Below are 62,609 nucleotides of genomic sequence, written 5' to 3' on the forward strand. Positions count from 1 at the left end.
ATGCTTGCAAGAGTGGCACACGTAGAAACTTACTAACGTAATACATGCGTGAAAGTTGTAAAGTTACCAAAGCCTACAAGGACAGTATTAATGTTGACACGGTTCAACGTATATAATTGTTCCACCACAACAACTACAAAATAGTCATACGGCTTCACTCTATATAAGATGGACCAAATCAACAAATGCATACAATACTTCTCTTAGTCTCTGACGGAGTTGCGAAGGCGTGGTTGAGATTGAGTGTATAAGAGCATCAACAATGCTAGGTGCTTAAGTAGATGCTTACGAAAATAAACCAAACATCATCTTAAGCACCAATGCTTATTAAGTATAGGAGAGGTTCTAAGTTAGGCATCTGCCTAGCACCACTGTTTAAAAAATCCGGTTAATTTTTCTAAGCACCTGGCTAAGCATATTGCATTGTGCATGAGGTGGAGTCTTGAGAGGTGGGGTAATCATGTGTCTTTGGTTTATCGGTAAAAACAGTATCACGATAAGAGACGACTCTTGTCTCCTTCATTGTAAGTGCTCCACTGATCATATGTGTACCGTATTCTATGTTGCCTTCACGATCCTTCACGATCTTCCAACAAACTGACCGCATTCACGAACAGGCTCGGACCAAAGAAAACCAAACGATAGCATGAGCAGCCACCCCTTTTCCGTGGAAAAGAGAAAGCCCGACACGACCGGGAACCCTCCCTCGCATACACCCAGTCCACGCACCCCCTTCCCGTGTTCCGTCACCTGCCGCAGGAAGACAGCTAGTCCACCGCTCCTGAGTCCTAACACGCATAGACCGAGCCCCCACCCGCGCCGTTCCCCCCGTGCCCGGAGCCCCGTCCCCACCTGCCAGGGTCCCTCCGCACTGGGTCCGCACACACGGGAAATAGGCGCCGTTAATGGCCGCCACAACGGTAAACGTTACCCCTGGGAAAGAGAACAATAGCGCCCTGATCCCCTCCTCTCCTCCAGATCACACCACCGTCGTCTCAATCTCCAAATCCGTTTGTAGGCTCGTGCCTTTTCTGCTACGAGCGAGCGACCTGGGCTTAAGGCTCTAGGTTTTCGCGGCCCGTCCTGGTCCTCGTGCCCTTCGCCTCCGGAGGTTAGGGTTACGTTGCGGTCGTCGGGGCTGTGTGGCTGTGAGGGGCGCGGTGTATGCGGCGATCGCTGCCGATCGGGAGGCTTTAGCGGCGGGGATCTGATCGACGGTTTCTCCAGCGATGGCCGCTGACGCGCTCACCATCATCCCGGGCGCCGTGCTGCGCAACCTCGCCGACAAGCTATATGAGAAGCGGAAGAACGCCGCGCTCGAGGTGAGTGGTTTCGATTCCTCGGGAGGGGGTTGAGAACGGGTTTCCTTCGAGCAATCGAGAGGGATTTGAGGTGGAATTTTTTGTGGCGCGGGTTTGGTGTAGATTGAGGGGATCGTGAAGCAGCTGTCGACAGCAGGGGAGCACGAGAAGATATCGGCTGTGATCGGTCTGCTCTCCACCGATTTCACCTACTCGCCACAGGCGAACCACCGGAAGGTTTGCTTCGATCTCTATGACTCTCGTTTATTGCTTTCTGCTGTTCGTGGCGGATCAGATTTGTTGATTTCTGTGGTGTATTGTTGTTAGCAGGGCGGATTGATTGGCCTTGCGGCAGTTACTGTTGGACTCACCAGTGAGGCTGCTCAGCACCTCGAGGTTTATTCCAATTTAATTTTGTGTAGTACCATTCTGTATCTAGATTCCTTAAACTGTAAGGGCAACACCGGAACTGGATTGAGTATTTGAGTTCTGCTAATGATTTTTGAATTAGTTAACAATACTGATTGCTGGACTCAGTATAATAGACATACAAATAAGTCCGACTGTTTCGAAATTGTGATTTTGAATACCACAGTTCACATTGGACTCAGCCACTTAAGAAGGAAAATATATGCATGTTCTCTAAAGAAGCCACTTAGGAATGACTGTATGAGATTATGCATTCTATATAGTCCTTAATACTAATATTATTAGTGCTAAAATCCTACAAGTTATTCAGCATGGAGATTCAGGATTCACCATGATTGCAGTGAGGGCATGCAGTCCTGCCTGTTTGTATTCAGGTCATGGGCACAATAACATTTGATGTCCTGCAAATATTAGCTCTATTGTTTTGTTCATAATATTGTGACCTGCAGGATAAGATGATCTTATAGAGCCGTATTAATGGCCCGCTGCTGGAGTTGCTATATTTAATTTGGAACAATTGTTTGTGCATTAATCTTGTAGAAATCATATTATTAAATATTCAGTCAATAAATGCTTCTACACTGTGTAAACTTTATCATGCTGCTTACATGTCTTCCTTCCCATTGTTGCTTGGCTGCTGGATAAATATGCTAATTTAGCATATTTATGTTGTTACGATACACAAAGGTGCAATAAGTTTGCATGATATGGTTGCTGTCATGTCACATACTAATATAGCATGACCGCACATGTCTTGAGTAAATTTGATAGTGTTCCTTTAAGCACCATGTAAATTGTCAGCACAGAGAACACAATTCATTCTGATCTTTTCAATTATGGACAATCTTACTGCTCTAGTGCTCCTATCCTGTCGTACTATGGTTCTAGAAAACGGGTCACCCATATTAGCTTTATACGTGAGTGCACATGCCAGACATACGCCATATGCAACATACCTATACCAGGTTATTGAATTTTGTCCGCATCAACGATGAATCGTTTAATTCGTTGCTTCTGATTCTACTTTACTGATGCATTATTTGTGTAATGATATTGAGTTTGAATTTGTGAAACAGAAGTAGATGTTTGTTCAATGTTCTGTGTAAGTATCACATATTTTGAACAAAACTTAAAAATTCACATGATTTATGTGAGTAACACACACATGCAGTAGTTTATAGTCAATACATTAATCAGCACAATCAGCAAACCGGCATTGTACAGTTTGATGTCTCAACGTTGTGTACCAGTAAATGGTATCTTTTCTTTGATGCTAAAACCTACCGAACTCATTCTTTAACCTGAAGTGTAAAAGGGTAGAGCGTGTTTGCACTCCCCATTCATCCTGCTGGATTAGGACTCTGCTTGATCTTACTTTTACTTCACCGTTTTGTGTGTGTTCAATTGTTCTTTCTATGTCCTTTCTTCCATAATTTCTGTTGCTCTGTTCTTCCAGCAAATTGTACCTGCTGTGCTTTCTTCCTTCATGGACCAAGATAGCAGAGTGCGCTACTATGCCTGTGAAGCGCTATATAACATAGCAAAGGTAAACATTTAGTCTACTGATGGAACATGAGTTACCTGTATTCTTTACGCTAATGTGATATTTGTCTGTAGGTTGTAAGAGGGGATTTTATCATCTACTTCAACAAGATCTTTGATTCGCTGTGCAAACTGTCTGCAGACTCCGATGCAAATGTGCAGAGTGCAGCTCATCTTCTTGACAGGCTTGTCAAGGTATGGCTTGGGCTATAACTATACAACCCATATTATTTGTCCTGTTATCTTAATTATCTCTGATAAAATAAATTATTTATTAACCAGGATATTGTTACTGAGAGTGATCAGTTCAGGTATGCTGTATATCTTCATTGTTTTATATATCCGTATTTTGCTTATCTTGAACTTAGTATTCATTTCTGATCGACACCTTTATTGCAAATTTCCTTTTTAGCATAGAAGAATTTATACCACTATTGAGAGAGCGCATGAATGTGCTAAATCCTTATGTACGGCAATTTTTGGTGGGCTGGATAACAGTCTTGGACAGTGTGCCTGATATTGACATGCTTGGTTTCCTTCCTGATTTTCTTGATGGTAATGCCTCTTTTACCCCCCAGTACATTACATGTATATGCAGTTATGCAAACCTTATGCTTGCTGGCCCGCGCAGGTTTATTTAATATGCTGAGCGATTCAAGTCATGAGATAAGGCAGCAAGCAGATGCAGCACTTTCTGAGTTTCTGCAGGAAATAAAAAATTCACCAGTAAGGCTATGCTCAGTAAACTGCTTGTACATCTGTAATTCTGTATGAGTCTGTTAACAGTGTAAATGCAACAGATATCTTGCCATATGAACACTACCCTGTTCATTTTTATGTAGTTATCTAACAGAACATATTGTTTTCGTTTACCTTTTCCTCTTCTAATGCCGACTCTCCAACCTTAAATGAAAAGAATGTAGATTACGGTCGCATGGCTGAAATTCTTGTTCGGAGGGCAGGCTCATCTGATGAATTCACTCGATTGACGTCTATCACATGGGTAATTCTTGGTTTGCATCTTTTCTGTTATTCAGGATTTTAATAGTCTTAAGAAAATCCGCTTACATAGTTGTAGTACTGTCACATTTTGTACGCTTGGAAGTGCAGATAAATGAGTTCGTGAAGCTTGGTGGGGAACAACTCGTCCCTTACTATGCAGATATCCTCGGTGCTATCTTACCATGTATCTCTGACGAAGAGGAGAAAATTCGAGTGGTACTTCCTCCTTTTTTGCTTATGTTCAGATTATTCTTGAGATATAAACTGTGTGCTTTCTCAGGGTAATTATTCGTTTATTTACCTCTTTATTTGCTAGGTTGCACGTGAAACAAATGAGGAACTCCGAGGTCTAAAAGCTGATCAAACTGAAGGATTTGACATTGGAGCCATTCTTTCAATTGCAAAGAGGTTCGTTCAAGCTGTTGAATGGAAAAATTGCCTTAGTTTTTTAGTTACGTATCAAATGTACTTCGTGTGATATTACATACATCCTTTATATTGCCATGGCTTAGTAGGTACAGAGGTACCAAACTTTTGAGTGTTGTAGATAGGATTGCTGATTAAACAGATAGAGTAGACAAACACATGTATGTTAATCAGAGTGGTGTTAAGGCTGATAAAGACCTTATTAGTTTAATTGGCCACATAAATCTGCTTAATTACCAAATCCTGGTCAACAGCCCATTATCCAGTGGCTTTAAACAGCCCAGTAAAATCCCAATTGTACAATACGAGTGTGTACTGCATAGTTTGTTTCTTGAAAATGGCAAAGGCAAACCGGTCATTTTTGTTTGGAACTATGCAACGATCTTTGTGAATAGTGTTTTAATATCTTCGAGGTTAGCATAATCATCACGTACATACTTGTTTCAAACGATTAATCGCTTCATATTCCTGATTAATGATCTGCATTCCTATTAACTGTTTGGTGGCACCCTGTCTGCCAGCTGTATTTTGTTCTTGACTGCACTCTTATGAATGTTCAAGTCACCTGCAACTTGAAATTTTCTGTTGGCTTGGGATTTGTGTGACAATAGCCTTTTTCTGTTTCAGAGAATTGAATAGCGAACATGAGGCCACTCGTATTGAGGCGTTGCACTGGTTTTCCAGTTTGTTAGTTCGAGGTCGTGCTGAGGTACTTGAAAACTACTATTTTGGACAACGTAACAATCAATTTATTTGTTAAACTTCTAAATGCTACTTCATGTTTCCTGAAATCTTAAATGAACATGTGATTTGCAATTCAAATTAGTTATAGAAGTACTGACAATCTTATGGTTGATTTTCATATTTATGTGGAACAGTTCTTGGCGTACCTGGATGACATTTTTGATCCACTTCTGAATGCACTCTCTGATCCTTCTGATGCGGTGAGCTGTTTCAGAAACCTAGCGAACTGAACTGCCTGTTTTCATTATTTTAATTGCATTGCATTGTGTCCAGCTGGTATTACATTGATCTATGCATGGTAATCTGTAGTCAAGCCTTGGGAAACAAAATCTTGCAAAATCAGAATAGTTATGAAGGATACATGTTAATTTATTTTCTCAAGTGGAGTCCATTTGATGAAGCATGGATCTACGCTTTCTTCAGTGTAAATGGACATTTTGATATCTTAGACATTATTGATATCCCATATCCCCCATCTAATTTGGTCGACAAGTTGATCCTCCAAAGCGTTTACAATTAGAAAGGGAGTGATATTCTATCCTTGCACTATGGTCACCCTGATGCGAATGATATCCAGTATCCACTATTATATCATTATCATTGCGAAGGATAGAATTCACATTTGTTTTTATTGCCCTTGGCAAGTCTATAATGGTTATGTACTTCACTCAATGAATCTTGAACTTGACGTCTGGACCGAGTTCTCCATTTTTACAATCAAAGGATATAATTCACTATAGCTATGCACATGACAGAAACTAATTTCTTGCTAAAGTCACTCCATTTTGTAAAATAGTGGCTGCCATTAGTATTTTGCTACTTCAGTAAAAAGAATATGCTATTTCAGCAGTAATCATGTCATTTGTTGGTCACATCATTTTTACCTGTTGCAGGTTGTCCTTTTAGTGTTGGAAGTTCATGCACGCATAGCGGAGGAGTATCATCACTTCCATCATCTTGTTTCATACTTAATCCGCACTTTCCACAACAATCATGTTCTGCTGGAGAAGTATGTATACTTTCCTACTCTAGAGCTGACTCTGAACTTGCGTGTTTTTGTGGTTTTAGGGTACATGCCTTAAAATTTGGTTAATGTCTTATCAAATAAATGGTTTATTGCATATCTGTGCAGGCGTGGTGCTTTGATAGTTCGTCGACTTTGCGTTCTTCTTGGTGCTGAAAAAGTTTATCGACAATTTTCTACCATTCTTGAAAGTGAAGGCGATCTTGATTTTGCATCCACTATGGTTCAGGTATCTCCTGTTGGTACATCATTACAGTACTTCCATAGTTTGAAGTTTGAACACAAAATTTGTGTTTGCAGGCACTGAATTTGATTTTGCTCACGTCGACTGAACTTGCCGATCTGCGGTCTCTTCTTAAGAAGTCATTAGTGGATTCTTGTGGAAAGGACTTATTTCTAACTTTATACGCTTCTTGGTGCCACTCTCCAATGGCTACAATTAGCTTGTGTCTACTTGCTCAGGTGGTAATGATTAATTAGCTATTTTGTGTTGCCTACTTGGACTCACACTGATCTTTGGATGCTCTTCACCAATGTGTGTAGGCATACAGTCACGCGAGCTGTGTTATTCAGTCTCTTGGAGAAGAAGACATAAATGTGAAGTTTCTCGTGCAGTTAGATAAGTTGATCCGTTTATTAGAGACTCCCGTATTTGCTTACCTGCGTTTACAGGTAAAATCCCTTGTTCTGACTAATCTGTTCCAGTGATTGCATCTTTGTCTCTATTTTCATTATCCTCGTTAATTTTGTTCCAATTGGCAAAATGAGATGTGTTTATCAGTTTTGGCATTAGCTGTGCTACTTTGAAGTCTACTTTCAGTTGATCAATGCCATGTTATGTCTGCGTAGAAGTATTTCTGCGTTTCAAGGTTTTATTATTGTATTTGACTCTGATAATATACTCGAAAATACTTGCAGCTTCTTGAGCCTGGAAAACACACTTGGCTTCTCAAAACACTTTATGGTCTCCTGATGCTACTGCCTCAGGTATGTTCAAATGTGACCCCCCTACAGCATTTCTTTAATAGCTTGCTGAATTTGTTTTTTCCAAATTGTGAAGTTGGAGACTTGAGGTATGTAAAGAAATGGAGACCACAGAGATAGACATGCAGTGGATCCTATTGCCGTTGCGATCTGACCAGTTATATTTCTTAGTATTTGGGGCCGTGTGGTAGACTAAGTATAACATATAATCTGCGTCTTCACATGCTATCTTCTAGAACTGGTTCAATGTAAGTCAATAAGCAGTTCCCAGATAGTTGTGGTGATCTTGCATGAAGATGGTTACCTTTGTACGTAACAACCACATCTAGTGTGGGGTGTCTCTCATGTCACCCATCCAGCGCACCCCTCCCGCCCACCTTTTCCAAGAAAAATCACTGCAACGCTAGGTTTTTCTTGTTTTTCAGCATTTATGCATCTTTACTAGGACAGTAGGAGCTCTCGCATTTCGAACTCCCAATAATCCTCGATACGTACAGTATGGGCTGTAGACTTGGATTCTCGAAGGTCTCATCAGTACATTCCATGCTCCCTACTTGTACAGTCCACCCTGATTAGATTCTGTAAAAAACCTAAATGGATAGGAAGGACGAAGCAGGAAAAAACACAAAGAACCTTCAGTCCCACTACCTCCTCTCTACTGTCTGTCTCTCCGTGCCATGCTGAATATATGCCATGACAGAACGCACATGCACACAGGCAGGTGAACACGCACATGATTGCTACCTAGATCTAGCGCAGGTCAAGCTGTCTCACTCTCTGGCTCACTTTTGAGCGCGATCTAAGCTGCTAGCCAGCTTCGCGTTATGGTAGTCCTGTTCCAGAAGCTGAGCACAAGAATCAGCATAATGCACTTCCTCTCCTTTTGAAGATACTCTTCATTCTTTGTGTTGAAATGATATTGGCTGTCAATACCCTGAAATTAGTTGCTGCAATAGCTTACGATATACAAAATCTTTTTCTCATTTTTCCTTTGTTAATGTGCATTTTTAGTTATCCTGTCTTTCTGAGCCTTCTGTACTGTTAAGTTCCATTATACCCCCTCTGTGCCATAATATAAAGCTAATTAGGTTTTGTTGAGACTAGGCTTTGACCAAGATTTACTCTAATAATACGTGACTTGTAAGATATGAAACCACAATTATTATTAAGTACTCCCTCCGTTCCTATTTGAACTAAAACCACGACAAGAATTTGGAACGGAGGGAGTACTTCTGTAATACCCATTTCATGTCATATAAACCACATATTAATATAGCAATTCCTGGTCAAAGTCTTTTCTTAACAAAACCTAATATGCTTTGTATTATGTGACGGAGGTAGTAGTTCGGAACATGACATTTCATATTTTATTGGTTAAAATGGATAATACTGCACGGGCATGGTTTTGCAACCACTGCAATGTTTAACCAGATCCTGTTGGCAGGGTTGTTGAACTTTTCACATGTTTCCCTTTGAATATTTTTACTTGTCAGGAAGTTGCAACTATTCAAAATGGTTTATAATTTATTATATATGTTTATGCAGCAAAGTGCAGCCTTCAAGATCTTGAGGACTCGACTGAAGACGGTGCCTTTCAGTGAAAATCTCAAGTGCACATCTTCAGCAAATCCGTACTCTCAGATTCTACAAGTGACGGAAGATGGCAATCGAAACCAAGATGCACCAAACAATAATGCAATCAATTTTTCATCTCGTCTCCAGCAGTTTGAGAGCATGCAGCAGCAGCATCGAAATCATTTGAAGAATCAACTACAATCTCAAAAATCTGCTTCAGCAGTAATATTATCTCAGGTACTGTTTACTTGCATTCACAGTTTCACACATCTCATCACTACCTTCATTCAGACACGCCTTGGAAGGTGTGCAATCAAATTCTTCTAACTTTGACTACTATTTAATGTATAAAAAGTGCTCATAAGAGAAGGCCAAAATGGTACCATTAGATTTGTCATCACTTTTTCATAAAGTATTTTTTGCAATATGTACTAACATATTCATATAAAAATAATGGTCGAAGTGCATTTTTGGACAAAACCCCATCTAGTGTTGAACGGTAGGAGTATCTTATATTTAATTGTGTAGTTGCTGCATACTTAAAAGCTGGTCTTTTTAACCTACAAAGTGATTTTTACAGTTGTTAGAAGTTCATGTAGTTATCTAACTAGGAACTATGTTTTCATGGCGTTGACTGTCTTTTGTCTTTTCATATTTTCTCCTGGGATACTACTACACGTAACATTTACTTCTTTTCCATCTGGTATTGCTTCGTCCTCTGTTGCTTACTTTGGGAGTTCCATATCGGGGTCTCTGAGAAGTGTAAACCGCCATCTCTTTGTAGAATATTCAATATTCTAATAATCTTGTTGTGCTGTAGGCCTGCCTAAATCAGTGGTATTTTTGTGAAATGTGTATATATTAGTTTAAAAATTTATCTGTTATTCCCTTTAAATTTTATTATAGGAAGTATTGGGCTTGTTGTTGCTGTTGACTTTTTACATCAGACTGCTGGCTGGGCTGTTCTAACCTCTGGAGAAAATAGTTCTCTGCATCCGGAAGGCAGAGATATTAGTTTTTATTATTTGCAGACAGTAGTTGTGCACTGGGATTCTTTTATTCATCTTCCTAACAGAATGTGACTGGATCTTTACTAAAAGATTTTTTTTATGCAAGGCTACCTTTGCTTCAAAGAATGATTGATAGGTAACATTATGAATTGCATGCAGGAGATACAAAGATATGAAGAAGCACATTCTTCAATACCAGAGATGAGCAGGCCCCCCTCTAGACCATCCAGAGTCGTTTCATGATGCATTTGGTTGCTTGTGATGTATGATACATTTGCTGGACACATCGTCACAAATTTGTTGGGGCTTGGTTAGTCTCCTTTAGTTTTTTCGGAAGGAGGTTGCATAGGGGTACATAGAGTGTAATCTTTTTGTTTGCTTCGTAGATTTTGTCATGGGACGGCAATTATTTGTTGGAGAAAGCTCGTTTCCCCTCTCTTTAGCCATTCTTAATTTCTTAGCTGTTCTAATGCTCATCTGGTTTTTGTAATTTTTCAATTGAAGGCCAAATGAGCATAGTAGTATTGGGAGAGATGTTCCAACTGTTCTGCTTATTAATCTCCAATAAATTGCTGGCGCGGTGTAAATTTCTGTCCATTGACCTGGTTTGTGATCTACCATCAAATATAAGTTTTTTTTGGATCTGCCCCATTTAAGCTTATCTCTTCGTCTCTTTTTGTTTTCAACAAAAAGGAACTTATCACTTCTGGTACAAACAATTAAATCTATTGTAGAACACTGAGATGGTGAAGACGTTTGCTACCAAAGTTGAGGTAAAGTTACAAGGAAGTTCCACTAACATATAATAGCGGTCTTTTTGGTATAATTTGTCTATAGTAAGTGGTCTTATTTGTAATATCTGTAGTATCGTATAGACAAATTTACTGACCCAGATGGCATTTTCAAAATTTGACTAAAAGTGAATTGTCCCAATAAATTTAGTGCATGCACGTACATTTACTCAAATCTTTGAGGGATGTCCTCCACGTGTCTACTCACTCTGTCCCATATTAAGTGACGAAATATTACATGCATGTGTCTAGACGTTTTTTTAATAGATACATTAATATTTGGACAAATTTAAGTCACGGAAGGATCCACAGGACTTGACGTGCATCAGGAGAACACACACTTTTTACCTGAACTATTACTCTCTCCGTTCCATATTAAGTGTTTTTTTATTACATGTATCTAGACGCTTTTTAGGCATAGATATATCTATATTTAAACAATTTAGAGTTACTTAATATGAGACATATTTAGACAATTTAGAGTCACTTGACATGAGACTGAGTGAGAGGGAGTATTACGTAGAAATCATACGTTTTGGCTCTTGCAGCGGAGCGCAGTGAGCATGCACGATCCGCAAGGGAATATACATACATGGTGTAGATTCTGAGAGCTCAATCAGCAGACAATCTACTAGGCCAAGCATGACAATTGCAGTACTGGTCCTAATTCATCACCCATGAGGCACCTTTCTATCCAATCTTGTCCAGCAGAAATGCATTACTGGTTCTAAATCAGTTTCCTTTTCATTTTTCTTTCCCCCTCTCTTTGGTGTCCGTCCCTGCCCTCCTTTCTGCATAGTGGTACTTCTAGCCTAAGTTCTGGCCGATGTCAAATTGCCAACTCCTGTTACGCCATGTTTATATGGCAGTACTGTTACCTGTTTGGCTCTTTCCACATGACATGGTGAAGTTGTGATCGTTCTCGCCATCTTTTGGTAGTTTCTTTTTCCAGGGGACAGGTAAAACCGTAAAAGTAATGGAGCCGGGGGGCTATGGCCTCCTGATATTCTAAAAAAGAAAACCGTAAAAGCAATGTCTTTCGATTAAGAGGAAACCAGAGTTCATATATGCGACGAGTTTAGCACCGGGACATATTTTAGGACATTAGTTTTCAAATAATACACGGCTTTGGGTAGTGTTGCAAGCCATTGTACCTTATATCGTATACATATTACACTTCTTCGGACAAAAAAGGAGCTACGAAAGAATGCAGTTGAGGTAACATTTAACGTGGTTAATTCATACTTACCTTCCCTAGAATAATAATTTGACTTGCGGTATATATTCTCACAAGTAGGGGTGACAGTATGAAAAAAAGAAGAAGGGTATCTGTGACACCTTGTGACAATATATATCACCGTTGAACGGAAGATTACAAATATGTTCTTTCATCACTTTTTAAAAAGATGATCGCGCAAGTTGTTGACAGACTTATATGAAATAAATTAGGATTGAAAGAGTTGGGAGCATTGGGCGTTGAATAATATGCGAGTTTTACAAGGAGTCGATATCGAGAGATTGTTCAGAGAAATGAACATCTTGGTTGACCTTTTGTTCCACAAATATACTTTCCAATCCCGTGTGCTGACAATATATTCCATGGCCAATTAGTACAAGCCAGTGATGCAACTGAGATGCAAGATTCTTCACACAAAATGGGTGGCAAACTACAATTTGAGTTGCTGTAAACAATTTAAGACGCATAAACTAGGTAGTTGGTTCTTTGGGGGAACAAGGAGCTAACCATTGGCATGACTTTTATGAGCCTAAAGGGACATCTTGATCTTCTGTCGCACCTCAAAGGCTGAAGGGTTGGACTATATTGTTGCGTAATACTTCCTCCGATTCTAAATTCTTGTTGTGTTTTTAGTACAAATCCGAACTAAAACCGTGACAAGAATACAAGAGTGCCAAATGGACGTATAAAACAGGTTTAGCAAGAGACAATGGTAATGTAACCTCTCTTTTTTCGAAACAAGAGGAGATACTATTTTTATTGAAAACAGGAGCGATACTGAATCATCTGGTATATCTGCAAAAGTGGAAATAATTTTGCTATTAAAAACTCTGTTATTAGTAGGATCCGGGCTTTGGAACCGGCCGTCTTCAAGATTATACACTCATATCTTAGTAAGATCGGCGAAAGTGTCACCTTCGTTAACCTCAATGATTGGAAACACCCTGCACAGAAGACATCGAAAGGGGAACAACGTCCTCAAAAGACAAACAGTTTGCCAAAACGTGTCTGCATCAAATGACGATCTTGCATGCTACACACAGGGTCAATTTCATACAAGAAAAGACAAGAAGAGAGAAAACAAGGCCAAACAATCTGTAGATGCAAAGTCAACCAGTGCGGTGAATGGAAAACGTTTAAGATACCACAAGTATATACATATTCGAATACTGCATTTAGCTAGCTGTTGGTTTTCTGTTGTTTCGAACCTAATAGCTAGGCTAGTAACCCTAGACAACATTATAAAATCAAGGAGTCCAGGTTGGCTGCATAATTTGGACAAATTCAGGAACATAAATAAGATTGGTGGAGATGAAAACAATAATGCTCCGACCCTGGCCGCTTTGAGAATCTTGAAGCAAGAGTTTACATGTTTATTCCTCCTAACTTCCATTATGTCATCAAATAACAATCACTCTCGTACTCTCGTCATTAGGTGCTGTAGCGAACCGGTAAATCATCGTTGAGAACTCAGGAATGAGGCATAGCAGTTGAAGGAATACAGCGGATGCATTGTTCTCGTGGGAGACGGCCGATTTTGACGGTTTTAGCAAATGTCTTGGCCTATGCTCACGGATGAGCCAATCGATGGCTTCTGTACCGAGGAGTTCAGTATTTTAAAGGAAACATGTATCAATTTGGCAGTCTTATCCCTTGTTCGCTGATGTATCCGCAAGCTATTTGAAGGCTTCACGATGCGTACATGATGCCTGCTGCAATGCTATGAACAGAAAAGAAAACAGATTAAAAAAAATATTGTTGCTATGAACAGAAAAAAATAAATAAACAGTGAGCAGTCTTATCTTGTCCATCCATTTGGGCTTTAAGTAGATGGATGGGGTCCAGTAACTTCTTATTGTGTCCTGGAACTACCTCTCGGAAAAGAATATCGCGGAATTATGGATGTATGGTTTTTGATTGCTTGTGGGAACTGACAACTTACAGATGGGAAAACGTCAGAAATTGCACTTCTTACAAAGAAAACTACTTTGATCTGAAAATCCTCAGACCGCAAAAATAAGCTCAAGTTGACCGTTGCCAAGTCGGGTTCCCGACAGGTACCATGAACGGAACAACGGTCAGGAACGCGAATTGCCAGTTTGCCACACAAAATACCAAGCTTAGATTTTCGAAAATCGAGACAAAATTCTCAAGAAAAAAACGAGAAAAAAGCTTTACATCTTCCATTAATTAAGAAGATATTTAGCAAGTTACTTAATGAAAAATTGGAAGAAAACCGACAAACAATGACAAGCCCACTTGAGAATACATATCCAGGTTATACTTGGGCAAACCCCGGGCCGGGCCGGGCTTCATAAAAGCCCAACGGTCAAACCTGAAGCCCGAGCCTGGCCCGGCCCGAAACCCCGAAAATATGCCATTTAAGCATTAAAATAATTATTTTCGGAACAAATAAATGATTTTTTATACCTATTTTTACTAAAAAAATACCTGTTTTTAATCATTTCGGGCTTTCGGGTCGGGCTTGGGACTAGAAAGGGAGGCCCGAGCCCGGCTCGGGACGTCGGGCTTCAGGCTGGGCTGGCCGGGCCGGGCCACCCATGTCCAGGTATAATCCATGTCTAAGCCCGCTCATGCTCACCCTAAAAAGCTTTACATCTTCCATTAGGAGGCCGCGGGGCGGATCGCGACTCACCGGCGGCGGGTGAGGGACAGCGGCGCACCGGCGGTGCGGGAGGGGCGGTGGTGCACCGGCATGGGTCCGTCGCCGGGCGGCGGTGAGGAGCGGCGTGACGGCAGCGCGATTCGCCGTTGACTTCAAAATGCACTGCCCGCGACGCGGCGTTGAACGGGTGCGGCCCGCGAAAGTGCACCGGCGGCGCTCAGACAAGTGCACCAAGGCACTGGCGGTGCTCCCTAGAATGCACCGCCGGCATGGTGCAAAATGCACTGCCGCGCGCGCGGGGGAAAATGCACTGCCTGGCGGGAGGACGTGGGTATGGTTGGTTTTAAGCGGGATTCCTTGGGCGGGAACAGTAAGTTGCAGAATAGCTATTCCGCAATCGGGTATGTTTGGATTGAAACCGCCCGAGCATTCAATCTCTTTCTTTCCTTTTTTTGTTTGGGGATCCGTTGGGTCCCGGTTTTGTTGGCTCGCTGCACTTGCGCTTTCTTAATGAAAATGACACATTGCTTGGTGTGTTAGAGAAAAAAAATGGTCAGTTCTTCGTTTTTTCAAAAATTCGGTTCTCTGAAAATTATTAGGAACGATCGGTTCTCGGAGAAATTAAGAACCAAATATTTCTAGAACCAGAAATTCAGTTCGGTTTTTTATTCTAACCGAAATAACCGAACAAATTGGCATCACAGATCAACAAATCAGATAAAAAAGAAATCACGGATCCATAGACAAGCATACCCATACGACATCACGTATCAACAAAAACTTGAAAGACCAACATCACGAAGGAGGAGGAGGATGCGGATGACGGCTAGAGGCGGCGGCGCATGATTGCTGACAACGCGCGGCGGGGGGCTAGAGGCGGCATGCAAGCGGCCGCGTGTGATTGATTGCCGGCTGGTGGGTAGACTTGGGCTCAAACCAAACACACCTTAGATAATGAATACTGTCCCGCCAGTTCTCATCCTACATCCGCTAATATACTTCAGGTTCCATTAAAAAAAACCCCGAAAAATAGAGTATACCGTATACTCTAGGTTCCTGCCAAACTAGCGGATATGTATACTCCTTCATTCGTTTTATTTAAATATAAATAGAGTTCTAGTGAAAATTCTCGTTCAGTACAAACTTGTAAACTAGGATCGTGGGCCATTAGATTAAAAAGGCTCAGATCAAAAGTGAAAATCCCAACAACCACTTAAACAGATTTTTACACATAACCACTTACCACTGAGTATAAGTGGTTGGTGAGACTTCCATATTCCACCTGACCCGCGCGTTTTTATGTAATGATCTACGATAATAGTTTGCAAGTTTGCCATTAAACGGATATACAATATCTTTGTTTAAGATAATAACCAGGCAGTATCTTTTTAAACTGTCAACATAGTTATTTCATCAGATCAAACTGAAAAGAATATCGCGTTAGCAGTTGCGAAAAGGAACTTCAGTTCTCACGACAGCCAACTTCGCGTTATAAATACCGGTCGCCTCTTCCTGCTTTCACCTCATCCCCTGCTCTTGAGCTGCACATCTCTCACCTCGTCTCATCCAATCGCTTGGATCGCCTTGCCCATCAAGGCGTCATCCCTTTGCTTGCGAGCAATGGCCAGCCTCGCCGACCTCGTTAACCTCGACCTTAGTGACTGCACCGACAAGATCATCGTCGAGTACTTGTGGTTAGCCTCCTCTGCTTTTCATCTGCTCCCGTACTTAACGCGTTTTCTGCCAAAACCCCCAAGTCATACTACTTACATTCCTCATCTGTGTTCTTTAGTTTCTTGATAACTTCATCGTTTGTGATATTTCCTACCCGCTTTCCGAATTTCTCTGCAACTCGAAGTTTTCTTTTCTACCAAGTTTCAAAGCCTTTTCTGTCAAGTTTAATCTACTACGCAAAATTCTTATCTCTGAATATTTCGTTTGTTTTGTTCAGGGTTGGAGGATCTGGCATAGACATCAGGAGCAAAGCAAGGGTCCGTGCTTTTGATCTCAACATACATACACAGATACACTTCATACGATTTCAAACAGAACAAAGAAACACACACAGTTCTGAACTCATCAAGCGGCTTGTTCTTAGCTGAAACTAAAATTCTGCTGAGGCTGGTGCAATAATTTCTTACCTTGGATTGATCTTTTTCCCTTTGCTCGAGCAGACCGTGAATGGCCCCATCACCGATGCGAGCCAGCTGCCCAAGTGGAACTACGACGGCTCCAGCACCGGCCAGGCTCCCGGCGAGGACAGCGAAGTGATCCTATAGTACGATCTCGATCCCATTGCCTTCTCTGTAACGGTTTAATTTACTTCTGTTTTTCTTGTTTGCTTACGTGCTCTCTGTATAACTTTGAAGCCCTCAAGCCATTTTCAAGGACCCGTTCAGGAGAGGTGATAACATCCTTGTAAGTTTGTCTACTTTATCCTCCATGTTTCACTCCAAACTAGCTGTGCACCATTGATATTGGATGGTGTAAAGTAAGAAAAGTGAAAGAGGAACGGAAGGGACAAACATGTACTTTGGAAGAAAATAACATTAAAAAATGATTACCTTTTGGGTATTTCTAACTTTGTTAAATCTTATTTTACCGTATAATTTTTTACGGTTTTGCACACTATTAGGTGCTTACTTTTTTCCTTAAAGAAAAGTCTGAATTCTCCCATGATATTTCATAAGTTGACCTACTGGTACTTGGCTCATAGCTTGCACCTCAGAAAAATTCAACTTGCTTACTAATCAGTGTTACTTTAAATAAACCACTTGCTTTCTTTAGGTACAATAGGTCAACTGTTTGACTAACAAATAAATAGTGCTTGAAGGGAACACATCCTTCAGCTAAGCAGAGTGGTTTGGTAATTTTCCTATTCAATACTGCTTGCAGGTTATGTGCGACTGCTACACACCACAAGGTGTGCCAATCCCCACTAACAAGAGGCACAATGCTGCCAAGATCTTCAACAACCCTAAGGTTGCAGCTGAGGTGACATGGTACGAAACTTCTGTCCAGATTTCAAGTGTTTGCTTCAAAATGATTTCAAGTCAGTTTAAATATTCTCGTACTGAACATCATAAGCACGTAAGAAAAATATAAATTTAACCACGTCTTTCTGTGCATCAGGCGCAAAGTATACGTATGAAAAATGCCCTAGAAAACGATTGAAAAGATTCAAGGAAAAAGAGTAAAATGCGTATTCCTGTTATTACTAATTTAGCAAATATGGAAATAGAAGCTGCCAGAAAATTATTCAAGGACCACAATATTTGGAGCTTTCCACGTTTATCTTATCTGCTGACAGTTACAGTACTCATTGGACTTATCTCTGAAACCAAACAGGTATGGTATTGAGCAGGAGTACACTCTCCTTCAGAAGGATGTGAACTGGCCCCTTGGCTGGCCAGTTGGTGGCTACCCTGGTCCTCAGGCAAGTAAATTCTCAATATGCTCTGTTACAGACTGATATATGCCATGGTACACTGACTGCAAATAATTGAGGTCCTGTTTTTCTCATATAGTTTCTTTGTATGTATTTCTTGCAGGGACCATACTACTGCGCCGCCGGTGCTGATAAGGCGTTCGGCCGCGATATCGTGGACGCGCACTACAAGGCCTGCCTCTACGCCGGGATCAACATCAGCGGCATCAACGGGGAGGTCATGCCCGGGCAGGTAGGATAGCACTACAATTCAACCTCTTTCTCAAGTTGCAGCAGCCGCTCGCCTTGTTGGGTTGTATCTTGTTGAAACTCTTCCCAGGAGTACTGATAGTGATATGCTTTGTCTTGACAATTTCTGGACATGATTCCGCGGCGACAGTGGGAGTTCCAAGTTGGCCCGTCCGTCGGGATCGCCGCTTCCGACCAGCTGTGGGTGGCGCGCTACATCCTCGAGGTTCCTGTCACAATATTCTCACGTATCGGGACGAGAATCGATTCAGATAACTGGAGCAACTCTCGTTTGATGCTGAATTTGATTTGTTCGGTTGATTGCAGAGGATCACTGAGGTGGCCGGAGTTGTGCTGTCGCTCGACCCGAAGCCGATCCCTGGTGACTGGAACGGCGCAGGCGCTCACACCAATTACAGGTAACCGATAGGAAAAGGGAAAATACGTACCGGCGCTGGAACGAACATACACGTACGGGTGTCTAAAAAGTGTTGACTTTGCAGCACCAAGTCCATGAGGGAGGCTGGGGGCTTCGAGGTGATCAAGAAGGCGATCGAGAAGCTGGGGAAGAGGCACACGGAGCACATCGCCGCCTACGGCGAGGGCAACGAGCGCCGCCTCACCGGCCACCACGAGACCGCCGACATCAACACCTTCAAATGGGTACGTTGCGATGCAAGATAATCGTCTCTCCAACTGATCGATCTCTGTCGCTTTTGTGATCAATAAATTAACGAATTATAAACTGCAGGGCGTGGCGAACCGGGGCGCGTCCATCCGCGTGGGCCGGGACACGGAGAAGGACGGCAAGGGCTACTTCGAGGACCGCAGGCCGGCCTCCAACATGGACCCCTATGTCGTCACCTCAATGATCGCCGAGACCACGCTCCTGCTCTGATCCAATCCAGACGGACGGCAGCAAAGCTACTTTTGTTTCTGCAAAACGACGCCAAAGCTACTTTAATTTCTGCAAAATGTTCCCATGGCTAAAAATTGGACCGCTTCCTATTTCGACCTCTTCGCGTGGGCAAAGGTCTTCTTTATTACCAGTCTGTTTTTGGGGTGTATGCTAGCTCTTCAGTGTACTCTTTTGCGTAAGAGTTCTTCAGTGTACTCTGAATAATGTTATTTCCTTCCTCGCAATGTGATTTATGGAACCGGCCGGCAAGTTGTCTTTCTGTTCAATCACATGTCAAACGGTGAGGGGGTTCCGGGTTCCATGTTCTCCACCTTTAATCGATCTCCACGTCACCCTGACGAGAATATCATTCAACCAAACCGGTCGTGCCATTATCCCCAGGCCTAGCTGTTCCTATGAGGCTAGGACATCAGGAGCCATACCCCTGAAGGCTTGAAGCAGAATACTGGCTCAAGTACTGCAGCTTGTTTGTTGCGGCATAATCTTAGCACGGCGCTATCGCATCTTATCTTTCCTCATGCGACCACAACGAAGAATACGATCTTGTGCCTCTTTAGTGTCCGGCCCTTCTTTTTTGAACCTTCGTTTGCTGTGCACCTTGGACCTTTAATTCTGGACAGGACACGGTCTACCACCATTACTTGCTTTTCAGACGAAGAGATGGAAATTCGTGCACGTACTAGTACTAACCAAGAATCATTCAGCAGTCAGCTTCCAGCAGATTTGTGAGCGTGATGTTTTAGTGCGTCTCCATCAGAGCATGGGGACAGGGAAGAAGGAAGCTCACCAGTCACGACACATCAAGATTGATCCGAGCAATACGGTGTTCTTTGGTGGTCCTGCGGCAGGAGTGTTCACGGTGGAGCCGCCGAGAGGCCCAATGGGCTGATGGTTTTTGTGGAGGCGGGCTGGGTCGTTGGATGGGCCAGGCAGTAGGGAATTAGTTTTTCTATTCCAGGGATGATCAATTCTAGAGTGAACCACAACCTTTGATTGCTACTCCATTTGAGAGCCCGGCCCAACGTTCACTGCTTCCCAAACTCCGTGCGTACAAATCGTGCGTGGCAGCCAGAACTATAGTTGGATCGATATTGCGATGCTTCGGGTCAACAGATTAATATGAGCAAGTCCTCTGTTTTCTTCAGCAAGGGCTGCTCGGACACCCCTAGGCAGGTGGTCAAAAATATACTCCTCCTTCATCAGGAGTCCCTCAGCAAAAAATACTCGGGTATGCCCTCTGATGTGGGGCGTTCTAAGAGTGGTGCTTTATATCTCAAAGACAGGTTGTGGAACCGGGTGCAGGGCTAGATGGAGCAAACTCTATTGGCGGGCGGAAAAGAGGTTCTAATCAAGGCAGTGACACAGGCGGTTCCAACCTATTCTATGTCGTGCTTCAAACTCTCGAGGGGGCTCTGTCTGCATCTTGAATCTTTGATGCGGAAGTTCTGGTGGGGGAGTAAGGCGGGAGCTCGAAAGATGGCTTGGGTCTCATGGGAGACAATGACGAGACCGAAATTTGATGGAGGTCTGGGCTTCCGAGATATGGAGCTTTTCAACCTGGCTCTACTTGCGCACCAGGCATGGTGTATTCTGCAGGAATCGGCAACGCTAAGTGCAAGGATCCTTAAAGCTGTTTACTTCCCTAGTGAAGATTTCTTGGACGCTCCAGTTGGTACCCACGCGTCTCAAGTTTGGCGATCCATAGTAGAGGGCCGAGACATGCTCAAGCAAGGCCTAATCAGGCGTATCGGGGATGGCTCCACTACTCACACTTGGGACCGGAATTGGTTGCCGAGGTCGTCGCGGCTGCGCCTGACGGTGTGCGTTCAGGCTGAGCCGCCGATCAGGGTCAGTGTTTCATCTGTTCGGAGACGGCTAGCTGGGATATGTAGAAACTGAACCACTACTTTATTCCTATGGATGTGGAGGCCATTACGCCCATCCCTTTGTCTACCAGAGTTCAGGACGACTTTTGGGCCTGGCATTTTGAGAAGAATGGCGTCTTCTCAGTTCGATCGACGTATCAATTTTTTGTGAAAACTAAACAGGAACGCGAAGCTTGGCTTGATCACCGGCCAAGCTCGTCTGATGCAGTTGGCGACGGAAGGAATTGGTCTACCTTGTGGAAGGTGAAAGTACCTTCCAAGATTCGTGTGTTCCTATGGTGGCTGGCCCAACAGTCGCTCCCTACTGGTGATCTACTTGCGCACCGGCATATGGCGGAGACCGCGAACTGCGCTATATGTGGTGAACCTGACTCGTGGCGTCATTCTCTGCTCTCTTGCACGATGGCGCGTTGTGTTTGGGCGTTGGTGGATCAGCAGATCACAGAACATATGGTGGCCGCTACTGAACCGTCGGCGAAACAATGGTTGTTTGTCATGATGGCTTCACTTAAGCACGATGGGTTCATCAAGATGGTGGTCACTTTTTGGGCGATCTGGCACGCTAGAAGAAAGGTGATTCATGAAAATCTATTTCAGAGCCCGATCTCTACTTTTGCCTTTGTGGATCGATTTCTCTAGGATATCTCGCCAGTGGCCTCACTCCCACAGGCGCGACCGGGAGTTAAACCTGCTTCGCCGAGGTGGCTTGCCCCACCGCCGAAGATGATCAAGATCAACGTCGACGCGGTTGTGGCGCGGTCAACCGGTCGGGGTTTGGTGGCGGCTGTTGCCAGGAATGAGACGGGTATGTTCTTGGGCGCTTCCGCAGTTACTTCCGTGGGAATTTCAGACCCAGCGACCCTCGAAGCAATGGCGTGCAGGGAGGCGCTGGCGCTTGCTGCTGATCTCGGAGCCTGTCGTCTTATGGTCGGATCCGACTGCATGGAGGTAATTACGGCGATTAATGGCTGGAACTTGGGTCCCTATTTTCAGGTGACTAGGGAGATTCAACATGTATTAAAGTCTTTTATTTCGTGTACTTTTCGTCATGAGAGTAGGAACTCCAATGTGGAAGCTCTTTAGGTAGAAGCATCTCATCGCTTGATGTGGGTCGCCGAGTGTGGTTTGGCCAGACCCGATGGTCTTTGTATACCTATTCAGGATGTGGTCTAATAAAGCAATCTGTTTGCACTAAAAAAAAGCCAGAACTACAGTACTACGACGGACTAATTCTGGTAATTCTGTTCCTGTATCATTCAGCAGCCAGAATTAGGCTATGAGTAATAATTTTTTTTTAATTCTGTTCCTGTACGTTGGATGTAAGATGCTATGAGTAATATTTAAAACAAAAATTAGCCTATGTGTGTAAACTCGTGATATCCGTAAAGATCGTTGAATTGCGCATGTGAAGTGTGGCACCTGGTTCGGCAAAATCCCATATCTGCATCGGATACCTAGCTAAGAAATGGATCATTTTGATTCCTATATCTGGCATCGGATATGCCATCTGCGAATTAGTCACAGACGTTGTGCTGTATGGCATTATGGGTGTACATTTCTCAATGAGAAAATTATGCTAGCAAACTGCAGTATCGATGATCCATCCATCCGGGAGACTGGGACACATCATGCATATATAGCAGCCACTTATTCTCAGTCTATCTTCACGTGGTCCTCCACTCCATTATTTATTCCCTCTAGCCTTCACCATGACCGGGAGCCCGTCGGCCATGCGCAGCGTCAGCGACGTGACCTGCCGCGGCCGGTACGCGGCGTCCACCTCCACCTCGAATCCCTCCAGCACGCACGCCACGATAGACTTCATCTGGATGTAGGCCATCTCCTTCCCGAGGCAGAGCCTCGGCCCCGCGTGGAACGCCACGTACCGGAACGGGCTCTCCGGCCGGAACGTCCTATTATCCGCCGGGTCCAGCCACCGCTCAGGCCGGTAATCCCGCGCGTCCTCGCCCCAAACGGACTCCATCCGCCCCATCGCGTACGAGTTGTACGCCACGAACCACCCCGCCCCGACCGCCGTCCCGTCCGGCAGCACGTCGTCGGCCTGCGCCTGCAGCGTGTTCACGGGCACCGGCGGGTAGAGCCGCATCGACTCCGTGATGGCCGCGTGCACGTAGTGCATCTCTCGCAGCTCGTCCAGATCGAAACCCGCGGCCGCGGCATCGCTCCTGTGTGCACGGCGCGCGCGCGCCGCGGCGACCTCGTCCCGGATGCGGCGCCGCACGTCCGGGCGCGAGGAGAGCAGCCAGAAGAACCAGGTGAGCGCGGAGGACGTCGTCTCCCGCCCCGCGAGGAGGAAGCTGATCACCACGTCGCGGAGTGCCTCCTCGGTGTAGTAGTACCGGTCGTCGTCCTCGCCGCTCGCCATGAGCCTGGACAGCAGGTCGTGCTTGTCGCCGCAGCCCGTGCTCAGCTCCTCCCGCCGCGACGCGATGATGCGGTCCGCGAAGCCGTGCACCATGGCGACGGACTCGCGCAGCCGCCGCTCCGACCCAAGGTTAAGAGCCCTCTTCACCTTCCAGAATCCCGGCACGGCGTACCGGAACCTCCCCGCGCTGAGGTTGCTCGCGTCGCGGAAGGCGTCGGCGAACCTGCTGCTCGCGGTGCCATGATCATGATCCGCCTCTTGAGCGTCCTCGTCCGGGAGCTGGCGTGGGTCGTGGTCGAAGGCGACGCGGCAGATGTTGTCGAACGCGTACCGCTCGAGCGTGTCCTGCAGATCGAGCGTGCTCGCGCTGGCGGCACGGCGGCGCAGGAGCGGGAGGAGCCGCCCGTGGAGCTCGCCGTGCACGGTCTCCGCCACGAAGGCGCGCAGCGAGCGCGTGTTGAACTCGTAGCTGGCGGCCTTCCGCTGCGCGCGCCAGGCCTCGCCGTCGGCGTTGAAGATGCCCCGGCCGAGGAAGTCGTGGAGCAGGGACGCGAAGCGCGCGCCCTTGGGGTAGTTGTCGAAGCTGCCGCGCAGGAAGTGCTCCACGTTGGCCGGGTTCGCGGTGATCACGCCCCGGACGCCGCCCGGCCGGCGGAGCAGGAACGTGCACGTGGGCTCGAGCTCGAGCACCTCGGTCATCCAGTCCAGGATCCGGTGCCGGTTCGCCAGGAACTGCGGCAGGTGGCCCAGCAGCGGGTACGGCTGCATCCACCCCGCCTTCTTGTCAGGCCTCGGGGGTCTCCGGGCACGAAGCACCAAGACCGCGCCGAGGAAGAAGAAGAGCGGCAGCAACAGAAAGGCTGCCATTGCCATGGTTACTGGCCTCTAGAGTGTCAGGCCATTCGTGTGCTTGCTTGCCTCCAATATTTATGTGGACCGTAGGTGGGCGCGCAAAAGATAAGGAGAACGGAAAACAGAGGACATATGTCCTCTTCACGTCGCCGTGACCTACTACTTATGACCTTTCTTTGACATGCATCCTCTTCACGTCGCCCTGAACAATTTATGAGTGGCAATGTTGATTGATTTCCCAGACTGTAGCAAAAATAGGCACATCGGCGGGTCCCGCCGTGCAACAGTTGTGCTGAGTGCTGACTCTGGAATCTGGATACTTGTATTGTGTGCTTTTTTTGGTAGGACCGTAGGATCCACATGTCACGTGTGTAGAATTTGTATGGTGATTCATCTTTAGGGTTTGTATTTGATGTAGCACCTCTTTGTAATTTTAGCCTCTACTCTCTGTGTATAATTCTTGTCGAAATATTACATGTATCTAGACAATTTTTAAAAATAAATACATTCATTTTTAGGTAAATTTGAGACAAAAGTATGAAACGGAGGGAGTAGTAATTTCCATTAAACAGTGGATGTTTATCATGTACCCGCCCAGTATGTACTGCCTTAGTTCTCAACAAAAAAAAAGGTACTGCCTTGGCTCATTTGTGCGGTAAAGTACAACTTAAAAATTCAGAGGTGCCTAATTTTCTTTTCTGTATTGATGTGTTCTTTCGTATCAAGATCAACCTTAAAAAGTCTGGTACCAATGTACCACGATTTTGATCATATATCACGTGCCATCATTTTCTGTCCATGTACCTCGATGTACAACTTAGAATCGACAAAGTTCTTACCTCTAGAGCAACCTATTTTTTTTGTAAATATTGATGTGCACTCACATGTCGAGATCAATCTAAAAGAAATTAGGTATCGATGTAACTAGTGTACCGTGATATTGATCATGTACAACAATGTACCTACTATTAATTTAGTGAGGTATATACCATATACCATTCTTACCATGGAGATTCTATTTTCCAGCCATGTTGGAACTAACGTTACAACTCAACATTGTTTTTGTCGTCGGATCTGAAGTCTACTCGAGTCACGTACCCAGCTCCTTCATGGTGGGTCTTACCTAGGCCTGGGCATTTGGTTAATTGGTTAGACTGAACCGGATGGTGAAACTTACTCCCTGCATCCCATATTAAGTGAGTCAAATTTATCCAAATATGAATATATTTATGTCTAAAAAGCGTCTAGATACATGTAATAGAAAGTTCACTTGATATGAAAAAAGAGAGTATATTTTTTGAGTGATTGTTATCATGTGAAGACTCGAGAAACTGTTCAACTAATAAGTTAATAAGTGAAGTATGGCTGATGTTTTGGCAGCTGGGAGGCTCCGAATATTGCTTTTAGGAGAGAAGACATGTGATTGGCGCAGGGCCGCACGGTTACAGCCTGGGGCAATTTTCCCCGCACAAAAAAAAGGCCTGGGGCAATCTGTGTGCTAAGCTGGCCACCGTGAATCTCAATGATCAACCTGAATCAGTTTCTTGGGATTTGACTACGTTGGGTCGATTGACAGTGAAATTGCTTTATAAAACCTTAATTAACTTTGAGTGCCTATTTCGTCACAAAATTATTTGAAAACTTAAAGTTGCTTTCAAGATTAAATTTTTGGCTGGTACCTTTGTCCGAGTGTAGTTTTTACAAAGGATAATTTGGCTATTTTTGTGATCAACAGGAGACGATTCAACATTTATTTTTTGATTGTCCTATGGCGACCTTAGTTTGGCTAGATATCTTTTTTTCCTTCAATTTACCTCCCCGAGATGTATCCCTAATATATTTGGTCGATGACTTATAGGCCTGTGCAAATCGCTTACATCGCTTATCAAGGTTGAGGCTTGCACGGTTTGTTGTTCCATTTGGAATTGCAGGTGTTTGATGGATTTTTGTCACAATCTATCGGCAGGATGATAGAAATAAAGATAGATATTGACGTGGATAAATGATGATAATTTGCAAATACTATTGCCAAAATGCTACCAATATTCATGAATACAAAGCTTCAAGCTTCTCGCAAACACAAAGATATGATTAGAATTTAGAGAGCCAACAAGAGATAGTAAGAAAAACCATTGGAAGTGGATAACTTGGTACTGGACCTGGATAGAATCAAGACCAGTCTCTTCAAAGAGATGGAGACACGCATTGGGGATCTCACTATGAGACTTTTAAGAGCATAAAAAAACTTGTTCTCATTTGTTATTGATGTTCTCCAATATGTTGCAAAAGATGGTCCAAATGATGGAAAGATACCACAATCTTATGGTCTCGTAGATTATCTCAAGGATTTTGACTTTGTATTTCATCTTAAGCTAGTTAATGTTGCTTATCTTAATTAGGACATGCAAATGGCCTGTCTCGCCACTGACCCAACAACTTGAGTTGTGTGAGCAGTTTTGTCCAACAAGTTGCAAAATGAACAAAACTAGCTAGTCCCAGAAGTTGAGATTCGGATTTCTTAGAGTTCCGAACCAATCAGGCGTTGACACGTGCCATATGTTTTTTTTTTTGAAAACCCCCTCCAGAAGCTCTCCTTCGCCTCCAATGGCTTCATCCGCCGGCGTGTGTACAAAAATTGTTTCTGTTCGAGGGATTTTTTGCAAAATTTTCACAGCCATCTAACTGCCGCGTGTCCAATTCAAAATAATTGGACTAAATGCTTCTGAATCTCAACTTCTGAAACTAGTTTCGCTCATTTTGCAACTTGTTGGACTAAATTGCTCTCACATCTCAAGTTGTTGGGCCAGTGGCGCAATTATCTCAAAGATTGAGATACCTTGGAGGCTATGCCAGAGGTGACGTCAACCAAACAAGATTTTAGCAAATTATTATACTTGGAGTATAATAGTTGAGAGTCCCTGTTTGAGACATCATGCTCTTTTTGTGAAAACATGGTATTCCGAAGTCAGACTGGCATAAACCAAGGAAAAAGATCAACTGCACTCGTTGAATTTCAAGCATTTGAAGTCCAAGGTTCGAGTTTTTTTTTTTTTGATAGCCAGTCCAAGGTTCGAGTTGTTGTTTATGTCGGATTCACATCAACCACAGCGTCTCCTCCGCCAGAGTGTTTTTTTTTTCCTTCTTCCACTTTTGAGGGGAATCCTCCGTCCAAGGCGAAACTGAAATACTGGATGAGAGTCCATAGTTGGGCTACATCTATGGGCTTTGGGCTAAACTGACGATGGGTAGCCACGCGTATGGTATTGATCTCACCAGCCTAGCCCATCCCCTAAAAGATAGGAGTACTAGCCTAACCCAAAATATACTCAGGTGGCCAGGTTAGCTTTTGTTTTGTGCGAAAACACTCCCGCACTACTCTATTCCATCCGTTTCCTTAAATTATGATGTATATTTTTTTTTACCGAGTCTTTGACCAATGAACTTTACCAACGTGTGACTTATGTGATACAAATCATAATCATAATCAAGTACTCGTTCCGTCCCACATTAAGTGACTTTCTATTACATGTATCTAGACATTTTTGGGGTATAAATACATCCATATTTGAGCAAATTTGAGTCACTTAATACGGGACGGGGGGAGTATTTTTTAATACGAATGCAATGAATATATTAATAAACTTGGTCAAAGAAAACAATATAACACGTCCTAATTTAAGTAACGGAGTGAGTATATACAAGCAAGAAATACTGTTGCTGCTGTCAAAAAAGGAAAGAAAAGAAATACTAGTACTACCTAAGAGTAGATAATCCCCTAAGAAAAAGAGTAGGAGTAGAAGAAAAATTGGTAGGGTGCATATTCCAGGATGCGTCTTTAAATCAAAGACTTAAACGCCTTTGCGTCTCTTAGGTCGAATCACGGCAGCGATGCTAGCACTGCTGTTGTGTGTGACCGAATTAAGCTGTCATTGCCGCATGATTAGCAAGTCTGAGCAAACGGTCCCTTTCTTTGTCATGCTTTGCTTCTAACTTTGCCTTCTTTCGACAAAGAAAACACGCCCTGTGCCCATGGAAGCTGACAGCAAAGGGAGGTCCGGGAACGGCTTTGCGTTGTCCTCAAGCCTTCGACTCAGTTTCGATTCCATGGACATGGGCGGAGACAATCAGAAAAGGTTATGATTAATCTTCCCCGGCAGAGCCTCTGCTAAGTAGGTCCACATAACACAGACATGCACAAGGCTAACCCAGTTCGGTTACAAAAGGACTCTGGAATTAGGGAGCAATAAGAATCAATCATCAATCAAATATTGCGGATGCAGAAGCATCTGACAGACACCAAAATGAGCTTGCACGATATGCAGCGCATGTTCACCGTGAGTACTATTGAGTTCGGTTACAAAAGGACTCTGGAATTAGGGGAAGATTTTGGTTGCAGCGGAGTAACCTCGAGTCCAAACTACTAGTACTTTCACGATCATTGTGGTGTTTGGACATGCTTCATTTTCGGTTTTAGGCAGTGTATTCCCTTCACTCTTTGGTCAAGTACTAAAGCAAAGAGGAGCTAGCTTGTATCTAATAACCCTTTATTAATTTGACAGCCACAATTTTGTTTGCGGTAGAAGGTTCAGTGTTCAACCGACAGCCACAGATCAGCATATAGTCAACTTTGAGAGCGCACGGCTGGACCGCATTTCTTGGTGGTAACAGCAGTTCTGTTTAGAAGAAGGCCGGTCAGCAGTTGATTAATGGTCCCTACATCCCCTTGTCTTTCAGAAAAGAAAATCGGCAATGGTCGTAGGAGTAATTGACAACGGGATAGCCAGTTTATGCAAGAAATGATATATAGATGCTTAAATTTGTCGGATGATTTGATAGTACTTCACAAGTCATGGAAGTGGTAAACTGGTAACGTCGTTGAGAGCAGACATGTTCAAACCCCAGGCCGGCCAGTTTGGAAAATCTAAACCGAAAATGCCAAGCCCGAGTGGCCCAGCTCCAGCTGGATGCCTGGATGCGTAAAGCCATTTCAAAACTTAACAATATTTTATCTTTTATGGTGAAAATATTCAGGGTAACTCGTTTTGGGCTTGTTCAGGTTTTTGGACTGAGAATCATACCCAAGCTCCGGGCACAACGGGGCTAGCTCAGCCATGAACCAGTCTTGCAGCTGGGGCGACCTAAGCTTCTTGCTTGCGTCCATTGAATTGGAACTATACCTCTCTCAAACTGGGTGTCATTGCAATTAGATGACCCTGCAAAGTACTCTAGAACTTTATCCGTTTCCTATTCTCCCTTGGTTTGCACGTTGATGCTATACAACGGTTTGAATTGTATCGTCAACTCTTCACATGCATTTTTCAATTAAAATGTCTGCCCATTCTATACCGATAACACTTACTAAAAAACGCCCGAAATCTCGCATTCACGCTCCTTCGGTTCCAAACGTCCACTCCAATAGTACTCCGCACTTCATCAAAGAACAAACAGCCCAACGTCTACTTGCAATCTGCAAGCATTATTTAGGAATAACAAATAAAAATACCACAAATCCAGATCACTTCGTCCCTACTCCTTGACCTATGGCAATATATCAAGTCGAAATCCTAGCTAGCCGGCGCATACTTTATTATCCCCCTTATCATTGCAACCCCAAAACGAATTCCACAGCTCACTCTCCGTAACCCATATGCGAAGCTAGCGCACAAGAGATCATGTCCGATCCAGGTCACACTTCACCCGTTGCCGCTGTGCACCAGTAAGAGCGGAGCAACGACTGCCATGCAAACAAAGGAGGAGCGGGCCATATTTATCTCTCACCCGACTCCATTATAGGAGTAGGATGCTGATTTTGGTCTAGATTGTGCAATTAAGGACTTCCAACCAACGGCCAACTTGGGCTGGCTATTGGTTCATCGGCAAACAAGTCAAAGCTCGGTCAAGCTAGCTCTATCTCACCTTGGAGTAGGCATCAACCCTAATCAGCACCGGAAACGTACTATTCTCTCTCCCTCTCTTGTTTTACATATTGTAAGCATATCACTATATCAGGTTAGTCAATAAAGTTTAACCTTTAATATTATTATCATTACCGGGAACATAATTAAGTACGGAGTAACACATTTAACAAGCGATAAGTATAGATTGATGGAGACAACTACGGAGTAGTTCACTGCAAACAGGGATTAACTAATCCAGGAGCAGCGCAGGAGAATCTCGTGAGCATGATCCAGCAGGTGGTGGCCTTTTCAGGCTGTAAGCCAGAGCTAGCACTGCACCACTGGCCAATCAAGCACGCGCAGAGTAAACTGGCACCACTTAGTTCTTCGCTTGTTATAATTCTGATTGCTACTCAACTTCCAAACATTCGCCGCGCCGCGGTCGCTGAACTAAAAATATGGATGATTGTCAATGGATCAGTTTTCAGACGCATATGGATGCACACAGTCACATTCTTACTTAATGAGACGATGCCTTGGTTTTAACTGACGGCTCGAGCTCGAGGCTCCAACTTCGTACTATCTGCTGAGTGTTCGTTGAGAAATTCGATCCCCACCTAATTCGTCCTGACGCATCAATGCTAACAGCTGAGCACTGTGTGATCACTTTACATTTTCAGTAGGAATTAATCAGCCATGCATAGTCTCATTGTAGCACTGCAGTGCTGAATAGACAATCGATCCTGTCGTCGTCATCTAACTCCACACATATAAACAAAACACACCGCATGAGCTCTGGGTCACTCTCTGTCGCCGTGTTACTTCGAAAGCACTCTCAGATAAAAAAGCACGCCGATCTCTGATGTCTCTTCCGACCTACCAAACCAGCCGGATTCACAGGCCAAGAACTAGACGCCACTCGCGGAGCCATCAAGCAGTGATTTTCCTAACCAACAAAGGGTAATTACGATGGGAAATAGCCAAGCCAACAACCATTACCACCCCAGTCCCCTCTAACAACCGGTCGAGATAGACGGAATCGATGGGATGGAGGCAAGCAAAGCATGGCAACGAAAGCGTAGCTACTGCAAATCATTTCGTATTTTAAATACTAGCAAACATTACAGCTGGTGTCCGTCTTAGGTACAAGGCATCATCGAGTGTTCCTTTCCAAGAATCAAAGCGTACAGTGACATGTGCTATAGAATAGAATCAAAGCCCGTGAGAAAAGGCCGAAAAAAAAAAGAAAAAGAAAAAAAAGAAGACATGCACAAGTTGCTGATGAACCAAAAGTAGCCGGGGGAAGAGGAGGAAGATCCATGCAAAGAACTAAGCAATTTCTCCGTTCATTGAGCTCGATCGAGATATGTCGGTTATAGAGAAGGCTCGTCGCCCTCACGGTCACCGCCGGCGCTCTCTGTTGCCTGCCGGTCGCTGCTGGACCGTCGGATCTCGTCGATCCGGGCGGCCGCGTCGGACATTGTCGGCCTCCTGTCCGGGTGCTGCGCGGAGCAGTCGATGGCGAGCTGGAGGAGCTGCACCATCTCCTCCTCGACGCTCTGGTACCTGAGAAGCTCCTGGTCGAACACCTCGGCGGTCCACTCCTCCCGGACCACGGACTGCACCCACCGGGGCAAGTCAAGGCCTTCCTCGTTGACGACGGCGTGTGTGGGCGCCTTCCCCGTGAGCAGCTCCAGCAGCAGCACGCCGAAGCTGTACACGTCGGCCTTCTGCGACACCCTCCGGATGTCGGTCACCTCCGGGGCGCGGTAGCCGGAGACCCGGGTCGGTGAGAACGACGGTCCGACCAGCGTGGGCAGGCCGTGGTCCGACACCCGGGCCTCGTAGTTCTTGGTGAGCAGCACGTTGGAGGACTTGATGTTGCCGTGCGACGCCGTGGGGCCCGTGGAGTGGATGTGCGCCACCCCGCGCGCCGCCGCCAGCGCGATCGCCGACCTCGTCTCCCAGTCCAGCGGCGTCCGTCCCGAAGCCCGGTTACCTGCACGACGATCACGCAGCAAAAAGGAAAAGCGCGACAGACAGACATCAGAATCCGCAACGACAGAAGAATGTTCGGCTATGCTGCTTCGTCTCTCACACTGTCCAGTCCATGGCTGGCAATGGGTACTACAACCAAGCTACTAGCTTCCTTCCATTTTACGTCCGTCCCACGTGCCATGTGTGTGTGCATCAATCCATCTACTCCGTCCGGGTTCACGAACGATTCTTTAAAATCTGTACGCGCGGGGAATTATTGGCACGAGTGAGAAGAGGAATCCCGAGGAAGAGGAACAGTGGCGCCAACTAAATGTCACATGGAGCATATCAAGTTCATCAACTACCCTGCCCCGGCCCCTGGCCGGCAACCGGCTCACATGCGCAACTTGACAGGAAATTCACCGGGAATCTATTACAGCTACTAATACACCGCGTTGTACTTGTATAGACTAGTACTGGCTTGTATTGTACGTAAGCTATAGTGTCGAAAATTTCAAATGTGCCCCCCATGGGGCAGGGACCACAAAGGCAAGTTGCTGTTCTAATTGCAATTGCAAATGCAAAGCCGGGTCGTGCCAAGGGCAGTCATGGCTGCCACGTTTTTGCCTTGATCTAGTAGATTAGATCCCACGCAACTCGCTGGCAACGCTGGAGCAGACAATTCTACTGCTACTGTTTGTTGGCATATACTAGTACTACTAGTAGCAAACAAATTGCAGTTCGAGCGTACTCCTTCGGCGCGGCAGAGGAGGCCCCGGCCCCGGGCGGGCGAGCGAGCTCGGCAACGCCATAAAGAAACCGGGCCAGGGACAGGGCGGGGGTAGGTCAGGTGTGTGAAGAGCAAATTGATCCAACGAAATGGATCGGGCGAAAGGGACGCGGCACCCATTCGGCCTCGGCCACCGGTACGGTGGTTTGGACTCTCTTTTTATTTTTTTTACCGGAGACGGAACATGGCCAGGCTGTTGGGACCGGCGAAACGATGGATCCACCGACAGGACGACGGCACTGGCCGCCAGTGGATAACGAACTGGCTCGTCGCGAAACTGTAAAAAGGATAATGACTTTGCGGAGGGAGGTTTTTGTTGCTTTTTTTTTTACCGTGGAGCAGGGCGGAGAGGCTGCCCATGGACATGTAGTCGTAGACGAGGAGCTTCTCGTCCTTGCTGAAGTAGTAGGCGCGGAGGGGCACCACCAGCTCGTGCTGCACGGCGCCGATGGCCGCGATCCGCTCCCGGAACTCCGGCTCCGGGAGGTCCACGTCCTTGAGCCGCTTCACGGCCACGGCGGCGCCGCTCTCCATCACGGCCTTGTACGCCGTCCCGAACGCGCCCTTGCCCAGCACCTCCGCCGACGCGCGCAGCAGGTCCTCCAGGTCGAACGGCGGGGCCACCGCCATGGGCCCGAAGTAGATGAGCTTCTTCGTACCGCCCGTCGACCCTCCGGACTTGGCTGCTGCTGCTGCCGCGGCCACGGCGGCAGCGCTAGCTGCGGCTGGCACCGCTCCGGCTGCGGCTCCGGCGTGGACTCCGTTGCCGGCTGCCGAGCCGTTCTGCCCCTTGGGCTCCGCGTCCAGCTGGGCCATGCCAAGGTCGTGCCCCTTCTCCACCGCCGCCGTAGACCTGGCCTTGCTGGACCTCTTCCGGCAGAGGAAGAAAAGCAGGGCGAGCAAGAGTAGCACGCCGAACACGCAGCCGATGGCAATGCCGGCGATGGCGCCGCCTGAGAGCTTCTTCTTCTTGCTGCCAGCGACGTCAGCGACGCCGCCCGCATCTGGCTGGGACCCCGGCGCCCCAGCCGGCGTGGGCGCGGTCTCTCCGGGGCACAGGCCCAGTGGGCCACCGCACAGCGTGGTGCCCAGGAAGGAGTCCTTGGGCATCTTCCGGAGCTTGGTCGGGATGGAGCCGTTGAGCTTGTTGTACGACACGTTGAACTGCTCCAGCGTCGGCAGGTCCAGCTTGGGGATCTCGCCGGAGAAGTCGTTGCTCTCGAGGAGCAGCGACCCGAGGCGGTTGAGCTTGTTGAAGTCGGGCGAGATCTCGCCCGAGAACTTGTTCTCCGCGATGTCCAGCCTCACCAGGTTCTTGAGCGTGAAGAGCGACGCCGGTACCTCGCCCGAGAAGCTGTTGTGCTGGAGGTAGAGCGCCCGGAGCTCGGTGGCGCGGGAGAGGTCGTCCGGGATGGGGCCCGTGAGCGCGTTGTAGCGGAGGGAGAGCGTGCGGAGCGCGGTGAGGTTGCCGAGCACGCCCGAGGGGAGCGTGCCGATGAGGCCGGCGCCCGGGAGCCGGAGCTCCACGACGCGGCCGCTCTCGCAGGACACGCCATCCCACTGGCACGTCGGCGTGCTGTTGTTCCACGAAGGCAGCGCGGACCGCCCCACAGCCGACCGCAGCCCCTGCAGCGCCTGCGCGTCGGAGTTGAGGTCGTCGGAGAGGGAGGCGGGGAGGGCAGAGAAGAGTACCAGGACGGCAAGGGCCACCCTTGCCAGCCCCGGCATTGCCGCCATCGCCGGCGCGCGGCGAGGAGTTGGGGGAGAGTAGAAGATGGCCTTTTCTCTTAGCTCAGGAAGAGCACTGCCATGGAGAAGACGCACGCACACTCTTTGATAGTGGTAGCAGTACTAGTAGTAGAAATAGAGTGGGCAGGAAGGAGGAGAGGGCAGGGGAATCTTGAATTATAATGGAAGATTTGGTTAGCTTGAGGAGCTGGAATGGAGGGAGGGCTGATTGGCTCAATGGGCTTGATTGCTTTAATGATAGATAAACTAGGTGGCACTTACTGGAGCCTGGTTGGAGAATTCTTCCTTTCCTCTTTATTTAACCAAAGCTCTGAGAGGAAAAAGGCAGCTTGGCAGGTAGAGTCTTTTGAGGCCAAATAAAAGGCTGGAAGAGGGACCAGCCGGACAAAAGTCCCGAGAAAACAATGTCATGAGCTAGGTGGAGTATATGAACTGTGCTTGCTCTCACCAGAAATTCAAAATTCCTAACCACTGCGAACCCTGTCATTTGTCAGTTTATACTTGGGCGAGTTCTTGTCCAGCTACCCGTATTTTCCAGTTCCAACCGTCAGTAAGAATTTGTCCAACCGTCAATTGTCTACTCACACTGCCCAGTGGTACCCAGCATCGCACGTTATCCAGTTCATCACGGGCATTTATCGATCAGTTCCCCGAGCAAGCTACACGAGTACGACTCCGTTCTGTGAGTACATAGCTTGAATTTTTGGCAACACGTAGCCAGTACCGTAGAACACAGTAATACCCGAGCGTCTAACGGCATGTACACCGGCAGGTTCACCATCACACGCTTCATAAGCTTTTGGTTTTGGCCAAGGAGTCGCTCTGGGCTTTAGCTTCACCGCATCGGAGATTCCGAGCGTCTTGTTGGTCAAGTACCAGCTGAGTTGCGCATCATCACGCTTCAGGCACTCCAGGGAAAGCTCGGCTGCAGAGAGAATACGAGCTCTGCAAATGATGACGCTATGGCCCAAGGATACGTAGTACTCGTACCCAGGCATTTTAAGTTTTTTGGTTTAGCATTGATCCAGGCAGGTATCTGGTACGAATTCCGTGATTGATCGGTTGGAAATTGAGACGGGCTCCGCTCAGCACCTATATCGTTTTGTCTCACGGAGAAAATTGGTCCGTCCGAATCATATACGGAGTAGCTTTCTGATGCATTGGTCAGTTGGTTAGGTTTTTGGGACATTTGTTCTCTTCCCTTCCATTTCTACCTTTCCTACTTGCAAATTGTGTTATGTATTTAAATCTAGAACGGAGGTCTCCTTAGCTGTTGATTGGTAGCAATTGAGATGATTCAGCTTCAAAGGCCAGTGCTAATGCCTAAAGCAGTGGTAGATTTTCTCCCAGGAGGAACAACTAGATTGCAAATATATTCCATAGAGTAGCTACAGGACTGAAAGATATTGAGGAACAGATGAAAATAATAAATATTAGAAGCATCTTGACGTAACTGCTTTATGCATTTTGGTATGTTTCCAGAAAATCACAAACTCTCATATGAGATCCATGTGAAGCTATGGAAATAAGATGGTTTCGTGTAAAAATTCAAAAGCAGAGAGCACTGGAGGATGTTGTAGATGATTACCTCCTTATCTTACTGAACTGCTAGTCAAAGCATGCGGCAACTTGACAGAACGATTGGATAGATATGGTTTCCCAGCTCCAAGCTGCACGACCTGCTCTCTCCTTTTCCAGTTAGTGATGTTTGGCCTGGGAGAGGCACTGAAACTGAGAAGATATCTACAGCTTAAAATTGACTGATAAAATCAAGCATTGATCATGCCTTCGAATTTCCACAACCAATAGAACTGCACAAACTCAAAGATGGTGTCCTCATTTATTCTTATATCTAAATATAATGCTGATATAGAGCAATACTCAGACATTGCCATGATTCCAGCAACTACAGGAACTCAGTTCAGCTTGCACCACTTTGGTCTGAGGACAAGAGGCAAGTACTTTCCAAGATCAATTTAAAGGATCTCCAACTTGGCAAACCTGAAGCCAACGGAGATTGAAATACTGCCTCAACAGGCAACCAGAAGCTGAGGCAAGGCACCTCTTTGCTAAGAAGTTTATTGATCCTACATGATGGCAGCCATGCTATTGCCAAAGGATTGGGCAAGCCGAATGGTTTCCCAACTTGCAACAATTGCAGACGACTGAATCAACCAATGAATCAGTGACATACTGAAACTTTGACCGAGCTACTTACCCTCTAAATTGAAGATGTATGGCATGCTGATCCTGAAAGCCTGTTTGCATCATTGTAAACACTATGTCATACACTCGTACCTCCCAAGCCTTCTCAAGAGTGCCAACAATGAGCATGAGCCTCTTGACTTCAATATGTTTGATCCTGAAACATGCAACTACAGAAACTTAATATCAGAGGTTGCTGGGGCAATGGCGCAATCAGGAAACCTATGTTTTGCACTCGCCCTGAGATACATCAATTTCTGGCATTGCATGGGCGTTGCTTGGAGCACATCTTTCTCAATACACAAAGATTTCTTCATCTCAAGACTCTTCCTGGGTGTCATGGATCGAGTGCAGAGGATGTCAGTTGGGGAAGGAGGAAGGAGTCCCATCAAACTTGAAGAGTTATATGTTTATACATGGCGTTCCTGAAGGGCTAGAACTTGCTCTATGTCTAGAGTCAGAACCTGAATTCAAGAGAGGGCGGAGAAGAGAAAACCGATAGTTAAAGCTGCACCGTGTACAGAACACATCTGTAACAGATGATGTACTTACCAATCCCTTGTCAATCACATGTTGCCAATAAAACCTGAAAGTTTTTTTCCCCACAAAGGATATGTTTGTTCTTGGTGCTTTTTTGTTGCTGGTCCCTTTTCTTTACTCATTTGAAGGTTTCAATCGGTTGGCGGCAGTCCAGCTACCATCTTTTCTATTTTCTTACTTCTGGAACTATCTCGATTTCCTTTTTTGCAAAACTTTCAAAGACATGGCATGAAGCACGATAAAAATAGCTAGACATGTTAGGGTAGTCTAAATAGTTATCCATAGAAATGCACAGGTATTTACCTAGTGTTTATAATGTTGATTGTGTCAACTGAAGCTTCGAAGCTGTTGTCGCTGACGATTGCTTTTCTACTAACCTCAATAAAACAAAAAATATCGTTCCTCTACAGTCTACATTACCTGATATGTGCATGTCTTGTTGCATTACCTTTGATGTTACTTATCAAGTCAATTGGAATATTTGCTTAAATTTTGACTGACAAATCAGAGAGACATGACAGTGGAAACAAAGGAATAATTTGACACCATTTCCTGGATAATTGCTACGTACCAAGGATTTCAAAGGATAAATTTACTGTGGATTCAATAGCTGAAAAATTCACTGAATACTGTCACGTAAGGATACACCATTTGTTCAGATGAGTTACAATTTACAGCAGACTTGGAGGATGTCTTCTTCTATTTCCCCGGTTGCAAGAAAGTACAAATCCTTCATGAATAATTGAAGGACCCCTTCACACCCTCCAAGCTTTCTCCAAGAGATAACCTGAAATGAAAAGGAAAGGGGAAATACATGTTGGAGTGATGGAGCAAGAAAAGCTACGAAAGTTGAAGGCCAGAGTCCAATGTTTAATAAGGAAAAAACATAGTGCAATGACAAAATGGATTCAAATTAGAGTTTTTCAGACATGCATAACAGAATGAATCATAGAAATAGCAACATCTAAACTCCAATCACAGAAACAATCTAGACCGCAGAACATAAGGACTGAACCTTAGTTCTACAAACAGATCATGGAGTTTGTGCAAGGTTGATGCTGCGCACTTGAGCAAGATAAAGTAATTGTTTGCTCATGAGAGTAAAATTGACCAGTTGTTGCCGTGATTGCAGTTTGTGAGAGCTATTGACCCCTTCTCTACTATAGCACACAGTAAGCAAGACTGAAATGGGTGTGGTGTAATCTACTTCACTCATTTATTATCCACTTCGCTAACATGTTATGGTGGGCTTCACCATGAGGCTTCCAACACGAGGCAACACAAAATTACTTGTTTGATATGCCCATAACCAACCGCTCCACCATAAGTACATCAAGCCCAATCACTAGACACTAAGCATACACCTAAGACTGTCCTTCCTAAGGACCAACTAGTGAAGCATGTGCGCGTGTGAGTTAGACCTAATCTGTTTACGTCATCAAAATACTTGCATGAAAATATTCAATTATACAAGATTGGTCTGCAGCGAAAAATTGCTTAAGACTATCTCTACGGAGTAATCCCTTCATTCAGAAGTCTATGAGCCTCTTTCGCACTTCCACCCTGTCCTACTACCCCACCTGACAGGAGAGGTGCTCTAAGATTATTGTGTTCCTCTTCCTTCCTCTACACACAAATAGAGAGCAAAACTATGCAATCCTTCTTTATACAAGATGGATCAGAATCAGTGTGTATCTAGAAACACCAAAGCTATAGATTCCAGATATTTCCTTCTGCCTTACTTGTGCATGCAGTACTTGTACTCATGGCTGCGGATATAGTCCAACTCTCCTTCCTCAAGCTGACACAACACAGTAAAATCCCATCAGAAATCAAAGCAATCATCACAAAAGCAGCTTTTCAGAAACACCACACCATGCCTCCACCCACCGGATCGCCGCCGTATATGAGGTTGTAGCACTCCGGCGAGAGGCAGCGAAGCACGCAGTTCTCCTTCTCCGTAGCCGAGGACCTGCACGCAAATCCCCACAGCCCGCTGCGCGAAGCCAAGAGAAACAACCGTCAGAAACATTAGATAAATTCCATCGAACGCAAGCAGGACAGCTCATATCCGGCCACGTACTTCTCGATGTCGGTGTAGCAGGCGTCCTTCTTCTCCCGGATCTCATTGTCCTGGAACAGGAATCGGGCGTGAAACGGATGGTCGGATGGATAGCAGGAAGGAGTGTAGAGAGAGGTCAGGTGGGGAGACGTACGGTGATGGGGCGGAGAGAGGACTTGGCAGCGGCGGATGGGAGGAGGAGAGCAACGAAGAGTAGGAGGCAGCAGGCGGCGAGGACCAGCCGCCGCGTAATCGGGTGGAACGTGTGCGGCGGTGGACGGGGACGCATGACGGGCGATGGATCCGGTCGGCGGTGCGACGACGCGGCTGTGTGGTTTCTCCGTCCCGTGAAAGATAACCTACTCCGTATGACGCAAGTAGCAACCCAAAAACTCGGTAAAAAAAAATTAAAGTGCAACGGAGTCATAGTTCTTTCCTAAAGGTCTCACAATTGTTTCATAATGGGTTAAACACAGGTCCTAATGTGACTTGTCACGTGTTTGCTGCCTACGTGGCTACTTGGGCCTCCACACGTCAGATGACGGACTAATTTTTGCAAAAGAACCCTTCCTCTTTTTCTTCCCTCCCCCGAGCTTCCTTCCCCCACCGAACCGCCCCCTTCTCCTCACACTTCCGGCGAGCCGAAACCGCGCCTTCGACCTCTCCTCCGCAACTCGCACGCCTCCCCTGCCCCGCCGTGGCCGCACAGACCCGCAGCAGTCGTACGCCAGCACTGGCTCCGGAACAGCAGCAGCAGATGGTGGTGGTGGCCGAGGAGCTCGGTGGCGTCGCCGCCAACGCGTCTGGGTCCGTGAGCCTGGACGGCTAGGAGGACGGGTCGTCGGCGGCGGGCAACCGGTGGCCGCGAGAGGAGACGTTGGTGCTTGGCGCTGCCCAAGATCCGGCCCGACATGGACGCCGCCTTCAGAGAAGCCGCGCTCAAGGGCCCCCACTAGGAAGAAGTCTCTAGGTAATTCATCAAGCAAATGCATCAACCTCACACAGATTAATTTGTGTCTGCAATTTCGCATCGAATTGTGCATGTTTCAGTTATTGGCCTAGATGCAATGTCAGAACTGAGATGCTGTTCTTGTGGCACGCACGCCGGCCTGCATGCCGCGAGAAAAACTGCCCACGATCAAGCACACAGTGGATGGAATCAATTACTAGTGAATTCCCCAATTTTTCCAGTCTTTTTTTCCTCTCGTTCTTCCCCTTTTTTCCTTCACGATCTGCGTGCGTCAGATGCGAGCGCCGCAGTAAGCAACAATCCCAATCCCGCAGACAGTTAATTTCCTTCCATTTGTTTCCTCTCCAGTCTCCACAAAAAGACATCGTGTCTTTCCCATGAGAGCAACATGCTTAGGCATGCAGATGGCGATGACAGTAAACATAATACTACTACTGACATGCGTATGGATTTGGATCATGTAGAGCTAGGATAGCACGAAGTGATCTGAGAGTGGCTAGGCTAATTAAGCAAGCTGATTATTTGGTTGTGCAGGAGGATTGGGGAGATGGGGTACAGGAGGATTGGCGAGATGGCGGCCTGAAGTTCCGGGGCAGGGAAGAAATAAAGGAGGGTTGTTTTGCAAAAAGAAGTCCACCCTGTCATCTGACATGTGGGTCCAAGTAGCCACGTAGGCAGTAGACACGCGTCCGAGTCATATTAGGACCTGTGTTCAACCACTTATGAAACAACTGGGACGCAAACGTGCAATTTCAAAGAATTGGGACTCATTTGGGATTTTTACGAAAGAATTAAAACTTCTGATGCATTTTACTTAAAAAAAAGAAAAATACTTATACAAATCCACGTCACTTATTTAGGACGGAGTGAGTAGGCAACTTGATAGAATATGGTTCTACAATTCCACGGAATTTTAAATCCGAATTCATTTACATATAGAGAAGGAAAAAAATCATGTTGTGAATAATGCCATAAAAGAACACAAAAGACAAAATTGTAGGCACTATTTATGTCTGGATTTTTTTTGTTTCTCTACATGTATATTTAATTTAGATTAGATTTTTTTTATAATACTTATGAACTCACTCAATTTTTTTTAAAATAAATCTCTTTTTAAGGGTGCTGCCATGGAGACCCAAAGACCTAATGGATGAAACACATTGCAGGACCATGCTCGTATTTATAACTTCTTAAAGATGGGGAATATCTTAGAAAAAAGGATGGGGAATATGTAGTCTTATATATGAACCATATATGAAACATGCTAGAACATTCAAATAACAGCTCACAAAACAAAGCACTGTAATATAAGAATAAACGATCAAAATCAGTGCTTGCAGAACCAGCGCAAACAAACATGCATACTTTAAATAATTGCATCACAGCAGCTGCAATCTAATGCCAAATTTTGATCCTTGCGTACATATAGTGTCTGTATATCATCCAGAATTAGTTGAAAGCATAGCATGCATAAAACAAAATAAAACCTTAAACTTACAGAAATAACACACAAGCTGGAAACAGTTTTAGTACATTGTTACCATTTGCCAACAGCACTGTTCCATATTATTTATTGCTTTCTTCAAAGTTTTTGGACATCTTCATTCACATGTAACATGTTTCAATCTTGAGTCTAAGGCTTCTTCTCTCAAAATTGTAGGCAACATGTTCAAGACTTCAAGTCATGAGTATCAGTCTACTACAAAATGTAGTGTCTTTGTCAATGGTGTCTGTACCATCCCCTGCAACAGCAAAGCTGGAGGATTCCCAACACAGAGCGCTTTGCCTGGCTGTGCAGAAGACATGATCGCAGGTTGAACAGATGAATCTGCCACGATAAATTCTGCCTGGTTGTGCAAATAACTGGATTATATTTATTTTCTTGCAACTTTCTGTTATGATATTAGGTTCAATGAACAGCACTACAGAATTTCGCTCTCTATCTTCAGCTTCTTTTGTTTGAGCTGCGCCTTCCTACCACTTCGGAAGAAAAAATAGATCTGAATTTCCATGTTCTGCCTATCATGAATAAGAATGCTGTGATCATTAAGCATCCTTCTAACAATCGGACAGCAGGATACATTCCTTGTCGAGAACTCCAATGTGGAATAACAGATTGTGCACTGATTGAAGCAAATCTCTGGTCCCCTTCGTCACCCCTAGCATGGTATGAAGCAAAGTGAATTCGAGTTCTATGTTATGAGGGGATAAAATATCAAAACAATAAGCTTCTATCCTTTTGCCTATGCACTAGTTAGTAAAAGAATCATGACTTGGCTAAGGCTTGACACGCCAATGCAAAAACAGTACCATTGATGTATCAGTAGCAAGGAAGATTGCAACAAAAGATAATGATAAGATATTACATGTACCTAAACATATTCCTGACAGATCCCCAAAATGACATTTTCTTCCTTGCCAAAGAAGGATGGCTTCTATTTCTCAAGTTTCCTTGGTTTATAGTTTCTGAATAATCCAAAGGTTAGGCAGCCAAAAGTCTCAGGAATCATGTATCCCATGCAGAAGGTAGCTACAATAACTCAGAAAAGGGTAGACGTACCATCGCCTGGAACTGAATTACCCTGAGTTTTCTTTAGTGCGGCAAGCTCTTCAACTAGTGAACGTGCCTGGTCACTGCATGAATAAACACATTGATAAAGCAACACATCAAAATTCAATACTAGGGTGTAGATAGCATGTGTATTAACTAACAAGCAATGCTACTGCTAGATTCCAGGATTGTTGGCAATGCCAATTGCTAACAAAGCAAACGTAAGACATGACAGGTCAGATGAACAACAAGAACTACTTCAGGCGATTGTTTTCTACTGTTAGGCCTGTAGTGATGCAATCAAGCATGCCCATTTTCATCACTTATTGAATAGGAAATTAGCTAGTCTCTAAACCTATTGGAAGTTATATTTACAAGGTAGTTCTTGCAATAGTTTAAGTTCAAGAAGACACCAACTCATCAGAGAGTAAACAACAACGTTCCTCGGTAGCTCCCCATGCTGTTAGACAACACTGGCAACTCAAACCTGATATTCTTCGGGATCTTAACCTTTATCACAAAGTTGTGATCTCCTCTATTATTAGGTTTCTTAATATCCGGAGCTCCCAGTTGGACAAATTTCAACTCCTCCCCAGGCTGAATTCCAGGAGGAATATAAAGATCCTTGAATCCTTCGATTGTCTCGACCTGAAATAACAAGATATCTTTCTAGATGAAGCTGAAATGGGAGTTTTGCTAGCATAAAATTGAGAACATTAGCAACACGATGGAATTCACAAAAGGCTATACTTTGGCATATAAGGCACAAAAAGTTTTATGTGATTTAGAGGACAAAGCCTATGGGTCCAAAAAAGTTTTGAGCTCTTGCGTTTAGACAGCCCACCTTCACTGTCGTTCCTAATATGGCATCAGTGTAATCAATCATGACGTCTGAGTACAAATTGAGACCATCTCTGTGGATGCCCTGTTTTTTGTTAACACGAACAAATATATACAGGTCACCACTTAGACCCCTGCATAATAAGAAAGAAATAGATAACGGATCACAATAGTATCTTTCCAGTAAGCGGATCCTAGATAAATTGTTGGCAACTTGGCATGTAACCTGCATGGTAACGTATAGATATGATATTCCTAATGTATAAATAACTTAACATAAAAGTGAGCAATATTCCATCAAGATTACAGGCAGGCAATATAAATTAATAATTCTGAGCACCTTGCCAATTGATAGAAATTTCGGTACGGACAACCTAGGCATAACTTTGAATAAGTTGCATGTTTAAATTAAACATGTAGAAAAGTACATAAAGGGTTCATGAATTTACATGATTATGCATTAGTTTCCCAGTGCTTGCCTTTGCTTATCAACACTACCTCCTCCAGTAACTCGAATGGCAGAGCCATCCTCAATACCTCCTGGGATATCTACTTTTATAGTTCGTTCAACTTGGACTTTGCCTAAACCATAGCAGTTTATGCAACGTTCAGTAATTACCTTCCCACTGCCATCACAATTTAGGCAAGAAGCTATCTGCAAAATGTGACAGCAAAGAAAGTAACTAAGGTGTATTTTTCTGAACTTCAGGAAAGAGAGGATTTTCTTAAGCATGGCAGACATTGAGCATAGTAAACAGTGATAAACATATTACAGTGATAAACATATGTGGTAAATGCGCCTAAAGATGTCGGAGCATGAGCTCCCATTCCAAAATGAAACTGATAAACAACAGATAAGATCCTTTCGGCTTTGTATTCTCGTCCGTTCCTGACCCAGAATCTAACACTTGATATACATCGGCTTTCTAGGCTATGATCTCTCTTCTCCTCCAATATTCAATGAATACAAAAACTCCACATGTATCCCTGGTCATTCAATAGAATGAAATTATAGAGATAAGACTTTTTTAAGAGAACATTTACATAATATCAGACTACTGGGCTCTATAAAGGTGTACTTTGCAAATGACATGGAGTAAACTCAGCACTTCCGTATCCATGAAAGAAATAAGGGTTATTTTCAGATTAGCTGTCTACTGTCGTGGTGAATAACTGCAAGTTACGCAATGACAGAAAACACAAAAATTCCAGTAAAATGATTAAGCCACCTGAGATACTGTACCAAATGGCGTCTGCTGAGTTTTCATTGACCTGCCTTGACCTCTGCATTGGGTACATTCAATTATGCAATTGCTAGATTTAGCTCCAGATCCATGGCAAGTGCCACAGGTTTCGCCACGGAAAATACTGATCTCCCGCTTGCCTCCAAGGATTGATGCTTCAAAAGGAAGGAGAAGATCATAGCTGCAATATAGAAAAGAGGGTGTAAACAGACCAATAATTAATTTTGTGTGCTTTAATGTCAGGTTGAAATTGTTACCGGATATCAAGTCCCCTCTTGTCCTTGACTTTTGAACTGTAATGAAACTGCCCTGGACCCATGCTATCCCCAAAAAACTTGTCAGCACCACCAAAGAATGCATTGAAGAGTTCATATGGATCAATCTGCAAAAGAAAACATAATCCAAGGATCATATCACCTGAACAAAATGAAAAGGAGTTCAATCAAGAGTCTAGCTTGATACATTTAATATAGTGTCTATTTAGAGAGCTTCGATGTAAAGTGGCATTTTACCTAGGAAACATGACGCACACATCACAATTTGCAAGTTCCTCATAAATAACGAAATCACATCATGCTGCTGTTATTTTTTGTGTTGCTTTGTATCCTGTGGATGACTCTGTACTTTGTTTACTTTCACTGTTAGCAAAATTATAACAGAGCTTGTGATATTCCTTTAAGAAATGAGAATGAAATGCAAATGTACAGTTGAGAACTGAGAAACGTGTTTACAATTCAGTCAATTGTAGTTACAGAATCGAGCCTATCTAACTGCTATTAGACTAAACTGGTAAACAAGTGCAATTTAGGCACCAGCAGCAAGAGAAAAAGACATCTGGTAGTAGAAAAGAAATGTGTATTCCTAAATTAGGAAAAGAGATGATTGAGAGAAAATTATCACTTGGGTTTTGAGTAAATAAGTACCCCATGTGCATCAGTATCTCCACGTCCATAATCTCCACCAAGTCCTGTTTCTCCAAAGCGGTCATACAAAGATCTTTTCTCTTCATCCGATAGAATCTATAAGAGGTTACAGAATAAATGACTCACTAAAAAGGCAGTCATTTGGTAACATGGTCAAACATCAGAGTTCGGAAGGGTCTAGTCATCTGCACCCCTGGATTACAGGACCATTGCCAAGTGTACCTAACTACAATAAGCATACAAGTCACTAGTACCTCCTCTATATGGCACATTAGCAGTGTAACAACTACCAAGGGTATGCACATAAACTAAAAGTTCGCAAAAGTTTCATCCTGACACTTTTTATATTGAGGTTCTACTATGGCAGATAACCGCAAATAAACAGAAACTATAGTTACATCCTCGCAGTAAACAAAAACAACAGAGACATATAGAAAACCTTGCATTATAAGTAAAAGGTTTTCTACATTGCTTGATGAAATTGCTGCAACTGTTAAAGTATACCGTATCTCAAATATATAGATAATGAACTCAACAGGTTATGGTGCGCATAAAGTGCAGTATGCTGGAAAAAATTGAGTCACTTTATCACTAAGAGTAAGAGAATAACCACATCTTGGCATAATAATCCAACACTCAGCATATATCTTATGCCCAAACTCCTTTAGCACCAAAAAAGAAACTGGAGGGCAGAAGATACCTCATATGCAGCACTTATCTCCTTAAACTTTTCTTCTGCCCCAGGGCTCTTGTTCATGTCCGGGTGGTACTGAAATATAAAATAAACAAAGAAAGTATGTTTTTCAAGGTTTGCAACGCCAACTATAGATGGGTGGAATCCAAGAAGAGAATCAACACGTCATGTGATAAGATACAAGTAGGGTCTCTCTGAAGAGAACGCCCAAAAATGACGCATTTGAGGCTTAATCAGTAAACTGTACTACCAATTTATAGTTTGGTACTCATCAACTCAAAGAGGCACAAATGTGCTGAATTAGCATCTCAGCAATGGATAAAATCTCCCTCAAGCTTTCCTTTAAAAAAAACTGAATGGATTTGATATGAGGACGAAATAAAAGAAGTTAGGAAGTAGCAAATGACATGTACTACAGGTTTGCCTAATAATGTACAGGCAGACCCCAATGAATTACATTATTTAAAGGGAAAAGGTAGAGGTATTAATTGGTTCCTATGGCATAAATTACAAGATTAGTTGCTGTTTAGAGGGTTTAAATTTGCGCAGGTCAGACAGCACACGATTTGTCGATTTGTAAAAGTGCACTCTGGCAAATCCCAACATCTCAATGAAAATGCTCAATATTATAACGTTCTAGTACGATTCCCACTACCCAGCTTTCCGAAATCTAAACTCAGTTTTAATAGGGATTCCCATTTTAATACACACTAAGTTAGTGAAGTAGATGGACAGGCTGACGATTCCTAGATTGGCACCGGAGAATTATGCAAGTGGATCAACTCAACCATACCAAACATCTCGCTCAGCCCATACAGTTGCAGTCAAACTGAACTGGATGTAATACATTAGCGCTTTAGAAGCAATAGCGGCAGCCAATCTAACGCTCCAAGGGGGGCATGGCCGCATGGGCGAGGAAGGAAGAGAGCAGCACCTTGCGCGCGAGAGCTCGGTACGCGCTCTTGACCTCCTGCAGGGTGGCGTCCCGGCGGACATTCAGCGTGGCGTAGTGGTCCTTCTCTCTGCGCTCGGTCGCCGCCGCCGCGGGCGACCCCCTCCCGAACGCGGCGGGGAGATGGATTCGGGCGCGGGCGCGGGCACGGCGAGGGACCAGGCGGGTACGGAAGTGGACCACGCCGGGAATGGAAGGCGGCGGTGGGCGGAGGGAGGAGGCGGAGTTAGGCGCCTGGTTTGGGTTCGCGGGGAGGTAAAGCACGCCGGCCATGGAACGAGCCGGTGGCTGTCTGTCCCGAGGGGTACGGTTGAGTTACTGTGAAACTCGATTGGAAGTTCGGAACGGCACGGTCGTGACAGTCGTCTCGTCTCTTTGCACGGATAGGTTATGCTTGCGTGCCATTCCACGTTCACGTTAAACGTGCGTTCAGAGGAGGAGGATCGGCACGGCAATTTCTTGGAGGCTCATGACATGCACAAAATGCACGACTAGGTCAACACTGAGAAGAAACATCTTCCACGCCGACGAGAAACATCTTCAAACGAAATAATAGAACGAAATCATCGCATCTTCAATCATGATTCCATGAAAAAACCACTAGGCCCCAAAGCACCTGCAAATGTGTCATCACAGTGACCCATTGACGTGACCCTCTCCACCAATTGCGCTTCCTGAACGGTTAGCAATCTAGTTTTCTCGTTTGCACGTAAAAGTTGTCGAGAGTTCAAAATGATAGACGTGCTGCAGACAATCCAGACACGGCCGGTTGGTCTCGTGACCTGGATCTGTTTTTATTTTCCATGTTTTTATCTTCCTTGTACACACTGTTGGTTTATTAATGAAACTGGGAGCCTCACTACTTTTACTCTAAAAAAGTGTTGCGGACAACTGAATGTCACCGGGAGTGTCACGTTCAATTGTTAGCGCGAATATCATAAATACTACGCAAACGTACAACTTTTTCTTCAAAACTGCATCACATTTGTTCGAAAGCCATAAAAACTTAAACTAGAAGAGTACTATTTGGAAGATATGGTTAGTCAAGTTGCTAGATTAACCAAACATTATATGGTTGTCTGGAATATTTGGAAAGAACGCAATCGGAGAATTTTTGAAAGCGCTATTTCTTTCCCTGTAGCGGTGGTTGGGCTGATTAGAGATGAGATTCAGGAGATGGACATTGCTATAAGGAGATAGGATTGGCCCTGTATAGTCATGCTACGTGTTGTAGCTCTGAGTTTTTTTTTCTGAAACTGTCTGTTCTTTTCTTGTACTTGTAATTCCCTCTTCTTAATGCAACGACAGTGCTCCTGCCTTATCCGTAAAAAAAAACATTATATGGTTAAGTATCATAGTTCCCCCCCTCCCCTCAAAAATAGGGTGTCATTGCATCCATGGCACACCCTAGATCCATCTAAAACATGTGTCATTCTGTGTGGGAGAGGATAGCTCCAACCCCTACCATGATCTAAATTTGAAATGCAAAACTACATTTGAACCGTGTTTTCTGAGAAAATGCATTCTTAGAAGCCTAAAAACACACCTCGGATGCTCTAAAATTGGAGTTAACATCCTACAATACCGAGGCAAAACAATGACAGCACAACTACATTAAAAGTCTTCACATGATAATAAAGAGAAACGGATACATCTTTTCATGGTTGTACATTACAAGTACCACTGTCATAGTGAAACATTTATTACTTGAATTGCCTAAAGCTGCATATTTTATTTAGCGCACGACACATAGCCACACATGATTTGGGAGTGCAGATGTTCTACTAAACAACACTCTGTCTGGAATTGTGAGGCCTTAAGAAGACTTTTTGCTATCCTGTAGTCGCTCGAACAGGCTGCCATCGAAGGCGCCCCTTACGACTTCCCGTTGCAGCAATCCCTCTTTATCCTTTGCCACTTTGTACAGAGTCTTCCATTCGAGGATGGCAGCGGACCTGCGTCAACAGGATAGGATGATAATTATTCAGAAATTACTACATTTAAGAACGGGCTAGTTCAAATGGACACAACTTAATTAGCAGAATGTAAAGCAACTTGATGCTAACATCAAGGAAAGAATGGTTTTTAGAAACTACAAAATATAAGGGTATTATTTGCAGACTATCGTAATAAATTGTTGCAATTGAGTTTTGTATATTGAATAGGTACGACTTTCAGGATGGTGTCCAACAAATGCTTTGTATGCTGAATGAAAAAACAGCGGTTACCACAATGTAAATAAGTAAAGAACAATATTGCTAATTCAGTGGCACTTACCAACCCAGAAAATCATACATATTACGGTTGTGTTTAAGCATGGTGTTGATCTCATCCTCTGTCAAAGCATTTGGTCGTGTTTGACCAAACTTGCTGAATATAGCATCAAATTTTGATGGATCAAACCTATATGAGATTAAGTAAGACTAGTTAGAAATTTTATGTCTGAAATAGTCATAAAAGTGTGATCGTTCTGCAGAAATAAGGGGAAATTAAGCAGCTACAAGTGCAGTTAGCCAAACATACCTCCCTTCAGTATCATATGTTTCTGAATCACTCCCATGCTTGCCCTTGTGCATGTTCTTTATATGGATTGAGAGCACAGGGGAAGGGATCCATCCCTACATTTGGAAAAAAAAACAGAAACATAAATTCATGTGTGTGTCTGAACTCTCAATGAAGTCAGCAAAAGAGAGTAATGATCTAGCGCGGAGATGAGAATTAGGATGAGAGCAAAACGCAAGGCTTTACCGGCTGAGTAGGATAAGTGAGGACGAGGTGGAGGAGCATGGCGGTCCCGACGGATGAAGCGTACCCAAGCCCTATTGCTCGCAGGCCTGAAATAATAATAATAAAAAGGGTCTTGATAGAGCTGTAGAAGTAATCATTGATTGGGAAATGTTTCTGCTTTACACGCATGCGTGGGCAAAAAAAACAGTGTGAGTTCTGACAGCTTGTGTAAAACAGGAAACACAAGACTGATGTCAGCACAAAGAGATGCTAGCAGTCGCGTCAGACACGGATGCGTCACCACCAACCTTGGAAGGTCTCCCATGGGTAGATGACCCCATCGCCGTTGCGGTCGAAGAAGGCGGCGTGCTGCTGGAGCACGCTCATCCCGCGGGTGTCGCGCCCTCTCGTGCCCTGCTGGTGGCTCGGGTCCACCGCCGCCATCGCTCTCGCGAGATCTGCATTCCATGATGCCAAATCAAACTGCATTTTCTGTGCTCTGTAAAGATATATGCATGGGAATAAAAAATACTATTGGTTCTGCTAACGGGACACAATCAAAGAACAAAGATGTTTAACGCGTCCGATTCGCTTGATCGGGGGGAGAGAGAGAGATGATGTAATATTCTCTCATCAAGCAAAGGTAACGCATTCGAGATGGATTACAGTTCTTTCTGATCAGAAAAACAATACAGTGTTTTGGAACTTGGAAGAGCCGCCTTTCAACAAAAAAAATAGTATTGCGCTAACAGTTCTTTACGCATTTTTCAGTGTTCTTTATAATATTTGGAGGAGCTAGAGTTCATGCTTAAAAATACAGTAGCAGTAACCCGATGGTATGGACGATTGATCGCGTATATTCTTCCTTCCTTCAAAATACTGTTGCGTTGGTACTATTGGGCTAACAGTGATCTCCCCTCGTCCCCATGTTCGTTTCTCATCCGGGCCAGTGCCGAGCAGGCACGCGGCGACCGGAGAAGCAGGCAGCTGCGCCAAGGCGCCAACCTCTCTCACTCTCACTCCCTCGCTAACCGACCCGAGAAAGAACGGCTCAAAAAACACCAGAGAAAGAAGATCAAATACTGAGTTACTGACTGGGAGCGAAACGTTCGACCTGAACAGCACCGGCGTGAATAAGGGGAGGTTTGTACACGTACATGGTTTCGGAAGCTGCTCCTGCAGGTCGATGTTGAGCTTCCGCTCCGCCGTGACAGCCGCGTGGGGCGCCTCAGTGGCCAGAGACGGATCCGATGACGAGGACATGGTTACCGGCGGCGGCCCAAATTTGGAGGATCTGCAGAGGAACAAGTGAATCGATTTGGATTATTGCCTAGAGACTCCCAAGATACCAAGAGAAGACGGCAGCGCGCAGCCTTCGTCTGAGAGAACGAACCCAAGTATTGGAGGATACCTTTGGATTTGGAGAAAGGCGAGGCGTCGAGAGCGCACGGTGGGGAGCCTCGCAATAGGTGGTGGTACTTGTAGGGTTGTCATAACAACGGCGTTGCTGGCCGAAAGAAATGTGCAGTAGTGCTCCGTAGTCCGTACTCTTTCCGTCATGAAACTGCGCGCACGAGCAATGGCGTGACGGTCTCAACTCTCAAAGCTGTCAAAAGGGTGGTACTACTCTGAACGGGCTGGTAACTATTTTTAACCAGTGTCCAGTCTTTACTCAATCTAATACTTGAGCGAAAAATAGTTGGCGGCTTGATTAAAGCGAAGCTGGGCTCCATCGAGACTGCCCGGTGCCCACAAACCTCTTGATCGGGCGAGTTGCTTCACGGCAAACTTGTCAAACTACCACACACGCACCTTGCACGTTGCACCGCAAAGGTCACATGAAGATCACGTTGATCCCATCCCACAGACCGGTCGGTCAGTGCGTCAAGAATAGGACAGCTTCAATTTTCACAGCGAGACTCGTATGAGAAACAGCAAGCCTCGCTGCAAACTGCAAAACCCACCGAGTAGATGGGGACCATGGCGACCAGACGCATCTTCAACATTACATGTCGGCACTCGGCAGGTACCTAAGGATGTGACACCGCACGTAGTACTGATGATGTGGGGGAGGGGAAGTATGTAAAGAGAAGTAATGTTTTCTTGAACGTTTTTACGGTGATAGTCGAGTATTTCTCACAGTATCTTTCAGTATTCCTGTTGGAATTAATTATGTCCGTTGATTTGTAGTCTTAATTATTGGTCATTTTATAGCGTAGAGTCCACTCCGCACGACTGGCCGCTTGACCAAACCACGCTACCGTCAGCCTCCTATCACGCTGCGCCCACGTGCATCTGTTGCGCCGCACTCCCCTCTCCTCTCCTCACGCCGCCGCCACTGCTCGCCTGGCGCGCCACCTAAGGCAGCCCGCACCCCTTTTTCAGTTGCCGCACCCCTGCTTGCTGGACCCCGCCACCGCCAGATTGCCGGATGCCCTGACGGCACCCTAGCCAGCCTGGCTTTGCAACATAAAAAAATCAAATATAGTTACCTCTTCTTCTATGTTGCAGTCACAGGCGGCTCCCCGCGGCGGTGATGACACGGCGGCAACGGTGGGGTTGCATCTCCTCAGGCACCGAGCCGCGGACCCTCCTGCAGCAGCAGGCGGTGGTGCAGCAGGTCCAACTGCGGCATTGACTCGGCAGCGAGGCAGCGGCTCGCGGCAGCAGCAGCCTCCAGCATCGCCTTGTTGACGGGCGGCTTTGCAGTGTGTCTCTTTCGAATACCGCAGCGACGTAAGACATATGAGAGAGATTCGGACGCAGGCAGAATTAACTAACGAAATCAGCGCGTGCCACAGAGAGATCGGACGTCCGCACGGGCGGCGGACACGGGGAGTGGATCGGTCAGTGGATAACTATCGTTTACCAAAAATAAATCGATAATTCTGATACTTTCCAGTACTTTTGTTTTACTACTTTCCAGTACTTATTATTTTTTCACCATTGGATCAACTAGGTTGGACAGTTCGTAAAATTGCCAACCATCGTAAAACTTGTATTTTTTTTGTGGATAAAGTGAAGTAATGGTTATTTGATAAGAAACTGCTTTGCTTTTAGTACCAGGCATGAGTGACAACACAACATTTGTTGCAGAAATCTTTTGTTACTGTAAGACCTTACGTTATGGGTCCACATTCTCACATGAGTTTATTGGTTTTTATATATTAGTCTTAAATATTATTAATGATATATTGAAGACATTGTTACTAGTGATGACATTAAATATCGGTTTTGCTAGGTCTCAGTCGACTCAGTGGACGAGCCTTTAAGCAACCGATCGATCGATCCTCCCTTGAGCTTCTTGATCGATCTTCTCGTGGGCTTCAGTTCAATAGGTGGTTCGTGGTCTTGTGGGTTTTTGTATGGCTACGATTAAGGCTTTTAGGCTGATCTGACTATGAGCTTTTTTATCTGTGTATCTGCAATTTTTAAAATCGCGTATAAATTTTCACCTGCAAATTTTAGAATCACGCATAAACTTTCACCTGTAATTTTTTAGAATCGCACAAAGTTTCACCTGCAATTTTTAGAATACGCGTAAAGTTTCACCATCAATTTTTAGAATTGCGCATAAACTTTGACCTGTAATTTTGTAGAATCGCATAAAGTTTCACATGCAATTTTTAGAATCGCGCATAAAGTTGCACCTGCAATTTTAAATCACGCATGAAGTTTAACTTGCAATTTTAAAATTCGATTGTTATTATTTTTCTCCGTGGTGTTTGCAGTGCTGTGCAAGCATGCTTTCGTCAGGATCGATCATTTTTCAAATTTTAACTTTTTAGCACCGTTTTAAAATTCGTAGCAATACAGATGAGAAGCATATAGGTGAAGAATGGATCTGTAAAAACGACGATTGCTTTTTATTATGATCTCAAAGTCCGAAAAAAACACACCTACGCGCGCGCACATGCACGTAACGACGGGGAGGTCGTACAAGCTTACCGGTCGACTGAAAAATACGATTTCTCATCCCACTGCGTCGGAGGCAATCCAATTAAATATTCACTCTCTTAATAATGACATAAGAAACAGATTGTTGAAGATGCCATGATCCTAGTATGCAGGGGTTGTGCTAGTTCCTTTAGATTCGTTTATGTACGTAGTTCTGTGGTACATCAGCTGTGTAGCTTAACTTTTTTCAAAAAAAAACCCAAACATGTAGCTTAACTCCAGCGTCCTCTTGCACAAAATTACTCGATCCGTATCTGATTTTATATGGTTAGACCAAAATGTTTCCTTCTTCTATTATAAGAGCGTCTGCTATATCTCTTTGTTTGAGACCTATAATTTAAATATGAAAATGCTGCACCATACAAATCTGCAAACTCTCGTTAAAGAAACGATCGACATTAGAAAAACAAGAGGTCGGTGGTTACATCCTTGCACGTACGTGGAGTCATGAACTGCATTCGGTTCTGTGGAGAGAAACTCGTTGCAGCGGAGAAAGGTTGGCCTTGTTTTCAACAGTGCGCGTTCAATAAACCTCTCTTGTGCGCGTACGGCATGCCATAATTAGCCAAAGCTGAAGGTGTTCTGAGAATGCGCCGAACCGTGCCAAAAGGGAGTAACGCTCTCCCGATCGTACGTACAGTACGTGCAGACGTGCAGTGCAGCAGAATGATCATGACCGAGCTTAGCTAGCTCACGTGTTGGCCGCAGTTTTTGCTGGAAGGCCCGTGCAAGTTGTAGTATGTTACTATTAACTATATTCGCCGACATCTTTGGGAGACACTCAAACTCTGAAACAGATACTATAGTCTACTCTATGGTACGTGGTGGATCTCAAGATCTCAACACTTTGGACCTTTGGTGGATCGGGTGACGCTGAGATGATTAAAGAACGGCTGTCAAAAGAAAGGAAAATGATTAAAGAACGAGCGCGGGCGTCACGCACTCGCGCTTCCAATCGCGGCCACGTATCTGCAACGCACTACACACACGGCGCGCAGGACGCATTCCTCTCCGCGACGCGGTCCAGCGAGAGAGACGATGGAGACTTCCGGAACGTGCATCCCATGATCCATCCGTCAGCTTTGGAGACGTACTGCACGTTACTGCTCTCGGATTCGCTATTCTGCTCGTCTACCGTGACAGGTCCAGAGTAGCGATGAAATCTTCGTCTCTGTTTGGCCGGCGCGCGTCCCTGGAGGCCAGGACGCACCGGCCGGTCTGGATTTCCTGAATAGACAGCTTTCCTCTTTTGCTCATACTTAAAGAAGAGAACAAACTTTCACCACATACACGTATGCGCAGGATTAGCATGACACGTACGCCCATGCATGCACATCATTGACTGATCGACCTGTGTGACGAATTAGTTCAGCGGATAAGATAATTGGGAGTTGGGACGGTCGCCCCCTCCGACGAACAAGAATGAGAGAGAGAGCAGAGAGAGCAGTCGTGCGTCGTGCAGAGACACGAAGAGGGAGACGTCAATCGTGTATCACGCCCACCACGTGGGCTGGCCAAACTAGCTCACTGGTATCGCATACGGGCCAAGGTGCAGCTTGAACTCCCCGGAGTTTGCAAATGATGAAGGGAGTGGTTCCTAGTTATTTTGTCCTCTAAAAAAATAGTTATTTTGTCGGGGTAAAAAAAAAAGTACTCCGCTTGCTTCCCGATTCACTCCTGCACACAAAATTTAAAGTTGTCATTAAAAGTTGGAGGAAATTAGCCGCCCCTGCCATTTCAACTGGAAAAAAGAAAAATTCCCCGATCTTGTCCGGCGATGGCAGAAAACCCTAGCGCTGCCACCGTCTCTGCCACCCCACCACCGCCGTCTCCGCCACCAGCCCTTCCTCGTTCGCTGCCAACTCCTCCCTCGTTTGCCCCGAGGAGAAGGTTGGACCTTGGTCGCCACCACCCCACCGTCATCACTACCCCACCTCCTCCTTCGTCGCCATCTCCCTAGTTCCACCTAGGGCCGGCAGCAGGGCTTTCTTCTTTGGTTCCATCCGTCACTCCCCCGCGACCGGCACCTAGCTCGCCATCTTCCGCCCAATGTCAACGGTATCTGCCTCCTCACCGGCCGTTAGCACCACCATAGGCTTTATCCTTGGAAGCAACCCCATCACTGCTTCGTGTATTCTTGCTCGTTTTGGTTCTCTCCATTTGCTCCGAGTAACTTGGATTATGGCATGTCTATGTTGAATCAACTTACAGGAGCTAAATTGTGAATGTGTTTATGTGCCAATAATTGCGCGATTAGTTGGGATCAGAAGTCTAAAAGCCAATGTCATTTGCATTGGTTGCTCGCCATTGCACTTCTTATTATAGAAAAAAATATGTTGAAAAAGTTTGATCGAGATGTTGGTTACTCATGCTCATTTTGGATCTTTAGATGTGTCTTGCTGAATGCGTGAAGCATGAATATTAACGCAAGTTGTTATGATATTCATTGTGGTATATGTATGTTCCTTTTTTACAACCCCATATATGTTCCCTTTCTTTCCCTTGGACTAAATGGTTGATTTTGTTCTCATAAATAACATCTTGTTCACCCAAGACATAATAGGGAAACTTTGTTGATTTGCAACTAGCTACACTGGCCTGGTGTCTTTGAAAGATAACATGCCAAGAATATTTAGAGTTCATGTGTATTCTTCTCCAATTAGTTGGTGAACAATGTAGACGATTCAAATGTTACATGTGGCTAACTTTACTCTACTTTTCTTTTTCATCAACCGCATTTCGAGTAGTACTTCTACTTGGCTGAGAAATCCTGAGCAAACTTACCCTTCCAACATATTGTAACCTATTATTTAGTCACTAAGAATAGAAAACAGTTTAAGCATAGGGCATATCACACATTTTCTTTTTCAATAGTATGGCAAATTTCATCCTCCTTTTCTTTCTCTTCAACGGGCTTTTAGGTGGTTAATGTGATGGACCTCATAACAAACACATGCCTAGTTTAATGGATCGAGGAAAACTATAGCATCTTGATACTTTAGGTACTACAAAATACTGATAGTGCACTTACTTTAATATGCATGTAGCTAGTCTTTGCTAGCCAGTTGCTATGTGTTTACTTTGATATTGTTGAATTCTAAAGATCAGTTTATCATTGTTGGTGAAATTTTTGGAGCAATGCATTATTAAGTTTTGGTATGTGTAAGAAGTTCTCCCTACAGTGTTGCCTCTTAGTATAATCAATGGAAATAAATGAAAATTTAATCTTCTTGTGTTGTTGCATCTATATACTGGGCTTTGCTTTACGATTTGCATCTATGGATCTTGTTGCAATGGAATTGTAGATGCATATTTAGCCTGAAATACGACTCGATTTTGCTTGATATACGATACGCTATTGCCAACATTCCATTGGTAGCTCCCAGAACACAGAGTTTTTGTATGTAGAGAGACTATCTTTTCTTGTTCATATGTGATGTCCTTGGGCTCGTGGGTCCTAGGGTGGACTAATAGAGTAGCTAAAGGGTTGAGAGGTGGTGCAGATTAAGTGGGGCATGGAGGTTAGGCTAGGCATTCGGTTCTGACCGAAATTTTGGTTCAGTACTTCAGTTTGAAACAAAGTTTGGTTCTTTAGAAATGCTAACTGAAGTTGGGTCCAGAAATGTGCAAAACAAGAAACCGTTCACCAAATTTTTGGTAAGGTGCTCTGTTCTAAATCAAACTAACCGAACAAAAGACTGCAGAACGAAGAGGAGCTCATGAATAGGAGGAAGATAAGGAGGATGGTGGAGATTGTGGTTGGCTACAGCAAGAACAGGAGCATAGGCTGTCGTTCGCTGCTCAAAGTAGGAAAGACGGGGCGAGAAGGGCAATGCTCGGGCACCCGAGCAAGAAGATGAAGTCACTGGTCATCGCTGCTCGGGGAAGGACGACTGGGACCCGGGCAAGAAGAAGACGAGGTCGCCGGTCATCACTGCTCGGAGGAGTGACAAGAGGACTAGGATGGCTGGGCAGAAAAATGAGGTCGTCAGCTGCCAAAAGCCCATCGAGGTGGGGAGTATAGGAAATGGCAACTAGGTTTAGATGGCGGCTGCATGAGTGGGGAATGTGTTGCGAACGCACAATAGTTGATTTTTCTATTGATAGAAACGATGAGACGTGAGAGGCCAGAGTGCATAGCGGGTTGGGATGGGCTTTTTCTTTTGCATTCTAGAGTTAATTTGGTTCCACGATCTCAGGTAGTAGCCAACTTGACCGGCTTAACTTCAGTTCTTCAAATCATAAAACCAATATTGTGTTTGGTCTCTCGGTTTCAGCTATATCAGCTCCGGTTCCTGGTTCTTCAAATCTTGGTCTCGATTCCTCTGGTTTTATGCCCGCCCTGACCCGAAGGTACATCAAGTTCCCCTTTTTTGCTTGTAGGATGGGGATGGAGGAGCGTCTAGGCAAGATAAAGAGACATGCGGTTACATATAGAGAAGAAGAGAGATATAGAAATGGTTGGAAAACTTGTTACAGTCATGTTTTCGTGAACTCTCTATGCGTCTCTTTGTTACTCGGTAGTTTCATATGAGCACACTTTGTTATTGTCAGTGAAAAATGAAGCACGGTGAATGTTCACCAAAGTAGAGATGCGAATGTTACTCGCATACAACATATTTCCTTCGATATATTAAAAAGTGTCATCCATTTTGTACTAAGTTAGTACAAATTTATACTAAGTGGGCGACAATTTTTATGGATCGGAGGAAGTAACATAATAAGGCCGAAGGCATACCAAAGTGATCGGTAAAAAAGTGAGAATGTAAGGCCAAAAGCTAACACACTGTATTCATGAGCGAAAGGGCTGGAATAGGAGCTACACGGTACGGATGATGTTGAACACCTACGACACGAAACAAATTAGTAACCATTTAAAGTAAATTTGTATATACTTTCTCCGTCCACAAATAAGTGTAAGTTTGGGTTTCAAATTTATCGACAAAAGAGTGTATTCCTCTCTTTCCAAAGCACTTTAGACTAAGAATTGCTCCTCTCTCATTACACGGAAATCAAACCCACTAACATTTCTTCATGCACTTATTAGCTCGTAGCAGCTTGTTTGGAGATGGAAAAATTAAAAAAGAGAAAAATGGAGGTTGACATCTTCTCAGTGCATTTTCCCCAAACGTTCGCTCCTTCGCGGACGTAGGGAGTACGGTTTTTTCTTTCATAGCAACGCACGACGGCGGAGCGAGCGTTATTCTCCTGACAACCCTATTGGAGTACTGGTTCTGCCACCTATTGCGAGGCTCCCCACCCTGCACTCTCTCGACGCCTCGCCTTTCCCCAAGGTATCATTGCAGTGGTTCCCCAGTCTTGGATTTCTTCTGTCGGCAGCTCCTGCACTGCTATTTGCAATCGCCTCTTCTCTTAGGACCTTCACAGTGTGCGCCAAATTGGGGTGCCAGATTGCCAATTTGGCTTTGACACCACAGGTCCCCACCGTGGAGCCAGTGCCAAAACGAAAATTTGTGGAACCAGAGCAAGTAGCTGCCCTGGTGCCAAATCTGTGAAGGGAATAAAAAAATGGGGGAAACTACCGGCTATGGCTGAGAAAGATGGGAAAGTGGAGAGGGGCAGTTAGAAACTTGGGTTGTTTATTCTCACACAGGTCCCACCCTACAATTTGGCATCACCTACGCTGGAGAGGAAAGACACATTTAACACCGGTGCTAAATTGAACCAACATGGCAAATTTAGTTTTGGCACATTGTGGAAGCCCTTAGGTTGCAAACCGATGATCCGAATCGATTCGCTTGTTCGAGCTGCAGATCCCGCAAACCTAGAAGATGTTCTTTACTTATCGCTTCTAAAAATTAACCGTCTCTTTTTAGAAGATGTTGTATACAACGTACAAATCATTTGTTGGACACCAGCCTGAAAGGCATACCTATTTAATACACAAATTCAGTTTGTAAATAATGTATTATGATTTATGATAGTGTGCAAATAACTTGCTTTGATAGCTTGCAGTTTCAGAAAAACAAAAGTCATTCCACTATGTTAGGTTCATGTTGCTTTACATGCTGCTAAGCTATGTCCATTTGAACTGGCCTGTTCTTAAAACATATTGATCTCTGGAATGGAAGACTCTGTACAAAGTGGCAAAGGATAACGAGGGCCTGCTGCAGCGAGAAGTCGTAAGGGGTGCCTTCGATGGCAGCCTATTCGAGCGACTACAAGACAACAAAAAATCTTCCTGAAGCTGCGCAGTTTCGTCAGTGTTGCCCGTACAACATCTGCACTCCAAATTCCTATGCGCATTTGCATCGGGTGTTTTAAATAAAATATTAGTTCTTAGGCAATTCGAGTAATAAATGTTGCACTCTGACAACAGTGGTACTTGTAATGTGGAAGATGAAACATAGCTATCTGTTTCTCTTTAGAGACAGGATTTTTTACGCCCCATCGCACCCCCGTCACACTGCGTCGCCTATCCTGACCATTGGCACAATTTCGTCTGTCCGTCCGATCGTAGCTTCTACCCAAAGCATGGCTTCACCAGACGGTGTCTCCGTTAGAGACTACGAGGTAGGTCACTCTTCATGCATGGGCCATACTCTCTCTCCCAGGAATTCCTTTCTCCCACACGCCCTCCTTCTCTGCAGCACACGTGCCGCCCCCCTCCTCCTCCACGCGCCGCCACCATCTCTCTCCACCGTCGTCACTCCCTCCCCCTCTCTCCATTGCGCGGCCAGGCCATATTGCAGCGGCTTCAGAGCAACTCTTTCTCTCGACCACGCCGTCGCAACCCCCCCCCCCCTCAATCTCTATCGCCGTGCTGCCTTCCTCTGTCTCAACCGCCGTGGACCGGCCATATGGCAGTAGGGTTCGGTTCGCATCACAGTTTTGCGGGGGGCCCTCCTCCTCCACGCGTCGCCACCGATCCTTGTCTCTACAGACTGCAGGCACAGGGCTGCACCACCCCTGCCACCGCGGAGCTCCATATATGCCGGCTTCCCATATGGCGGCCCTCCATATCATCGGCCGCTGCCCCGCGTAGCTGCTCCATGTTCTGCGGCTCTCTCTCTCTCTCCATTTTTTGTGGCTGCTACATGGTGGCCAGCGAGGCACAGATCGCCGTCGAGGTCAAAGATACTTACGGAGAGAGATGGCTCCCTCGATGGGCTCGGTCTAGATCATGAGTGAGTGAGAGAGAGAGAGAGAGAGAGAGAGAGAGAGAGAGAGAGAGGAGGTGGATTCATGGGAACATAATGGAACGGAGGTTGGGGACAAGATTTGGCAACCTAAAATACAGGACCAGGTGGTCACTGCCTTTTTGCCTGCAGTCGTGGGCAGCATGTGGCACCTACGAGCGTAGGCTCAACGTAATGGCATCGGGAGGGAGACTTTCCACGATTCAACAGTAGAGGGCTGTAGACTTTCCGTCCTTCCCGACGTCTTGCTGGGAGTCTTGCCGTCTGCTAGGTGGGCGCGATGGACGGCTCCTGATAGGAGGAGCAAGACGCTCGGGAGCAGTTGAAACTTTTCTTTCTCTTTATTATCATGTGAAGACTTTATTGTAGTTGTGGTGTGCCATCATTGTTTCGCCTCGGTGTCTGCAGGATGCTAACTCTAATTCCAGAACAACTTTGAGCCGCCTGTTTTGGCTTTAAGATAGACATTTTCGAAAAAAGAAGTTCAAATATAGCTTTGAATTTAAAATATAATCATAGCAGGGGTTGGAGCTGTCTTCTGACACAAGCAATGACGCGTGTCTTAGACATAGGCAGATACTTTAATCCACATTCGGTTGTGTGCCGCATTGCTAACCTTTTGAAATCTCGGCTTTTTTTAAATGTGTTACTCCCTCCGATCATAAATTGTTGTCGAAGTATTACATGTATCTAGACGCTTTTTAAGAATAGATACATTCATATTTGGGCAAATTGGAATCAAGAATTTATGATTGGAGTAGATTGTTAATCGTTCAGGGAGCGCAACTGCTGGAGATAATTACATCACGTGTCACTGAGATGATATATTTGCAAGCGTGTTGGGACCCTGGTGATGGCGATTGTCAATTGTTGTAGTATTTGCTTGAGGACAAGCAAAATTTTCTTCAGAAGAAAGGTAAACCGAGAGAGTGCCTTTCCCCGGTAAAGCGACTACGCATTC

The 62,609-nt window shown here is 44.9% G+C and overlaps 7 protein-coding genes across 10 annotated transcripts; 2 read left to right on the forward strand and 5 right to left on the reverse strand.

Annotated features, from left to right (window-relative positions):
* Positions 1–927: 927 nt before the first annotated feature.
* LOC100824122 (protein VAC14 homolog) lies at positions 928–10,688 on the forward strand. 2 transcript variants are annotated; one of them, XM_010230651.3, is made up of 20 exons: positions 928–1,322; positions 1,425–1,538; positions 1,629–1,697; positions 3,187–3,276; positions 3,348–3,467; positions 3,555–3,583; positions 3,685–3,827; positions 3,904–3,998; positions 4,189–4,275; positions 4,383–4,490; positions 4,591–4,682; positions 5,328–5,409; positions 5,579–5,644; positions 6,338–6,453; positions 6,577–6,697; positions 6,769–6,930; positions 7,012–7,140; positions 7,387–7,455; positions 8,998–9,264; positions 10,197–10,688. In XM_010230651.3, the coding sequence occupies exons 1-20, from the start codon at positions 1,230–1,232 to the stop codon at positions 10,278–10,280; spliced, it is 2,136 nt and encodes a 711-aa protein (XP_010228953.1). In that variant the 5' UTR covers positions 928–1,229; the 3' UTR covers positions 10,281–10,688. The 2 variants fall into 2 exon arrangements, with proteins under 2 accessions (XP_010228953.1, XP_003558465.1); XM_003558417.4 differs by having other exon boundaries at positions 1,632–1,697.
* A 5,508-nt stretch (positions 10,689–16,196) lies between these two features.
* Positions 16,197–19,552, forward strand: LOC100824429 (glutamine synthetase cytosolic isozyme 1-2). Its single transcript, XM_003558418.3, has 11 exons — positions 16,197–16,385; positions 16,643–16,682; positions 16,866–16,969; positions 17,061–17,109; positions 17,587–17,693; positions 18,040–18,127; positions 18,243–18,371; positions 18,519–18,593; positions 18,695–18,786; positions 18,871–19,030; positions 19,119–19,552. The coding sequence occupies exons 1-11, from the start codon at positions 16,312–16,314 to the stop codon at positions 19,263–19,265; spliced, it is 1,065 nt and encodes a 354-aa protein (XP_003558466.1). The 5' UTR covers positions 16,197–16,311; the 3' UTR covers positions 19,266–19,552.
* Positions 19,553–22,551: 2,999 nt separating this feature from the next.
* On the reverse strand, positions 22,552–24,649 carry LOC100825039 (cytochrome P450 94B3). The gene has a single exon (XM_003558420.4). It carries the CDS (start codon positions 24,429–24,431, stop codon positions 22,857–22,859), a length of 1,575 nt encoding a protein of 524 aa, XP_003558468.1. The 5' UTR covers positions 24,432–24,649; the 3' UTR covers positions 22,552–22,856.
* A 6,737-nt stretch (positions 24,650–31,386) lies between these two features.
* Positions 31,387–36,400, reverse strand: LOC100824734 (probable inactive receptor kinase At1g48480). Its single transcript, XM_014896766.2, has 2 exons — positions 33,407–36,400; positions 31,387–32,306 (listed from the first exon to the last, which is right to left on the reverse strand). The coding sequence occupies exons 1-2, from the start codon at positions 34,809–34,811 to the stop codon at positions 31,681–31,683; spliced, it is 2,031 nt and encodes a 676-aa protein (XP_014752252.1). The 5' UTR covers positions 34,812–36,400; the 3' UTR covers positions 31,387–31,680.
* A 1,703-nt stretch (positions 36,401–38,103) lies between these two features.
* On the reverse strand, positions 38,104–40,004 carry LOC100840793. The gene is made up of 5 exons (XM_014896769.2): positions 39,785–40,004; positions 39,652–39,701; positions 39,459–39,564; positions 39,311–39,369; positions 38,104–38,355 (listed from the first exon to the last, which is right to left on the reverse strand). Exons 1-5 carry the CDS (start codon positions 39,917–39,919, stop codon positions 38,301–38,303), a joined length of 405 nt encoding a protein of 134 aa, XP_014752255.1. The 5' UTR covers positions 39,920–40,004; the 3' UTR covers positions 38,104–38,300.
* Positions 40,005–41,962: 1,958 nt separating this feature from the next.
* LOC106865376 (chaperone protein DnaJ) lies at positions 41,963–48,164 on the reverse strand. Of its 3 annotated transcripts, XM_014896767.2 has the most exons (11): positions 47,787–48,160; positions 46,859–46,927; positions 46,159–46,254; positions 45,493–45,617; positions 45,221–45,416; positions 44,471–44,646; positions 43,996–44,125; positions 43,639–43,799; positions 43,161–43,234; positions 42,973–43,066; positions 41,963–42,759 (listed from the first exon to the last, which is right to left on the reverse strand). In XM_014896767.2, the coding sequence occupies exons 1-11, from the start codon at positions 48,075–48,077 to the stop codon at positions 42,546–42,548; spliced, it is 1,626 nt and encodes a 541-aa protein (XP_014752253.1). In that variant the 5' UTR covers positions 48,078–48,160; the 3' UTR covers positions 41,963–42,545. The 3 variants fall into 3 exon arrangements, 1 of the variants encoding a protein (XP_014752253.1); XR_001405184.2 differs by lacking the exon at positions 41,963–42,759 and having other exon boundaries at positions 43,595–43,799; positions 47,787–48,164; XR_001405185.2 differs by lacking the exon at positions 41,963–42,759 and having other exon boundaries at positions 42,998–43,066; positions 43,662–43,799; positions 47,787–48,164.
* A 1,240-nt stretch (positions 48,165–49,404) lies between these two features.
* LOC100825343 (probable peroxygenase 3) lies at positions 49,405–52,126 on the reverse strand. The gene is made up of 7 exons (XM_003558421.4): positions 51,943–52,126; positions 51,689–51,825; positions 50,840–50,989; positions 50,553–50,638; positions 50,328–50,422; positions 50,082–50,207; positions 49,405–49,759 (listed from the first exon to the last, which is right to left on the reverse strand). Exons 1-7 carry the CDS (start codon positions 52,089–52,091, stop codon positions 49,621–49,623), a joined length of 882 nt encoding a protein of 293 aa, XP_003558469.2. The 5' UTR covers positions 52,092–52,126; the 3' UTR covers positions 49,405–49,620.
* Positions 52,127–62,609: the final 10,483 nt, after the last annotated feature.

The sequence above is a fragment of the Brachypodium distachyon genome, chromosome 1, assembly GCF_000005505.3.
Source record: "Brachypodium distachyon strain Bd21 chromosome 1, Brachypodium_distachyon_v3.0, whole genome shotgun sequence".
NCBI classification, from domain to species: domain Eukaryota; kingdom Viridiplantae; phylum Streptophyta; class Magnoliopsida; order Poales; family Poaceae; genus Brachypodium; species Brachypodium distachyon.

Bases quoted from the DNA above. Each gene is read 5' to 3' on its own strand.
- LOC100824122 (XM_010230651.3), top strand. From the start codon at position 1,230: ATGGCCGCTGACGCGCTCACCATCATCCCGGGCGCCGTGCTGCGCAAC. The intron at 3,277-3,347 runs GTAAACATTTAG...ATTTGTCTGTAG, and splicing joins CGCTATATAACATAGCAAAG to GTTGTAAGAGGGGATTTTAT. The intron at 6,931-7,011 runs GTGGTAATGATT...CAATGTGTGTAG, and splicing joins GCTTGTGTCTACTTGCTCAG to GCATACAGTCACGCGAGCTG.
- LOC100824429 (XM_003558418.3), top strand. From the start codon at position 16,312: ATGGCCAGCCTCGCCGACCTCGTTAACCTCGACCTTAGTGACTGCACC. The intron at 16,970-17,060 runs GTACGATCTCGA...ATAACTTTGAAG, and splicing joins GACAGCGAAGTGATCCTATA to CCCTCAAGCCATTTTCAAGG. The intron at 18,787-18,870 runs GTAACCGATAGG...TTGACTTTGCAG, and splicing joins GGCGCTCACACCAATTACAG to CACCAAGTCCATGAGGGAGG.
- LOC100825039 (XM_003558420.4), bottom strand. From the start codon at position 24,431: ATGGCAATGGCAGCCTTTCTGTTGCTGCCGCTCTTCTTCTTCCTCGGC.
- LOC100824734 (XM_014896766.2), bottom strand. From the start codon at position 34,811: ATGGCGGCAATGCCGGGGCTGGCAAGGGTGGCCCTTGCCGTCCTGGTA. The intron at 32,307-33,406 runs GTAAAAAAAAAA...ATCGTCGTGCAG, and splicing joins CCTCTCCGCCCTGCTCCACG to GTAACCGGGCTTCGGGACGG.
- LOC100840793 (XM_014896769.2), bottom strand. From the start codon at position 39,919: ATGCGTCCCCGTCCACCGCCGCACACGTTCCACCCGATTACGCGGCGG. The intron at 39,565-39,651 runs GTACGTGGCCGG...GGCTTCGCGCAG, and splicing joins TGCTACACCGACATCGAGAA to CGGGCTGTGGGGATTTGCGT. The intron at 39,370-39,458 runs GTGGGTGGAGGC...GTGTTGTGTCAG, and splicing joins TCATATACGGCGGCGATCCG to CTTGAGGAAGGAGAGTTGGA.
- LOC106865376 (XM_014896767.2), bottom strand. From the start codon at position 48,077: ATGGCCGGCGTGCTTTACCTCCCCGCGAACCCAAACCAGGCGCCTAAC. The intron at 44,126-44,470 runs GCAAGCACTGGG...CTTATTATGCAG, and splicing joins GGTAGTGTTGATAAGCAAAG to GGGTCTAAGTGGTGACCTGT. The intron at 42,760-42,972 runs GTACATGTAATA...ATACCATGCTAG, and splicing joins TCTGTCAGGAATATGTTTAG to GGGTGACGAAGGGGACCAGA.
- LOC100825343 (XM_003558421.4), bottom strand. From the start codon at position 52,091: ATGACGGAAAGAGTACGGACTACGGAGCACTACTGCACATTTCTTTCG. The intron at 50,990-51,688 runs GTACGTGTACAA...CATGGAATGCAG, and splicing joins GGAGCAGCTTCCGAAACCAT to ATCTCGCGAGAGCGATGGCG. The intron at 50,423-50,552 runs GTAAAGCCTTGC...TTCCAAATGTAG, and splicing joins TCACTTATCCTACTCAGCCG to GGATGGATCCCTTCCCCTGT.